The sequence below is a fragment of the Thunnus thynnus genome, chromosome 2, assembly GCF_963924715.1.
Source record: "Thunnus thynnus chromosome 2, fThuThy2.1, whole genome shotgun sequence".
Lineage (NCBI taxonomy): Eukaryota > Metazoa > Chordata > Actinopteri > Scombriformes > Scombridae > Thunnus > Thunnus thynnus.
In genome coordinates, this window is record NC_089518.1 from 17,028,884 (window position 1) to 17,089,607 (window position 60,724).

Sequence of the window (60,724 nt, forward strand, 5' to 3'; positions counted from 1 at the left end):
TGTTTATTAGCCCCCCAGTGCATTGCCTATTATGTTATAAATTTCTTGCCATTTTCTCTCTTTCAGATTAGACAGCATCGGTCAGAAAGCCCATAAGAAAACATTCCCAGGCTTCATGCTGAATTTCTATGAAGCACATGGGACACCATAAAATCACTGAGATTCAAATAGACTTTGTGGCTGCATGTTTTCTTTTCAATAGAAAAGTGAACGAAAAATGAAAAGAAGTCCATACCTGTATATTAGAGGTGAGTTGTGACAAATCAAAGTTGTGGGAACCAGAGTCGAGGTCCTCTGGATAATGGGGCAGGATGCTCTGGCTGTGTAGTCCTCACCTGCTGGCCTGGCACCAAGCAGACTCAGAAGAAATTATCACGCAGCAGCTTGAATTAAATGGTCTCATGCAGACAAGCTTGTTCACTTAACAGAGGACAGGCATGTTCCACCATGTTCCTGTCGTGTCTGAAGTTTTAGGGTACAAAGCTGGATGCCAATTAGAGGCTTTGTAATGTGATTTAAGTGGAAACGATCTGATGTTTGAGAGAGAGTGTGGGAGTCTGCATAGAGTGGCATAAAATCTGTCAAAAGTAGTGCAAAGTATGGAACTGGTCACAAGAAAAAAGTAATTTATAGGCTATTTAGCTTTTTTTGTGATGATGATGTGCAGTATGTTTCCTTCACTGTATTCACATAAGCCCAACTTTCTTTGACAACTTTCACATTGACTTTATTTACCACAGAGAGTTTATGTAAACATGTTGCATTTAACAAGTATGTCTTGTGGCTGCATTGTGTTCTGGTTTATTGAGTCTATCAAATAAGCAAGCTTGTACCACCCATGTTTCACCCACTGGATGTTAGCACTACACATAAATTTCACTGACTCTGGTCTTTTTGATTGTTGTGGCCATTTCTATAATGTGCACAGCAGAGTTTAAAAATTAAACCTTAAAGTAGCAGTGATAGTTCTTTTGTTTTGGGTTTTTTTGTTTGTTTTTTGCCTCTAGGGGGCAGAGGAACAAGTTGATAATACAAAAGTGGTGATTATTTGGATAGCATTACTGAATTGGAGAGGGACTTATAGGTTGATAAGATATTCATATTCAAATCATATTGCTGCTTCAGTCTTCAAATTAAGTTGACCTGTTTTAACTCAAACAATCTTATTTCTTGAAATATTTAGAGCAGTATGTGAGTATTTTGGCCACTTGGGGCTGGTATAACAAACACTAAAGATAAAACTGACGTATGATCGCTTCATAAAGTTTTTGTGGCGAATGTGCTTGCTAACTGTTGCCAATTTTACACATTCTTTACTTGAGGAGCAACATTAGCAACATTTAGAGTTGTGTTTCTGGTCACCTGATTCACTCTCCTTTTAGCCTTATTTTGTTTTCTATGAAATCCTGAGAAAAATATCTAGCTCTTTAGCCGCTAAATGCTCCACTCTGTTTACGAGACTGTCGCTGCAGGTAGCATACAGTGGCTTCATCAGAGCTTTTTTCCCTGAAAACAGCTGTCTCCACAGATGAGAGCGGGGAAGTAATTAAAAATAGTAAAGTTAAAAAACCCCAATACACTGTAGACCTGAGGGAAACTGCAGAGTCAGACTGTAATTAATGCTTTCATCACTATAAGTGACCCCTTTCACACTACACACATCATTTGTTCCATTGTCAATATAAAAACTATTGATTAGATAGATAGATAGCCTTTATTTAAACAGGGGAAACCAATTGAGAGCAAAGCTCTCATTCCCAATGGTGCCCTGCAAATACACAACCAAAACAACCATATAACAAAAGTGTAAAATTGTTCAACCAACAATCCTGTCCAAAACATAAATACAACACAAACACAAGACAAATGACTTACAAAATGCAAAAAAAAAATATACAGGAAAAATACATTACACAGGAACAAAGCAGTCACATCAAGAAAAACAAAGGCTGTTATATAAAATATCAATCAAATCTTAAAATGTTCCAGGGATAAAAGTGTATCTAGTTGAAGGGAGTCCTGAAGCTTATTCCACCAGGTGAATGCAGTTTTTCCCAGTTCTGTATTCATATATGGGACATCTAAGTTAATGCATCCTTGTGAATGAAAATGTAATCCCATATATCTAAGTTTTAAGAGCGATGATAAATAACGTGGTAGCTTATTTAGCGTGGCTTTATAAAGAAAAAAAGACAAAGTTGTTCCCTTCGAGTGGTAAGTGATGTCCGTCTCCTCATAGAGGATATGATGGGTTCTAAAACTGTCACCTGTAATAAATGTAAGAGAACTGTGATATACAGCATCAAGGGGTTTGAGGTTATGGGCAGCAGCATGCATGTGAATTACATCTGCGTAGTCAAGTACCGATAAAAATGTTGCCTGTACAATCTGCAACCTAACCTTAAATCAGGTCAGATATGAAAGTTTCTCTGCCAATGCTTGAGCTCCTAAATGTGGCCTTCTATCTGTATGTATTTAACATGGTTAAAGAAGAAATCCAAGCAGCCCACATAGCCCTGAAAAGTGGACATCCCCTACCTTCTTCTCATATTGAGGATAATTTTCTCCATAGTATTTTTCTGCCTAATGTGAGCCGTGAGAACATCATGTGTGAGATAACACCCAGACCCAGTCTGGAGCCAGTCCAGGTACAGTATATACTGCTCAAGCAAGCACCAACATGTACAAACAAGGACATCTGGGGTGGAGATGATGGACCCTGTTTGTCACTTTGAACACTTTGAACTCCACCTCCAGACAATCAAATTATAAGATTATACTGACATCCATATCAACCCAGCCCCATTCAAGTGAGCTGTGGGTTCTTTAGTCACAGTTAAAGTAAATGCTGCAAACTTTGATGCTAACCAAGAGTGTATAGGGTCTCTAAAAACCTGAGACCTTGGAGATAATCTGCATGATAAAGCACTTTCAGTGGTATCTAAACATATGACATATGTCTTTTTGTGTCCATGTCTGAAGAGTTGCATTTGCTCTTGCCATTCTGCCACAGACCCAGTGAATGGACTCATATTGAAAATGAAGTCATTGAATCCTGCAGCTGATGTCAAGAGTAAGATAGAAGGCTATTAAACCTCTCAAGGGAAAATAATGCAAGTAAAAGCGTCTGCAGCACTGAGGGAGCTGATAGCATTTTTCCTGTGGATAGGAAAATGGAGCAGCCTCTGTCCTACACCGCTGGTGGGAACGTCTGTCAGCAAGCCACAGCCGGGTCACATTAACTACCAGTTTTCCCACAATCTGGCCTTTATTAGAAGGGCTAATAGCAACCCTAGCATCAGGTAGATCTGAACTGCCCCACAGAGAGAACACTGAACACTGCCTAATTCATACAGGAGAGCCTAAAAATATCTCCCTGTGTATGACATGATGCCAAGCAAAGCATTCAGTTCCTCGGCTATCACAAAGGATGTTGTTGAGCTTGAGCGTACGGAAGGTGGTAGAGCAACATTCTCCATGTAATGTCAAAGGTTTCTGCTTCCTTAAAATGGAAGCATTGCTCCAGAGTTTATTCCAACATTGAGGTGATACAGAGCTGCAAGGTGGGCCGGAGTGTATACAAAGATTTTCGCAGGGCTCTGAATCTCATTTGTACAGCAGTTTAAAGATGTAATGTGGCCCCAGTCCAGTTTGGTTTGGAAAAGGATCTGTGACTCAACAAGAACACACACCAAACTTTTGCACTCAGAGGAAAGCACCGTTCCCTGTTGCCTTGTACTACTTCCACCTCATTCATGTTGAGTCACAAAGCAGCAACAGGGAAGGATATTTCCCACAAATAACTCATTGTGGTTTTCTTGGAAGCAATGTTTGACCAAGATAAAGTAAGCTCTCAATTGCATTGCTTCTACACTTTCATATCAGGCTGAAATTGTAAAGTGGTGAATGCACAAATTAACAGCTCCATGTTGCTTCCCTGCCAAACAATTTAACAAAAGCAGCCAGGATTTCCCTCTTGTAGTTAAAGGACACGTTAGCCTCTGACACATTAATCCACCTTGAAAGCCTACAAAATCATGATTATGATGAAGACATAACTTAACTGATCAATAAAATGTTGCAGGAGTGAGGTTTGTTGCTGTTGAAAAGTTGAGACGGTGCCTGTAATGAAGCTTTGGCAAAAGTTCAAGAAGGAAGACCTCTTCCCTCGCCTTTATTCCACTACGGGTAAATGTCATGCCATTTCCTCCTGTTCTATTTCTTCCACTCACTTCCGCTTTCCCACGCTGTCAAAATCCTTTCCAATTCTGACGTCACAATACCTGACCAAAGGTCTTTCTGCCTGTGCTCATCAAGCCAAGTCGTGTATGATATCCAGAGAGACTTGTGCAAAGGTTTATATCAACCACCACCACCACCACCACCAGCATTTAGACTGGGATCCTGTCCTATCTCCTATCTTCATATGGGCCTACGCTTTATGAAGATGCTTCACATCGATGGAGTCTAATCGCAAAAAAATCTCTCTGTTGCCAGCATCAATAACTGGAATAGCTGGAACAAGCACATCACAAACATCTTGACAGAGAGCTTTGATACTTTCCTAAACTATAATTTCGAGAATGCAAACACACTGTTGCAAGGATGGAGCTAAGATTTAGATATGACGTTTAGGGACAGGAATTGTAAACTAGCTTAGGCTGCAAATGCTATGGTATGTGGCATTAGTTCATGCTACATACTTGTTCCTAAACAAATTAATATTAAATGAGATTTAGAATGTAGCATTTCAATTTAGGTTTAGGAATTAAGATACAACATTTTGATTTTTATGAGATACTAGCTATAAAAAGTTCACAAATTTCACTCTAAATCTCAAAAAAAACCCCACAACTTTAAAATCATGCAGCCTTTTTAAAGTGCTATTTGAAGCTAAATGTAATACAATCTAATGAATCTGGTGGACCACTTTAAAAACAAGTTTGCTGTGTGGATATTGGACCTGAGAGGTTGTGCTAATGGTATTTAATGATAAGACTTTTCTTTCGTCAAAGTCCACCAGTATGTTGAGTCACTAATACCAATCCTTACATTAATTTTGTAAGTCTTGTTCATTTACACAACTGATTCATTGAGCTGAAACCAGTTGTATGCTCAGTCAGTGAGCCAGTCAATAAACCACTTGATTTTGACAAAAAGTGAGGCGCACTGTCTTCTTATGTATTTCTCATGGATCTCAGTCCTTCACTGCAGTCACTCTCCAGCCCTTTAGTAACTGTGCATGTAACACTGTGTTATCCTTCATCTTTGAGGGAATCCTGCGCCCTTTACACTGTGTGTAGCCTGACTCTGAGCCACCAGGGACCCTGACTGCTCCACATACAATGGTTCACTTCAGCATTGAGTAAACAGGGGATGTAGCTAATATTATCTGCACAAAGATAGTGTTTCCAACAAGCGGAGCACAGAAAAGCAGCTGTGCATCCTGGGAAGACCGAAGAGAGAGACTCTGGGATGCTGATGAGTCCCAATATGAGCAAGTGAGGATTGAGCTGCTTCCCTAACACATGGGAACCAACTTAAGTGTGAAAGGGAAAGACTATTTAGTTCAGACAGAGGGGAAAGTTGTTTGAAGTGTTCATGATGGATAGACTCTATCCTGGAAAGGCATCTCTGATGCTTGTATGAATCTACGTGTGAACAGAGTGCGTAAAGGAAGAAACACAGGATAAACAATACAGTAACAGCAACAGGAGGAAATGAAGTCAAGTGAACAGGAAGCTGCCCAGCTTCCTGTTCAAGTTGTGAATAATTGGTGTTAATGATTCAGAGTGCTGGAGAGGGCAGTTGTTCACAGCTCGATTTTCTTGGTATTTGTACACATTTGTCAGTAATGCTCTCAAACATAACAATGTGATACTTTGTCATTGAGATGACATGTTGACTTTTTCGTAAGTGTTTTGCTGCCACTTCTTTATTTTCTCACCTACAAGTTTGCTATGACTGCCCCTTCTTCTGCTATTTGGCTTTTTTTTGCAAGACTCATCTTTATTTTCGATCATAAAACTCAGACTTTCCAGAGAACACGAATTAAGTGCATGAGACGACGCACTAAAGTGAATAACAGCAGGCCTCATATTAAGCAAAATAACCAGGAAGGTTAACTTAAAAACCTCTGGCACCACACATGGCGATGAGGGAACAGAAAATGAATGCCAGACTTTTGCACCCAATTAAAGGTATAAAAAAAGGAATAAAATATAGTATAAAAATATCCACAAGAATAAGTAATTACTCTGCAATGCAGACTTGTTTTGGATCCAGAGTAAGACATTGCGTTATCATGCCTTGTACAGCTATATTCTAATGGACCTACAAATTTATTTCTCTTCAGTACAGACTGTAAGCATTACGACTGTGGTTAGACCTATTTAAGCTATTTAATGGACTACTATTTTTTTGTTAATTCTCTTTATTTTATACCTTAGTTGTATTTTACATTAGCACTGAGTGACCCTGGTAATTATTCTGTACCTGACTCTAAATTCTGATGGTCTTATTTTATGTTTCGAATGTAAAATCTATTGCGTGCGAGCTGCTAAAGACGTCATCCACAGAAGAGGGGATATTTTCACTGCGATGCATCAGTCACAGTAAGCTGTGTCACCTCAAAAAGCTCAAGCCAAAGACTTGAGAAACACGAGCGCAGCATGGCAAAATGATGTGACTCAGCTCACATACGGTTGTGCACAATGGCAGCTTTATGGCCCGCTCACAGGTGGCCCTTTAAAGTTTACAAACATCCTCTATAAAGCTGCTAAGTGACTTGGTACTGACTCATCTTCACCAGCACACGGCTCCGTGTGCACCTGCATGCTCACACCGGCTCACACGTATGCAAAGGATTGCTAAGCAGTAAGAGAAAGGCCGACATGAGTATGCACAAACTCACCAACACACACTTCAGCTATAATCTACTGTAAAAGTTTGAAAAAAAAAGTTTGATTAAGTGTTTGGCTCTACAGAGTTTCCTACAAGATTCATGTCAGGCTTATTGCAAGTGAGCCGGGAGCTGTTCTTGTGCAGGAAAAACAGAGAAGGGTACGTCAATGAAAACAAAATGAGTAGTATTTCTCCAAACAAGCTGGTTATCATCCCAGATGTAACTATGCTTCCCAGGACCTGAGTTGTTTACAAGCTCATGAATTTCTTAATGGAAAATATTCGCCCCCAACAAAGCCACCGCCAGTGTTGTTGGATGCGTTACTAAGAGTACACCTCTCCTTTTCCACATAAAACCGCTGTCTCTAAATTGTGCAGTTAAGTTAAGTTTTCAGTTAAACCTCCTTTGAATTATCATGTCTCCTCCCCAGTCGGTGCACTTGGGGAGGTACAGACGTGAAAGGAAGAAGTGAAGAAGAAAAATAACCAAGGGATCTTTTTAAATTCACAAAAAAAACAAATATCACACAACTTCTGATGTTGCATGACTTCATTTTATACCTGTTTTATGCGGTTTGACTCAAATAGACAAGCCTTTTCATGACTTGTATAAGGAGTGTTTTTTTAAACAACAGTATTATTAAAAGTTTTACCAGTGGTTACACATCAGCAGTGTAATTTACTGAAGTTCAAATTCTCTTTTCCTTTACTTTTCCTGAACTCAACAGAGTTGCAACCACTAAAGAGAAGGCCAAGCTGAAACAACTATACCACTAATTTGCCTGGGCTACCAATCAAAAGCTTATTATATGCTATTTGAATTAAATACTTTCACATTAGCGTCTACAAGGTCATTTTTCACTGTGATACAATGCAGCATTTCAAAAGAGATGGAACAAAATAGACAAGGATGAATATTATCTTCAAACACTGTCGGTCTTGGGTTTTGTTTTCTCATCAGATTATGAGACATCAGCTAAATTTATAGCATTTGCTTTCAAATCCATGCTGCCAGTAAATATGCAAGGAAGATTTTGTTACATAGTCAAGCATTTTATATGCATATTCAAGCATTATATACTGAGAGTAAGGAATCTTATTTGTGGCATCTGCTCTGTGGTAAATCTGTTTGCATTAACACAAATTATTTTCTCAACTGATAAATTTTCGTCATTAAAATGTCAGAAAAAAAGGAAAACTTCCCACTTCAATTTCACTGACACCAGAGTGATGTCAAAAGTCCTGTTTTGTCTGACTAACAGTTTAAAACCCAAAGGTATTCAGTTTACAGTGGTATGAAATGGAGAAAAGCAGTGAATCTTACTTTTCACCAGCACAAATTATATTTAAAGAGAAGTAGGAAGATGAGAGTCTGGTCAAACTTTGCGCCACTGTTCCACCTGCAGCTCTGCATGCTAGTCTACAATTAAAATCTTTTAAAAAGTTAATTTCTAAAAATAATTTGAGTTAATTACAAAATGTTGCAATTGCCTGTTTGGTCTGCATCACATCAGCTGCAGGGTGAAAGTACAAATGTTTAACCATCATGATATTTGATGTGTTACTACAGTATAAACCATTTGTGGTTTTTCAAAAGTTTGAAAGAAAAGTCAGGGGATTATTATCATTATACCATAATAACCAAAGCCTCCAACCAAGCACATAAAAAGCCATACATAAATAACATGAAGAAAATCCACTTGCTTCAAATCTAATATAACTATGAATGATGGCCCACCGTGCCGCCAGCTGTGTATGTAAACCATTACATCTTGAAACAGCAGGGACCCGAAAGACCTCACCAGGGTCCATTGAGGACATTTGCAGACACTGCGGTTTACGCATTCCCCCCCGTGCACAAAGCCATTCTTCAATTCTGCTTTCCATGCAAGCAAAGCTGGTTTATCTGTCATCCTAGACAGGAATGCAAACACACTCACTAACAAATACCAGGAGAGAAGGCTGTGAACATTGCTGGTGGAGTCTGTTGAGCTCTAATAATTAACCAAGGCTTTCAACGCACTCAGAGTTTGGTCAGAGTTAAGATCATCAATTTCACTATGAGATTAAACCAACTCATCAAATCCTTTTTGGCCGCTTGGTATGTTGGAGCACAGAAAGGACACACTTGTCTATTCCTAGCCCAGACTCACATAACACTCCCAAATCTATGATTATGACTGTTGGAGTACTCTAAAGTTACTTCTGAGCTATATGAGTGCCAATTAATGCATCATTGCTCCAGCCCTTTCAAGAGCTCTCCAACTGGGCAGCTTAAATTTAAAATGTCTCAGGGAAGTGAACATGGATTTGCCAAGAATGCTCACATGAAAGGTTACAAGGACCCCTCTTGTTTTCGTTCTTCGTCCCACTCACTGTGAGTGTTCGATGTGGTTTATATTGCAAAGTTACATAAACCCACAGGACCAAAGTGCTACAGAAAAGGAGTCATAAAAACTCGCACTCATTTACTTCCTTTTGACTCACACATATACACCAGCCACGCAAGAAAATACCTTTAGCAAGACTTTCTCGTCCACTTTCTTCTAAATCTAATGATTGTGGACAGTAAGGAGTAAACTGGGTGAAAACTTTCCAAAACAGGTCTACCGAAAAGATTGAAAGATGTTGTGAACATGTGCCAAACCAACCGGACTCATGGTTTTAACTTCCTGATCAAGCATGTCTGCTGGACATGGTACGTCCAGCTGAAAGATGAAAAAACTCTAAACAATGAAGTCCCACGATTCACTAATTATGACTGTATGTGCTTCATTTCCTTCCAGAACATTAAGTTCTGCATGTTGGAAGAAGTCTAAAAACCCCTCGGTCGGTCTTTGGTCTTTTGTCCAGACTGAAGTATCCCAACAACCATCGGATGGATTATGAAATTGTACAGATATTCCTCGTGCCCAGAAGATGAAAGGTGAATTTGGTGATCCCCTGACTTTTTATATAGTGCCACCAACAATGTTCACTTATTCAATGAAATATCTCACATTGGAACAAATTTTGACACAGACATTCATGGTCCCCAGACAATGATTATGCCGATCCCCCTGACTTTCCTCTCACACCACCAGTTTTTAGTGAAAAGTCACATCACCTATAGAGTGACATTTGGTACACACATTGATGTTCCCCTCAAGATGAATTGTAATAACTTTAGAGATCCCCTCACGTTTCATCTGATGCCATCATCAGGTCAAAATTTAAATTTGTCCAAATACCTACTAATTAGAAAATGTTAGCATGCTAACACTCCAAGGGGCCGGCATACGCCATCAGACGTGCTTGTTGGATGGTCGAATAGCTACGGAAACCCCTCCCCCTACACCTTTCTGACATCGGATTAGGAGGTGCTGTGTAGGGCCTTTTCTGTAAGTTTCCGAAAACTGTCAATCCAACATCCACTTCATGCAGTGATTGGCCAGCTGTGCGGAGGTGAGAAAGTTGTCAGGGTTTAACATTCCCGACATAACCATCTTAGTCACTTTTAATGTGACCAGCAGTGTGCAACACAATGGATGCCTTCCAGGAGAGATTGTTCGAAAATATGCGCCTTTATCCCGGTATTTAAATGGTATCATGTCACCTCCCTCTCTATGAGGGCCGGCTTTTCACTCTGCTTTTGAGTTTGATCATTTGGAACTGTAAACATTTTGGATTTCTGACATAGTCCAACAACACGACATACCAACCAGTTCTGATCCACCATAAACTGACCCCTAGCATTGTCATTTTGAGCATATGGGCATATTATAATTAACATTTAGCTAAAAGCACTGCTGCACCATGTACAGCCTCATAGAGCTGCTAACATTGCTGTAGACTCTGTGTAAAGTGAAGTGTCACTCATAGTGATGAATTCACAGAGAATTATCACCCAATTTCGCGGTTGTTTCTCTGTGTGTGTTGGTTGTGGAATAGGCAACTTTCTGCTAACATGTTCACTATATTAACTTTGTACGTCATTGTTGTGTATACTGCTTTAAGTCCAGCTCTAAACTGACCCTAAACCTTGCAGTGATATGTGCTAAAATAACTTTTATCACCATGCTTATTCTGGTTAAGAATAACTGTTTTGGTTGAGATGAGTGATAAGAGAAAAAACAACTAAGCTTGTCTTTCCTTTCTCTTTGTGTCACCTTTTAATTTATTTGCCTTATCTTCTTTTTGTGTGGTAATATCCGCCCTCCTGCTAACAGAGACAAAGAAGAGAGGCTGTGACCCAGCCGTGCCTTGTTTGCACTTCCCCAGCTCGCACAGTTTTATTCAGTTCTTGATGGATCGATGGAAAATGCATGCCAACTTCACCGTCTTTGCCAGTTGCAGGGAGATACAGGAGGATATATTTGGAAGTTGTAAATGGCCTTTCTGTCAGTAGAGCTGACACTGAGTAGACACTGAGAAACTCCCCACACTGTCCACAAGACAGCAACTACTACATTTTAGACTTCTAGCTGACTTAGCTTATACAGAGTGATTTACTAAGAGTGAACAAAGCACTGTCTGGCTCCAAAAGACATTTTGACAGCACATGTGGCCGTTGATGGACACAAAGTTGGCTCTTGCAGGGATTCAGCCTGCACCTTTCTGGATTAATAGTCAAGTTTCCCCATATATAAAGAAATGGTCTTAATATTTTCTGCCCATGTGACTCTAACAAAACAGATGTTTTGTTAAACATTTCATTCACTCTTTGCCTCCAAGACAATGCACTACTCTCCCTCCCCTGAACCGCAAATTCAGAATAGGAATTTGTCCATTCATACGAACACATGATCAGTGAAAAGTTAGATTACAAGACATGTATATATTTAATGAGGCTGAATTTACAATACTGGACCCATATTCTATGGTGTCTAAATTCAGGTTAAACCATACAGTCTTGTGCTTTCTTGTGCATATTGATGGATACTGAGGTAAGTTGAGAAGATAGACATGTTTCAAAGACAGGCAGCAGCTAGCAATGAATAGGAAGCATTGTACAGCAGAACCTTGGAGAAGATACATCATGAAGGTTGCTTTCACCTTGTGGAGAGGGAAAAAAATGGCCAGACTTTATTTATAGTCATAGGAATGAAAGTCAATGAGAGGAGAAAAAAAACAACAACTTTAAACTAAGCATACTGAAATAAAAGGCTGTTGACCGGAACTAATAGACGTTTAATTCTTTTACTTTTCCACTGAATAAGATCTTTATCTAGGACTGTGAATGAAAATTATATAACTCCTCTGAAAAAGATGATGAGTAGACTGAGGAGAAAGTGGTGGGCTGGCTGGATGATGGCTGAGCAGACGATACAGTTTCTGTCACTCTGTCACAAATTACATAAATTCTCAAAGGTCAATTACATTTATACAAACTATAAACATCATTGTGCACACACGCACCTCCCAAGTATAATGAGAGTGAAATACAAGGATATTTACAAAATGATCTATGCAATAAACTGCATTATGTCGGAGTTGCATCTGATATGCATTAAAACACTTGAATTTATGCTTTTTTATTTAGTGGAGTTTAAATAAAAGCAAAGCAAGTTTACAGCGACTTTCAAACTCAACAGCAACAGCTTTACATAAGGCACAACTTCTAAAAGACACAAACAAGGAAGATGAAAACACATTAATTTAGTAATAATATCTTTTTCGTAACATATTAATGCCTTATTGGATATGGCAAACGTGTTAGCAAATAGTTGCCTATATCCAGGTGACATGGAGCAACATTAGCATTCATTCAGCTAACTGTCTATAGTTTGGTGCTGGACAAGTAGCGTAGAGTTGCTTATAGTTGGTATAAAAACCTTTTCACTGAAAGGAGCTGCATGCTGTAGCTGTAAACAACACTGATGAGAGGGGAGTGAACTAAAACAGTAAAGCTGGTGACTGTTAAACCAAAACAATGTGTTGAAAGACACCACAATTCTCTGTAGAGCAGAGTTCAACTTTAGTGTCGGGTGGGGACATTACTACACCCCTTACACATTAGTGTTTCGTCCCATTGTTAATAAATATCAATTTGTGAAACTTTAACAAATACAAACTCCACAAATCAGAATTTGAAGCTTACATAAGGCACCCAACTGTTACCAAAGGTGACATTAAAACACGCAATTCAACTCAAGCATGAATTGCAGTATGCCTGGAAACAACAACAGTTGCACACAACCTTGTACAGCTGGGAAATAAATCTGTTAGATGAACTTCTTTGCTTAACAGCTGATGGCAAACATCCGTCCTGTAACTTTAGAAAGACGCGAGTAGTGTGTCTATTCCCTAACAAAGATTAAAACCTGAGTCCTCAGAGCTTTTTCTCCTTCTAACACCGTCAGCGCCAAATGCAGATGCAACTCCATCTGTAAAAGACAAGCTTGGGCCGCTGCCATTCTCAACTAAGCATCTAATTTTCCTGATATGTACCTCGGGGCCCAACCTGTAACATGACATATCAGCTTTCTGGCTGCTCCCAGGAGGGGCTGTGTAGTGAGGGAGTGGACTGCCATGAGCCCACAGAGGGCCAACAGAGCTCCTGGATCTAGGCACGCTTCCAGCCCCCAGCACGCACACCAGCCCATCTTCCTACCCCCGGGGCATTCTCACTGATGGCTTAGACTGGCTTTTCACTGTGCCATGATGCTTTCATTAAGCTAGTTTATCCCCCCGTTTTCCACTGCTGGGCATCTCTCCCATCTGCGTTCACTCACAGTGATCGGCCAAGCTGCCGAGGCTCTGGAAGACATGGAGGCTGTGTTTCAGTGAGGATGCACAGCGCATTTACTACAAATCCTATTGCTTTCTCCATTATCCATCGCAGTGGTTGTGTGGTTAGGGTGTCTGCCATGAAACTAGTGGGCTGCGGCTTGGTAAGATGCTTCTTTTTTTTTTTTTTTTCTTTTTTCTTTCTCTTCAAGCTCAGTTTTGCAAAGGCAGGTCAAGGCTGTGCTGTACAGAGATAGATCATTGTGGCAGTGAAGAAATTGGACTTATGTTGCCAATGAGTGAATAATTTTCCTTTTGTCATCACCAGCATTGTTACTATGACATTTTCTTTTCATAAGCACTTAGGCTTAATCCAAAACAAGTTATGTAATCAATCTTAATTGAGCATTGGGAAAGTGAAACCCACACAACAACTCAGACACAGATCATGAACAGAGCAGTGTCAAAGAATTGTTAAAGGCAACAGATAATAACACACAACGGGGCGCCGAGGCCAATGTCCGGCCTCAACCTGAAGAGTTGTGGGCGCGTGATTGATCAATGCTGTGTTTGGAGCCAAAGGTTTCCCGTGTGTTTTGTGTCCAGTTCATCTGTGGCTGGAAAATTTGTAAAACATTTTGATTTTGATTGTTTTATCGATCACCAGAGCCGCTCACTTGTTACAGTCTAGTTATACATAATGTCTGTAATTAGACTGCAGTAATGTTGGTTTGATTTGTGGTTGTCACGGTGGTTGGCGGGAGAATACCTACAGTATGAGTGCTGTTATGTGCATTTTCATCAAATACACTTCATAACATCATAGTATTTGACACAACAGGCTGTTTTCATTATTTTGTATTAGTTTGTATTAAAAGAAACCTACACAGGGCATACAATTTTACATGAACTGACTTGAGGATAAACACAAAGGAGAACCACAAAGCTTTTGGGTGTTCGTAAGAGTCCCACAAGTGCAGTTAAATCAGTTGCGGCCCCTATAAATAAAGATCTTGTAAAAGCTTTTTAAAGACTCTGTGTCCCTCTTTATGCAACACATTTTTAACAAGATATTTATTTATCCCCTTCAGTGGATAATTCTCCCTTTAATACCAGTTGCTAATGCAGGAGTTACTTCCCGATTTCCACACTTTGTTAATCAAATTTTGTATGGTTAAACCATAACCAACATTATTGACAAGAATCCAGATATGACAAAACCTCAGCATGTATTCAATGACAATGTTTTATTTATGTCTAAAGCAAACATTTTTAAAATTCTATATTTCTCTGATACCTGTGCATTGCAACTGCATTTAAGGTTTCGGTTCATGAGAAGGCCATCATAAATTACAGGTCTGTCACAGGAAAGTCCATGGTGGAAACTCCATCATCCCAGCCTCCACACCCTTACTTTCCACCTTGTTATATAAAGGACACATTACTTCCTGCATTGGCACTGAACATTGGAACTGAATGTAAATCGTGAGGTGGGTGGGTGACAAATTAGCGAGGTGTTGGGTCACCAGGAACCTCCAGAGCAGCTTCAGTTCTCCTTGGCAGAGATTGTACAATTCCCTGTAACTCCACTGGAGGGATGAACACCATTCTGCCAAAAGATATTCCATCATTTGGTGTTTTGATGAAGCCTAGAGCATGCAAATCATTCAATGACCCTCTGCCTTGCATGGAAACATCTGCATTCATTATTTTTCTTCACTCATTTGTTCAGGTTTTTCTTCTCATTTGTCAGTAGAAGATAACAATTTGAGCGAGAACAATAATCAGTCGTGTTTTCTTTGCCAGCATCTGACACAGCGCAGTAATTTATGTACGTGATACATATCACATCACTGCAAACACCAATTTCATTACTATAAATTACGCGAGATGTTGTTAACCATAAGGATGCACTGGGCATGGAAAATCTGGCTGCGGCGAGAGAAAGAAGTTGTGTACACTGCTGCCCGCAAAGCAACAACGCCATAAACATCCTGGCATCTGGCTTATGTTCCCATCATAAGCTATGCTCAAATTCAATTACCAAGTCAACATTCTCTGAGCAATGTTGAAGGGCTCTTGATGGAGTGCTATGTACATAACCCTGATTAGGTATTACACATAGATGTGATGAATACCGCAAGACCATTGAGAAACACTCCAGCATCATAAATCAAAACCACAAAGATCCTCCAGATTTCAGGCTCTGCTCAGTTCTGGTCATTAGAAAAAAACACATTTAACAACATGGGAATTAGTGTAATAGTGAGGATTATGGCTTGTTGGTGTGTATGTGTTGATATTTAAGACTTTATTTATTTTTTCAGCCACACACACACATACGCGGACACACACACAAACACACACAACCCGAAACAGTAGAGGACAACAAGAGCTAGAAAACTTAATGCATTAACTGTGTTTTATCTTTTGTTTTCTTTAAACAGTTGGTTCTCAGTGAAAATCAGTTTACCCACAGAGGACAAACTGCAAGCAGAAGTGTCTAAAATCTTCATCGTACTGTATGTTGTATGCAGAAAAGGGTCATACAGATATGCAGTTAAACAGTTCAAAGTTAGGCTGCATTCAGACCGACCTACTCTTAGTTTGTGTCTCTCATGTATTTTCATTACAGCTGGGTCAAAGAGTTAAGCATCTGTTTTTGTGAGAAATAAACTATGACAAACCCTGAAGGTCGTTTAACAACACTTACCGCTGTTCTGAATGTGTTTCCAGAATCCTCAAAGACTCTTCAACAATGTGGATAAAAAAATATTCTGTCTGCTGCACTATATAAAGGATTTTTAACCCACTTCCCTCTATTTCCTGTTCATGTCAAAAATGACATTTATGCTTGTTTTGTATGACACAACAACAAATATAAACTTGCCATTTTGAATGAAATATCACATAATGGAAAGTAAAACAATACAGACAAATATATCTGATGATTTTAATTTATGACATTTATGGCTACCATCTCTGTTTGTATTGGATTATTTTTTCACCCAGATAGTTAGGGGAGTCATTTGGGATTCTGTAAATACCGTCAGAACAGCAGTAAGTGTTGTTAAATGACCTACGTACACATTCTTGTATCTTCTATTTCATGCTAGCGACGTGACTGTAAGGATGGCAGTCAATCCACTGCTTTGGTCCAAACTGAAATATCTCAACAACTATTGAATGGATTGCCATTACATTTTGTACAGACATTTGTGGGCCCCAGAGGATGAATCCTGACTTCTCTTCTAGCACCACCAGCTGGTTTGTGGATTAGAGTGAAACGTCTTGACAAGTATTGGATAGATTGCCATGAAATTTGGTACACACATTCATGTCGCCTTCAGGATGAATTATTAATAGCTGTGGTGATCCCTTAACTTCTCATCTACTGTCAATTTTTTTATTTCCAATAGCCCACCTTAGTTTATGACCAAAGATCTGCAGAACTTATGAGACCCTCATCAGCGTCAACTGTACCTTGTGTGAAGTGCTACTGTAATTAGCAAACTTTAACATGCTAACATATGGTGAACATGCCTAAATACAACCTCACAGAGCTGTTAGCATGGCTGTGAACTCTTAGTTTTATTCAAACGGGAACCAGATTTATTTCAAAACAGTTGCTTATTGCATCTATTGATGATCCAACAGGGTTTAGACTTTCATGTGCATCCAGGCGTTGAAAGGGCTGTCATTTGTTCGTATGTGATCGGCCAACAAAGCGCATTGCTGGATGACATTGCACTGTGCTGCAGCAAAAGTTGAACCAGGAACAACTTTTTTTCCCCTGGACTACTCTGTATTTTTTTTTTCATTTTCTCTTTTTTTTTAAGGCCCCTCTCTATGACAACGCAGCAATTTCATTGAAATGAACGAGGAGCCTGTATTTGTGAAGCAGTGCTATTGTCGGTCTGAAGGAGGCCTTACAACACTTGACAAAGAATAGGACGCTGAGAGCTGCTGCAGCACTAATGCAAGATAGATGTGATGGGGACTGGATGCCTTATGGGGAACTTATATGAGGGCTACCACTGTGCAGCTCATATCAGATTAAATCAGGAATGGTATTAGCATGCAAATTGAAAAAAGGGGCAGTATTTCCTTTGGATTAACTGCCACTGCCTGTGACAATGTATAAGTGCTACACTATAGACCTTATCACAGAGCCATGTGAAATACTGTAGCTGTATGAGTACATGCCCATGGGCATCCTGAGGAAGGTCTCCACTGGTTTAGTCATAGAAGTCATTAAAATGTGCTGTTGGTCACAATTTAAAATAGACTCAGGTACAAGCGTCATTCTGACACAGCAGAATTCATCAGGATGGATTCATGTGTGGGAATGTAACACACACACACACACACACACAAACTTGTACAGAAATGAGAAACTTCTTTGTCAGTGGCCATAAATTGTGTCAGCGGCCATAAATTGCAATTAAGAAATGCATAACTGATGTGACATACATCAGAAATGCATCAATGTCATTTAATGTGAGCCCAAGGCCTGTATAAATGTGATAAATTGCTTTAAACCCAAAATCTCCTCTGTTTTTAATGACACAAACCTCAACTACACATAAAGCTAACTCGTTCCTTTTGGTGTGGGAGCTGGTGGAGCAGTCCTGTCAGTTAAAATATGAGATGAGCTTTTTGCATGGTTCTCATCACTTCTCGGCTCTCTGGTTGCTTCACGTCGGCCGAGAGGACATTTGCTGTAGCTCACCCAGGGCACTGAAATCAGCAAACAAGTATGTGTTGTGATCCAGGAGTCTGGAGGCTGTGGCTTGGCTTCAGCTAGCGGAGTCCAGCGGTGACATGATCCTGCCAGTCATCAAGGTGTCACTCTGTCTTACATACCGGTCTCCCTTTGAAGCAGCTCTTTTCAAGTAGTGTTTACCACCACTGCCGCCTTAAAAAAAAAAGCTCAATCACTTGGGTTTTAGAGACATTTAAAATTGAGTAATTGAAAACACTTGTCTGTGTGAACGGATGTGGGCACCCCTCCAAAATGTATTCCTGAGATGCCTGGGCTGGAGACAGATCCAGATGGGTCTGAACTGAAACCAGATGGCTGGGTGAAGGGAACATAGCCTAGGTACTACTGCATGCTGCATACATATGGACTAAGGTACAGACACAGTGTTTTTTTTTCTTGGTGTGAATATGTTATGTGTGTGCATCACGCAAGTGTGTGCTGTGGTGGAGGAATGTAAAGATGGATTACACTAATTATTTAAAATCAACAAGAAGAAAAATAAAACATTCAACAACATTTATTGAGGTATTGCAGAACTTTTATTGCCTTGTTCAATCAGCTTGTCGTATAACTGGAAAAATTAATGAAAACCCCACATTGTACATTGCTTAGATACCTTTATAACACTGCATAAAAACAAAACAAAACAAATCCACCATGTAATTCTGGCACTCGGCTTTTTCTGCACTTATGCTTTTCTTAAGCAGATAATTTTGGCAGCAACAGACACCTTAAACATTAGACTTTTCTAGCATTAGATGTTCAGCTGAAAAGCCATGACATTGGATTTAAAAGTTCCGACACAAAGAATAAATCACTAAAAAAGCTGCAAATCTTGAAATGAAACGTTGAAACGTTCATATTTTATTGGATTTTGAAAGTGCACATTCCAGAGGCCACTTGCCAGACACCTTCAAGTTCTCTGATGTAAGTTTCCTTCAATAACCTGTTGACAGAGTTTGAATATGTAAAAGTGTCAGTCATCCTTTTTTTACTTCTAAAATTACTGTTGCTGGTGCTGGAATCAGTTGTAGCGAAACACACCTGTGCACCAGAGAATATTACCCATACAAAAAACCTTCCAGATGGCAGGGATTTAAAACAGTGAATGTAAAGACTCTCGTGAACTGTTGTGAACTGTGTTAAAAGAGTCAAATTACATGAATATTTAGCTCATGTTTCAGTTAGCGCCAATGCATGATTAGGAGAGATGAAGCTCTGGGAATGATATTGTACAGTTAGTGATTCACAGAGCTCTGAGCAGCTGTGCCCTTTGGGAAATAGTGTGGGTCTGATAAATTAATGCATTTCAAATGTATCTCCAACAGCATAGCTCACGCGAGTGGACAATACTTTTTTCCACAATCTTACTTCAAAAGCATTCCCATTAAAAATGTTTCCAATCAGATTTCACTGCTTGCAACAGAAAACTGGAGTAACACACACGACAAGCAGACACAATACAAAACCGCACATTTTTTATCCTTGTAAAATGTCTTTGGGCTGCTGATGTAGGTTAACAACATCCTTTTAATTACCTGAGGAGAAATCAGTCATTTCAGTTGCCTTACAGGGGGGTAAAGGAGAAGAAAGGGTCAGCTACAGAGCAGCACCAACAGAGCTGGGAGCTGAGATTCTGATTTTTGCTGAAGGACACCTGACCACACCACACTACACCTTACTGATGTTGAGAGAAGACGTGCTGAAAGCTGTGGATGGGAGAACTGTGGTAAAGGAAACTCAGCAGGACCCACAATCAGTGTAACTTTATTAAGGAGTCTGGTAAGTATCATAAAATAGTTTTCCCTGATGTAACCTGAAGCCTGTGTAAACACATCATTCAAAAAATCTATGTGATAGCATTGATGACAGCAGAAAAACAAGAACATCATGATATTAACTGGTTAATTTTATGAAACTTTCTTGAATTAGTTTTTTTGTTATCAGGTTATTATAAAGTTATTTCCTCTCTTGACTCTGAATAAAATTGTTGCCCGCAAAACAAACCCTTTTTGCCCTTTTTTTGCCCTTTTTGCACACATCCTTAATGTGAGGAGAGGTGAGGTGACTGTGTGCTTCTTAAGAGTCTTTGACTGGCTGAGCTGAACTTTGTTGCAAGTCGTCCCCACAACTCATATAAAAACTACCAGTGAGTTGCAATTTCTACTGGTAGCAGTTTTAGAAAGTAAATTTTGTCTATAAAACTTGTTCCTACATCTTTTTTGATTCTTACTCCCTTTGCAGAGCAGAGATTTACATAAGTCTACCTATCTACATCTCTCACCAGCACCTTGAAAGCATGAAAACGTTTGCAGTGATGAACTTTTTTTATTCATTGTTTTGGTCTTAATGTTTCATGCTGCAGAGCTGCAACGTGTTTTCATTCCAGCTTCCAGATGTATAGCTCTGCTATGCCTCTCGTATTGGATACACATTCAGGAATGCAGATCCCCTGAGTTTTTGCGCTATGTTCAAGTCATGCAGACATCTGTTTGAGGGAAAACACCATTCAGATACTACCAAGGAAGAAATTAAATCAACACTGAAGAAAACAAAGTGAAACATTGCACCTTCCTTTACTGGGGAATTATCATTCTGGTGAGTATTTTGCCGGTCAAAATCAAACTTTTTCTATGAATTGTGTCCTCCACAGGGCCCAAACAAAATGAGGGCTCTATACACAGTGGGGTCTGCTAATTTCAGCCTTTCCAAGTAGTGAATGCCACTTACAATAGTAAATGGGTTTAGCTGTTCAGCGTGCCCACAGAAACCAAATCTCAGTTTGGTTGCTCCACTTCTGGTATTTCAATAGATTTGTCTTTAACAATACACATTATAACAGTGGTTTCAGCAACATTTGCACTAGATAATTCAATTTAGGGAAGCACTGGCATTTAACTGGCATCCAGTGAGCCTTATAGATTGGTATTAATCTCCATGATGTAAAAAAAAATACATTTAAAAGTGACACTGTCTCTGTTTTACCCTTAAGGGTCTTTCAGTTTTCTGACGGCTGATGGTACTGTTTAGTTCTTGTGTGTAATGTGGAGCTGTCATCACTGCACAGAGCTGCTCTCTTCCTGTCAATAGCACTGACATAATATTTCCTCAAAAATGAAGTGTTATTCTCATGTGAACACCGCAAGCATCTGCTGCTAGAAGGCAAAATACATGATCGCCTGACCAAATATTACACAACAAAATATAAATCTACACATCAATACATCACTATTGACTGAGTGTATATGTGGGCTACTTAGTTGTAAATAACCCTACAGGATGTCTTGCACCCTTTTCATACACTTCTCAAATCTCACCAGTGTGCTGTTTTACTGTAATAGCTCATGTGAGCCAGTAACATCTGTCAAAAAGTCCCTCTTGTGGACACAGGTAGACTAGCACTGGGCTGACATCTTACAAGTGCTTTTACATAATTCGTTACATAAATTCGTTAAAAAACTTGTGCACAGACATTAGCAATATTTGTGATTAAAATGCTTGTGCTTGATAAAAGATCAAACTCCCATTTATTACATTAATTTCACATCTCTGGCTAATAATGAGCAGACTCATAATCTTATAATTATGGAGGAAGTTGCTGTCAGGCAAACAGCAATAAGCCCAGGGCAAAATTCAACCTAGATGCAAAGTGACCTCTAATCAGAAAATCAGTTCATCCACCTCAATGTAAATGAATGCAAAACGCCCACGTTGCAGCAGGCCGTCTTACTGTATGTTCGTTCTCTGAAGCAGATTTGTCCTTTCAGTGAACTCTGCCCTCTATTTTCACCTCCATGCCAATGTTGTCTGTTCTACTTCTAAAACAAGGTGAATCACCGTCTTTTATCTGACAAAGGAATTCATTATCCTTCCCTGAGAGGACGCAGAAGTCGTCTTCTCAAATGTGTTTGTGGTATGGCTCCACTCCAAAAAGGAAAGAGTCTGCAGTGATGTGCTAACAAGGACGAGACCAACTTTCAAACTCATGAATAAACTCTCAATTCACATCTTCGGTTTCAGCTGAGGCACACTGAACACCCACCACTTGAGTGAAAAACACAGGGAAGCAGTAAATGTGAGAGCAGCATCATATTCATGGAAAGCGTGAATATCATATAAACATAACCAATAAGTGAGTAGGCTGGCCTCTGACATGTTGTTTTCCACACTTAACTTACAGGAAGGAGAATCAGTCGACACTCTGGAAACTCCTTTTACTGTAAATGAAAAATATTTGAAAAGTAAAGACTGACGTTGAACAGTTCAGCCTCATGCCTATATCTGCTCTCTTTTGAAGCAGTGATCAATATTCAAACAGAGTTTAAACGCTCTCAATTCTCAAAAATCATGTGCATAACATGTAAACTTATGCCCTCCGAAGACTAGGATGTGGATAGTGATTGATTGTGGCAGTAGATAATAGCTCATTCATTAGGCTGTTATATTCATATTATCTTTCCATTTCAGAGGCTAGCGGTGCAGCTGGCAGGGGCCCATATTTGAATTCCCCAGCAGATATAAGGTGCCAACAGCTTGACATCATGCCCAACTCCTGACAATGCTCTGGAAGAAATTAGGGTCATAGCACAATGATTGCCAAAGACAACTAGAGCACAGCAGAGAGATATGAAGAGGCGCTCTCTGCTTGCTGAAATACCACAGGAAAAGAAAAGTCATTGTGGTGTGGCAATGGGTTCATTTATACTTGGCACACATGGACACCTGCTGAACTATCTGACAAGAAGAAGACAAGACATGAAACGATTTCAGGAGCATGTGTGTCTGCTAACAAATAAAGCAAAGGATTTTCATGTCACAGTAAAACAGTTTCTTCTCCACAGTCTTATTATGGTGACAATTTAGCATCCTTTTCTCATTTCTGATTTTGTCTGTGATGGTCGAGCGCTGCACTGGGTGAAGAGGCGTGAGGCCTCCGTGATAAATGATAGCTTAGAGTCCCACACATCATCCTCTGTGTGCCGGCACGTGCAGCTGCAAGTTGGTGGACTTGGAGCCAACATTTTACAGTCTTGGGAAGAAGAGAATGAGGAATTAGGTCAACAGCAATCATTATCCGCATTTTATGTCAACATTGAAGGTAGTTTATCTCCATGTTAAGTCGATTTCCTAAGTTAAAGCAACAGTGGTGTCATCATTAAGCACGGTTCAGGAAAATGCCAGAGTGATAAAAAAGATATATCATTTGAATATTCTGGCTTGATATTTATACAAAGCTGTTTAAGTCTGGCAAAGTACGCACCACATTTGACTAAAACACAGGTTGGGGCTTTTACATTTGTTGATTTTGCCTATTTGTGCAAGCATCGTTACAAGTCAGCCTGCATATGAGAAAACATGGAATTGTGGTGGCATTTTGATAAAGTGGATATTCAAAACCAGAAAAAAATACAACAGCTGTTCATGGTAAATTCTATTTATTTATTCAGCATAAGATAATACATGGATCCATTACATAACCTTGTGGCCCTGGTCATGTACAGTAGAGGGATTCTGTGTCAAAATCCAGTTTAAAGACCTTATTATTTTAGTCTATATTGGGCCCACACGGAGAATATTCCTAAATAAAGCTGTGTTTAATCAAAATTTCACAAAATAATTGACAGAAATCTTGAAGCCAGGTATTTCTATTCCAGCATGGTTGGTTTCTGGGTGTCTGGGGAAATATTCAAGCTGCCAGTGGGAGTCAACAACAAAATTTTGCATCAGGGCCCCCCAACAATTTGATGGAAACACACATAAACCTTAAAAACATTAAGTCAGGAATCACTTGATGATCACCTAATACCCTCTAATGTTAAGCCTATAACACACATTATAAATAAATAGAGGAGGTGTTGAAAAGGAAAAATACTGAAATAGAGAAAAAAAATGATATTGTTTGCTAGTTAGGGTCATTGCAATAAATCATGTCTCAAACCTTGATGTTGAGCTCCATGATTTACAGTGTTGGCAGCTGTTAAATGATTTTATCAATTAGAGTGGAAAGACCAAGACCACCGTCTTGAATCTGATTGGTCCAAGGGAGACCGGAATGTTCAGCGCTCCTATATAAACCCGTGCAGACTTCACATCGGTGCTATCTGTCATGCAAGTCCAAAGGATAGTGAGGAGTCCAATGTAGAGACATTGCTGGCAGCCTGTCTTGTCATAGCCTACATTTATTCTGTTTCGGCGCTGCAGAAGCTTTTTGGAGCGCTATTCTTTATGAATTACGCACAAACCAGGAGGCGTCTCTTTACATTTAGTTGTATCATCTGTGTTGAGAGGACGATGCCTTTGAGGACCGGACTTTTTCTCCTGATGGTGCTGAACGCATCTGCATATGAACTGGATCAAAACGAGTCTTATTCGCCCAGGAGAGCACGCTTTACTGCCAATAGCCCTTGTAAGTAACACGCTGCTTCCATCTGCATATCTCAGAGTGCACTGCTTGCTTTTTTTTTTTTTTTTTTTTTTTTTTTTTTACACACACACGATCTCCACAATGCACAGCCATACCTTGCTCGCTTACTATGTGGAGATTTCTTTTCTCATAATATCTATATTTTTTTTGGCCTATGCAGCCTTTTCTGTCCAAACGAGCGCGTTGATTCACGGAGAAGGCTGCGGGATTAACGCTGTGGTTTTTGCCGGTGTCCTGCCGGCAACAGATGAGCACGGTGCTTGCTGCTGACACCTGAGAGTGCAGGCTGTGTCATGCTGATAGTCTCTTTCTCATGGTTTGGCTGCTGCATAGGTCCCACTATTCAGTATTATAGTTGACTTACTCAGGGGGTATTCAGTGCATAAAACATATAAAGCTCCAGTTCCTGTGTAAGCCTTCAAGTCAGAAAAAGAAGTAGGCTACACCTTTTTTTTCTTAGTATGCCTCAGGAAAAGCTACTGCACTGTTTTGTCACTGAGGCTGTGCCTTTTGGACAAATTCATGTAACCTTATTAGTTGACATTACATCCCCTATCCATCAAATGATCCACTGTGCAAGGCCCGAGTCAAAACCACTTATAATATCCATCAAGAAATGAAACTGCAAAGAATAAATCTGCATGGCTTCATTCAAATGTTGACTTTTCCCCTTTTTAACACAAAGGTACGCTCCAGTGCTAAAAGGCAGCGGGTAACTGGGATGCTGAATCCCTTCTGCAGGAATTGCTTCATCATTTGCAGCTCACTCGCTGTATTTTGAGAACAATCTCTGGTCCCCGATGGCAGGCAGACTTTATCTGCAGGTCAACATGGGGCCCCAGATTCAAAGTCTGCCAAGTAGGCTTAGTCTTCTTGGTGACATTTCTTAATGGTTATTTAATGCTTATTACAAAGGATTTGAATCAGGCTGCTTGCCATCTCAGTGGATTCTTGGATGAAGAATAAGGAAAGCCAACTATATGGATACACTGATCTTCAGATTATGTGTATAGCTCTGTCTTGGTGTAAAATTTCAAGTCGGTTGCATGGACTTAGAGCTCCTTTCCTTATGGCCAAGATCAATATTTGGCTGTTGCACGGTAGCTGTTTCATAGGTTTAACAAGATATGTGTGTGATGCTCATGTGATGCTCCTGAAATGAATATGGCAGCATTTTCTGAATGTGTATTTCATTATGTAGATGTGCATGGGATCAGGTCTGCATTCTCAACTGAACTGTGACATGTGCTTAGTTAATAGTCAAGAATATTAAAGTGGTTTGGAGGCAGAGTCCTCAAATTCAGCTTGACGTTACGACTTGTGTAAAATAATTGAAGACAGAGTCTGGTGGCAGCGTGCATTTGTGTGTGTGTGTGTGTGTGTGTGTGTGTGCGCGCGCATGTGTGCGTGTGTGAGTGTGCCAGCAGTACACGTGTATGTTTATGTGTGTCGACAGGCACGCCAACAATTTTCAGGAAACTCTTTGGTATTTCTGGTGCTGTTCTTCCAAGCTCTGCTGAAAAGAACCTAACAGTGGAATATAGGTCCATGCCAAGAGAAAAGCAAAGTAATGCCAAATAGTGTCTGAGACTCTCAGAGTTGTAAGGTGTCCAATCTCTAGTCAAGTCACTATTTGCCCCGAGTGGCTGTACGTCTTTTGTGAATCACCAAAGTATGAAAATTCTCCTTTGTTCGCTGCATTTTTTAGCTGAAACCCTGGCAACCCTTGTGTAATGAGCTCAGTGAGTGTGCAGTGATTCCCAGTGAACCCACTGTTGGCTCCCCCGCTGATGGTTCATTCTCTGTGCCCACAGCAGATGTGGCACGCTGTCTCAACAGTGCCCTCCAAGTTGGCTGCGGAGCCTTCGCCTGCCTGGAAAACTCAACTTGTGACACAGATGGCATGCATGACATCTGCAAGTCCTTCCTATACAGTGCTGCTAAATTTGACACTCAGGTATACACTTTAACTCTTTTCACCACATATGCCATTTTTCTCTGCATTTTCTTCATGCACATGGACTGCGCAGGATTATATGGGTGTAACTGTCAGCGCAAGAATGTGTGAAGCACTGCTGTGTTTTTTTTTTACAGGGTAAAGCATTTGTGAAGGAGAGCCTTAAGTGCATTGCCAATGGCATCACCTCGAAGGCATTCTCCACCATCCGCCGCTGCTCCACCTTCCAAAGAATGATAACTGAAGTCCAAGAGGAGTGTTACAGCAAGCTGGATATCTGCACTGTTGCCCGATCTAATCCAGATGCTATTGGTGAAGTGGCACAGCTACCAAGTCACTTCCCCAATAGGTGAGCACGTCCTCTACCCTTTATGCTTTAATACTTTAAAAATAAATTGATAAAGGTTATTGTTACATATTACATATTGTGAATAGCTTGTTGACTAGCATTCTGAAAAAAAATATCAGTCATTACAGAGTTGAAACCTTGAGATGTTCAACAGATCTCTGGTCAGTAAGGCTGTTAAATATAGCTGCTGAATGAGAGTCTTAGACATGTGTTTGGATCATCCAAAAATGACATGAAGTGCTGTTGGTGTTGCAAATATACATGACTGGTATGTTGCTCAGCAGATGCCCCTTTGACCCTGATTTATGTAGTGTAACAGATGGCTCAATTTGTATTTATTTCCATGTGTTCTGGTTGCCATCTGCTTTATATATTCTTTCAAATAGTGAAAGAGAATTAGACAGGAATATCAAGTTTGCATGTTTTGTTCTTATTGTTGTTGTAATACATGTAGGATTTCAGTTTGGGAGTGGATACAAAGGGGAAGGAGGGTGGAGCACAAGGCTTAGTAGTGACTGGAGTAGGAATGGTCACTCCCATATGGATGACATCATACTACACAGCACGTGTGCAGATACTACACAGGGAAATGCAATATGAGAATTTGAACTATTAGAGAGTACAGCAGGAATTTATTATTGCCATGTTTTTGGCTATTACAAATTAAAAAGACATTCTGTGATGCTTTTTTGTTGTTTTAGGTTCTATGGGAAGCTGCTACAGAGCCTGATGGACTGTGATGAGGACACGGTGGACCGCGTTAGGACCAGCATGGTGTCGCGGCTGGGCCCAGAGATGACCATGCTTATTCAGCTGCTGCAGAACAAGCCCTGCCCATCCACTGCTGTGGCTGCAGCTGCCGCCATCCCAACTGGAGTGGAGGGCCGTGGGAGTTGGCGCTGGTCCATGGGTCCCCATATGTACAAGATCCAGCCTAATCTGCGAAACAGAGACTCTGCCAGTCATTTTGGCAAAAAGCGCTCTGCCAGTGACAGCTCCTAACTTCCACTCAGATTCAGACACTCCACACAAAAATCATGAAAGCTCCTCTATTCCCTAGGGGTGACAAAATCCATTCCTCCACTAGACTGGAAGTTACAGAAACATGCACCTCTAGGGAATGCCGGAACGCCCATAGAGTTGATATCAGAGTTTGATTGTTGTTATATTGTATATCCTACACTTTAGGCTTGAGAGAACCCCCTTCCATCGACTCTTTTCAAAATGTGTCCACTCGCAGTTAGTATTGAACATGTGGCTGTTGCATCTGTGCAACATGGTCCTGTTCGCTCCTCTTCACCTCCTCCAACAGAGATGAATCCTAAAGAAATCAAAGAAAAACAAAAAACAGCCATAGTGGTTCACGCCTCTAGAGCACAAGTCCGTACTTTAAAAAGACAAAACCACAATCCCAACATTTTTTCATTAATAGAGATTAGTTGTCGGATCAGTATTCGTTCATTGATAGGAATGGAAAATTATTGATAGACGTATCTAATATTTCAGTGATGAGACCAGTCAAATTGTGAGCATGAGATGTGGAAATGAGTTTCATATCTATATTCTGACACTAACATAACACTTAAATGTACTGTATACTAAGTTATCCGAGACAGCCATACCTAGCCCTCTAAAATAGAGCGCTCAAAGGAGGGAGGTCTGTAGAGGTTTTATGATAACCTTTGAGAGGTTACCTTAAACTGACCAAAAAACTTCAAACTGCCCTGAATGCTATTCATGAAATACCAAAATAGTGTATAGCTATAGCACTTATAATTGTTTTTTTCTTTTCTGATGGCAGATGTAGCCATGGTCATCAACTGAAATGTGTTTCAAATTATCATCCTGCACATGAGGATTGTCCAGGACATGGCCAAGTCTATCTATCAGTAAAAAGTCCATTTTGCATACCTTGTATCCAGACACTTGTAATGCATAAGACTGTGGAGCTCTACAGTATATGTGGGACCATGTTTAGTGGAATCTGTATCCATTTTCTTAACTGAGTGTGAAGCAGTGGTGTATGTGCAGTAGCTGATTAGCACGTTCACCGATGAGACTGAGAGCAGCCATCTTCTTGGACTGATGAGCATCATTCTCTGAGGTGAATAATGTGACATACACACTGGCTTCCAGTGTCAAGATTGAGAGTGACTATTTAAAAAAAACAAAGCCTTGTTGGAATGATATTTATTTTCCTACTATATTATTTAATGTTTTTTTTTTTAATTTTAATGCATTATTGTAGTTTTAATTAGTTTACAGATTTAAATAGCAGTTCAGTCATGGCTCCGATTTGAACATGAGCTCTATGCCAAAAAAACAAAAAAAAAAAAAAAAAAAAAAAAAAGTGAGCTGACACTCTGGTGACTGAATGGGACCCATGTCATGACTCTGTGCTGGCCATAGGGGAACAAGGTTGGTCATTCAGGTCAGGGGATCTACTTTATGGGTGTTACAAGGGACCACAACTAAACAAGATAGCTTAACTTTGACACAATTTCTGTTTTGTTTTGTTTTTTTAAAGGTTGAGCTGCTAGATGCGCTTGTTCCATGCGGGGAGTTTGTGCACATTTTCAATGATTGAGCAGGTATAATCACAGTAAAGCAAACACCAGCATCATGTACCTCCATAGAGAAGATTTTTGATGGTTCTGCACTACTTTCAGGTGCTTCTCCATGCATGAGATACAATTGATTTTCCTTAAGAGGGCTACAAGTATATACATTCAAATCACAGCTAGTGCATTTTTTTCTGTAATAATTTATTTTATCTTATTGTTTTTTAATATATTGGTTCTAATATTATACAGTGGGGAAAGAGCTAGGAAAGGTACAAGAGAAAGAATGACATGCCTCACAGGACTACATGTTGCAAAATCTTCTTTTTGAATGATGTCTTCCAGGATGCCAGTGCTGCTACATGGAAGGCCCTCAGAAGTTTAAAGAGCTTGAAAGTCACTCCCTATGTCACATAATGAGGAAAGTGAAGGGAACATTAAAGGACAGGTTCACAATTTGTCTTTAAACAATATTCAGGTGCCTAAATGAACAGTTTTTCTTGCTGTAATTATTCCTCCTGTTCATACAAGGCATTAATATGACTCCTCCTAATGCTTTTAATATGTGATGGGGACCAAATCCACAGTCCTCGTTTTGTGCAAAAATGTATTTAAAAGTTCATCTGTGGCTAATATGTTCCGAATTAGTCAAATCAAGTGGATATTTTTCGAAATTACAGTCTTTTTAGTGCCAAATTCCCATTTTTTGGTTCAATCCTTCCACCACAGCTCACTATCCAAGGAAACACAAAGAGGGAATTTTATACTAAAAAGACTGTAACTTTGAAAGATATCCACTTTATTGGACTAACTCAGATGGCTGAAGCCTCATATTATCTTCAAATAAACTTTTAAATACATTTTGGCACAGACTGAAGACTGTGGATTTTGGCCCCAATCACTTACATTGTTAAGCGCATTATGAAGGGATCTTCTAATGGTTAGTATGACTAGGAGGAACGATTACAGCAAGAAAAACTTGTTTCAATGTTCATTTGGGCATCTAAATATTGTTTTAAGACAGACTTGAAAAAATGTGAACCTATCGTTTATTTATTTGGCTTAAGCATTTTTGCTGACTGCGCTACTAACTAGGATCAGTCAGAGTGAGAAAGCTACCAGTGTGTGTAAAGACCACTGTTAGTAAGTTAGTTCACACACTCTTGATGTAACTTTAGTGATTCCAGTTACTTTGCTTTTGGTTGTGTTGAGTTCAGTTGAAATGATACTCAGGCCTGAGGCTGCCTCAGTAAGTACTGTAGGTAGCTCATGTTAATTTATCTACATTAGTGATTAAATATGCACGATTGTAACAAAAAGTCCAAGTAGATTTCATCCATTAAGCAGTTATCTTTACAGTAATAACGTATGAAATCCGAACATTTTTGACAATAACAGAACTTTTAAGACTGCATGTTTCATGGCCTTCAAATATGAGGACAATCACTCTGAACCAGTAGAGCCACAGTCACCGAGATGGGTCCTAATGCTGGTGTTTGTTTTACCTGTACCTGGCAGATAGGTGGTAGTTTGGAGCCATTAGCTTCAGTAAGATAATCAATGGCTCAAGTTAGCTTGCAAATGTTTGTGCAATATAGAGATTCACTTGGAACCAGGATTGGGTTCAGTTCACTTTGATTCAATTTTATTTAAAAGTACCTTGCAGTTTTTTCACCACAAAAATGGTTTTATAACAAAATGAAAAGGTGTTATCAGCTAAAATTATTGCCTGATTTCCATTTCCACCTAGTTTGAATTAAGAAAACGTAAAAGGAATTGAACCCAATTCTGTTTTTAAAAAGTGAATTGATATATTGTCCTGGATTGATAAGAAATACAGACCAGAAAAAAAGAGATGTTTTATTTTTCAGTGTCGATTTAAAAGCTATGTTAAGAATTCCAAACTATGCAATAATCTCACACACAAAGGATTCACAGCAACACAGAAATTGACCTTTATTTCATTCAGTGCCAGCTGATGCTGTGTGAATAAAGCAGCAGCATGTATGCTCTCACACTGCACTCACAGTGTGACGGCATTGCTCCTCTGCATTACTTTCTGTTTCTGTGGTTTTTGTAAACCGGTGTTTCTTTTGTTCTGTGAATATGACCATTTATTTTTGTGTGATTTGATGCGAAGGGACAGCAGTTGTGAAGGAATCACTTGGAATGTTAAGAGCTATAGTCACACTGTCGTATATCCTAGATTACTATTTTATGTTAAATATGCACTTTGCATCTTAACCACTATAAAGGGCATTGAAACATTCAGCACATGTGCAATTGAGACATGTTTTATTTACCCAGTGAATGGAAATCAGTTTGAATATTTAGCATCCTGAAGGGTCAGGACCGCTTCATGTACTATTGATACATATATCTGTATCTTTGTTGTCCATGGGTAAATCCAAAACCCAACAGCCGCTGCTAAACTGTTACTTCCCTGTATGATGCTGTCCAGATGCCCCTCTACTGTGGCCGCTCTGATCTGTCAACACACAGTGAGCTCAGCATCAGTCCACTTTTGCATCTAAACATTTAAATGTCTATCCATGTCTTCATATATTTATTTTCTATGAACATTCCTTGTGTCAAATATGTTTGGCAAGGGCAAATTGACTGTTTCCTCACCAAGTCAAATGTAATGGTAATTTCAGAGAATGTACCTGTATACTGAATGTCTGTTTCGACGCGGACACGCCCACGTTATGTGAAGGCTATTAGGAAAAAAACAAGAGTGAGAGTATGTAGGCTTTCAATTTCTTTCTGTTTCAGATTTCAATTCAAGTATAGGGTGCTTAAGGTGGTACTGGAGTATTGTTAAATTGACCCATGGTGAGTTTTGTGAAACTGTTTTCTCCTGTCAATACTAGAGACTAAAGACTCCCTCACTTCTGGCACTTCATGGTACTCTTTTCCTCTCAAGACTTGAACTAGATTGATACATGTTGTTGTGCTTACACAAAATCAAAAAGGCTTCAGTGACTAGTATAGTTTATTTTGTATTCATATATAAATGACAGTTATTTTACTATCAGATCCAAAAGTTATTTGAGGATTTAAGGAGATTACTGAAGTTCCTGATACAGATGCTATGTAACGCATGATTGACCCTTGTGAATCACTTGCACTTTAAAATATACCCATATACATATATACCCATACTGTGTATATGTTTGGGTTTTTTCCTCTGTACTGAAAAGTCATGAAAGATACAAATGCATCAATTGTGTGTCTTTTGCTGATCAGAAATAAAATATTTATCATATCTGGCATATGGTATGAAATATTTTTCTCTGCCCTTGTTTCACTCATTTGGAATCATCATCATTCACAGATATGCATCAACATCTACTGATTTAAATAGTCCTTTTAATGCCTTTGCATTCTTCTCCATCAGTTGCCCTAAAACATTCCTCTGACTTAATGATTTTGGTTTATCTATCAGCGAATCAAAAAACGTGATGTTCAATGGATGGAAGCTGATGAAAACTGAGTTTCTCTTTCTGGTTTGATATGCTTACAGTTACAATTTGCAGCAATGGTAGTCTAAATACAACCTCTCCTAAAAGATGCTTGGGAACATGCTCATAGTCTTCCTAAAAGCCACAAAAGATAGAATAATAGATAGAATGAGCAAACTGCCATTGCAGTTGTTTGTGAACGTGTCAAATGAGCTGTTGTGTGACCAAGATGGAGAGTTTGTTTTCTAAAACACATCTGCAGAATTTTCTGGTTTGCTGATTCCCTTCATCACCACCCCTTCCACCAGACCACAAAATCTACAATAAATGTGTCACCCATGACACCACAATAATATCGGGGGCTATTAGCATTTCTAATTTCCTTAGCAGCATGAAAAATGGAAACAGGCTCAGTCTTCGGGTTGCCATCATCCCAAACACTTGGCAGCAGCTTCACTAAGAGCTGCATCAATGTCAGTTTCAGCTTCAACTCTTTAACCTTTTAGAAAAAAAAGAAAGTAGAAATTATATTTAAAAATGTCACTAAGCAGATAATCCAGGCACAATCCACCTACCAATTTGGATTTTCCAAGTGTCTCATCTGTCTTCAATTGAGACCAGAAACAGTGATCTTCAACCTTTGACCTGAGATATTCAAGTACCAGCTATAATTCAAGTTCAAGCCAAGTCACATAGAATGAATCATTATGTAAATGTCGAAATCGTACAGTGTATTTGGTGTCTAGGCTCTGACCTCATCACTTCCCACATGGAAATACTGAGCACAGCACTGAAGGGTGGCTGCTGGGGTGACGGTGGGGTTTATGAAATGCTGTATGAATAACACCAGTGGCAGCCAGTGACAGCGTAGCTTTCAGGTGAGCGGTGTGGCACACTGCCTGAACAAGCTTGCAGGCTTTGCTCCATTTCTGTTCACATTACAGTATGTTTCAAAGAATCAGTTTCCAAAGCTAAGGTCCAAAACATCCATTCCAGCTCCAATTCAGCCCCACATCTAACAGAAAATGCATCAGAGCAATTCACCTTGTTCAGTAGGTGGTTATCCAACATAGCAGCACTCATACCTTCTCTCCCATTTGGTGTCTTTATCCTTAAAGAGGGAGAACATGCATGATTTGGTGACATTAGAGTAGCTTCTTTATAGCCCCTGTAAGGCTGTGATTTTACTTTAGAGTGATCGAGTTCAAATTCAAATCTATACTCCATATTTACCTACAAATTGTTTTTGTACATCACTTTCTCTCAGCTTTCTTTGATACTCTGCATCAATAAGTTCTGCACAGTGTATTGTATGTCCTGAAACTAACAGAGTATCCAACACTCTCCAGTGAATGATAAAGTAGACAGTTTATTAAACACAATAGACATCGCACATGACATCGCCATGGTTTACCACATCCTCTGAGTGCTTTGTGCGTGTGACAAATCCAGCAGGAACCTACAGAGGAAGATCAAGGACACAGCGAGCACCTCCTGATGAAAATGAACTTTCTTAAACTTGAGCACAAACGAGCTGAAACTGCAAAGTGCCTGTTTGGTTGGAGTGCCTGAGGAAAAGAGGGGGCAGAACGCAAGAGGCTCCATGGACGCTAATCTCAGTCAGAGGGAGATATAATTTCATGCCTATTTAGAGAAGAGTCCTGAAGGGCTTTCTCATCAGCCGCTCTCCAGTCTCATGGATAGGTGATGCAGCAGCTCTGCACACAGATTCTATCATCCTCCCTCTTTAAAGAGACATTCACTCTCGACTCATCAATGGGCTTTAAGACAAGCATGATGGACAGAACAAGACAGTGCTGAATGTTTCCATATTGTCAGTTTAGGAATCTGCCTCTTGCTGAGTCTCACATAGCTGCAGTTATGTAGTGGGCAACTTTTAAAAGCAATTCGGATGGAATTGCTGCTTTCAACACACAGAAACGTCTTGTTGCCAGGAAACATTTGAACAGATTTTTGACCCTGCCTATTCACTTTGTTGCCTGTTGCTTGGACTGCTGCCTAGTGTATCGCCGCCCTGACAATCACAACCAGAGTAATAATGAATAATGACAAAATTAGAATATCATTATGCAGATGCGATTCATACCATCTGTTTGTGTGTTTTTAATTCCATCTTGCTGCTTTTTAAAGCTGCTAATGAAACAGTGCTCCATTTGAGCCATCAGATAAAACGTTATGGTGCCTTCTGTTTCGAAATGATGCAGAATAAACCCTCTGTGCATCTGCTTGCAATGCTCACACTGTCACCCAAATATTAGCAATGAATGCATGCGTTTCTTACAAGCATATGTCTAAAAGAGTTTTTCACAGCGGGGTGGGTGGAAGGGCACAGTGGCGAGGGGCGACGCGTGCCCTCCTTGGACAAACAGAATGACCCTGTGGTACAATGATCTTAAATGAATACAGAGCTTCTGCCTAAAAGCTGCAGGCAGGCAACAAACCCACCATTATTTGTCATTGTTTTAACCTCTTGATCAAATTGTGAGGGAGGAAAGCAATGTCTCCACAGTGCATGCATAGTGTCAGCAATTTGATGGGACAAATGAACAATGCACTGTGGTTAGTGCGGTACGGCAATTGCCTCTCCCCTCTCCCAGTGTGTTTTATATTCATTATGTCCTTCTCTTTCCCATGAAACTTATGGCATATTCATCAGCAGTGTGACAAATTAGATGTGCAGTGAAATGGAGTATGACTGAGAGCAGTGGAAGATTAGATCCACTCCAATCTTACCAGCAATCACTATCCCTTCATTTCTGTGGGGAAATACCCAAGGACGGGAAAGAAAATTAGATCAAATTTTACTGAAGAAAGCACTGGAGTGGCAGGGGAAAGAGATGAAACAGAGCATTTTCCATTTCTGCCAACGCATCCCCAGATTTGTCTTAGAATCAGATGCAATGCATTTTATGGTTCTGGTTATCCTGAATACATTAAACAAAACATTTACTCTGGCTGCACAGTTGGATAGAAAATATTAGTAGATTGATAAATATTAAGTGATAGGTTCAATTCATTTTATATATTATCTTTTTTTTCAATTTGCACAACACTATTGTCTTTGCACATCTAACATGTACCTTAGCTTAGACAACTGAGCATCATATCCAGTCACTTCAGCAGTGAAGCTGAAATGCTCTTGAATGTTCTCAAATGTTGCTTTCTATTGCAGCACCTGACTATTTTAACAGCTCTCCAACTGCTTGAACACTGTAAATAAGCAGGTTTCACTATGATGAAGCCTTGTTCCACACAGTGCTGTTTTCATTTCAGCAGAGATATGGAGGTGATGGTTTCCCTCATAAGGACAGTTGCACTCAGACATAGTAGCCTTTCTTGAGAGACATGGAAGAACAGTAGCAGATGACTACACAGGACTGGGCCATGGATGAAAAACTCACATGTTGAATCTTTGAGATTTTCAAGATCAGGTCAAGTCTCAAGGTAAATTGACATGATGAGATTTCTTAAAAATGTGTCACTTTTGTTTTGTGTCAGTCTTGAAAAAAGGCTCCCGGGGTCATACAGACAGAGATGTGTTGCAAATTTGCAGTTGCATCAGGATGTCCTGATTGAACTGAACAGAAAATGTAAATTCAGTAAAACTTGACGGACAATGATTAACAAGACACAAATGATATTCTTTCTCTTATTGATCATCAAGTGTGGATAAATTCATCCTTTTACTTCATTAGAGACTTTGGAATTAACACGGTGTGGTAGAGACACCTAGTGGCTGAAAACAGGTTACACCAGTCCTCACTAAACACTGGCCTACTGCATCGTACGTGTCCACTATTCACAAGTGGACCAGTGAATAAAACCAAAACCGATTCTGTAAAACATTTTTTGTCAACTTTCAACTGTCAACTGATAACAATCAAAGTGATTTATGAAGGATCTTTGATGATGATGTAAACAACTGTTTTTCATGGGGCTGTATCTTCCTCACATGATGCTGTATGAAAACATCTAAGGCAACTAACATTGCAGTTAAGTAACATCAGTTAAATAAACTTTTTTAGTTAATTGTGGTTCATGCAGTGTTTAAAGAACAGTTTGGATTTGTTTAAGTCTGTCCCTGTTTTATACTCACTGCTAATGTAGCACAAAGTTAGATTTTATTTTCATTGTCACAGTTTGCCAGTTTCTTTCTTCTTCTTCTTTTTATAGCCCACACTTGTTTATGTCTAATGTGAGGAACATATAGATACATGATATCATATATACACATATACATACATATTGTACATCAGGTTATTTTGATTGCTGTCTGCACTCTGTCAGAATCCATCTGTAAGTTCACGTCAGAAATGCATATTTAGAGTTTTTTTTTAAACAACCACTCAAATTTGCTGTAATGGACATCAATACAGTATACATACAGAAAGTACGAAGGTACAAAGCACTTTCAAAATAGATAGCAGATATGTTCAGTTGTTAAAATGTAATGCTTGTGTCATTTAAGACTAATTACATGTCTAACTGCAAACCTCACAGTATCACTAGCAGGAAGTGAACCTGAATAAGTAAGGCAGTAATGGTTTAGGTCACATGTCGCTGTAATCTGAAACACAGGTATAATTTGCCTTTCATTTTGATGACATGTGACTGCAACAAAGGATGTGTTACCACAAGTAAACATGACTCTGAGTGAACTAGATTAAAAGATTAGAATAGTTTTGACAGCTAATGCAGGTGACTAAAGCCTGTGGTGTTTGAAATATTATCAGGGTTATCAAAGCCAAAGTACAACTACTTATTTTGTTCAAACATTGACCTTAATTCCTATTTGAGCTGTAATATGGATCATTTTGTAAGATGTTATGTCTGTCTGTGTGTGTGTGTGTGTGTGTGTGTGTGTGTGTGTGTGTGTGTGTGTGTGCGTGTGTGTGTGTGTGTGTGTCTGATGTCTGTCTGATGAGATTAGGATGATAGCAAATTTAAAGACTAGATGAGTATTTTAAATAAGGACTAACCAAAAAACATTAAATTTGCTTGTTAATTTAAATAAACATAATATCCTATTGTTGTATAACAAGTATTATTAGTTGGTGTTTACTAGTGTTTGTTTTTGTTGTTGTTGTTTTTGCTGTATGCAAAGTGTCCTTGGGTAAAGTGAGACGTGCTTAAAATTGAATTTGAATTTTATTAATATCTTAATATTAAGTATAATTAACAACTGTACTGAAAGTACAAAGGTCATATGATGGCTGCTCTGAGATGCATAATTTATTTGGTCAGATGCATCAGACTAGTTTTGACAGTTGAAGACTTTCATATGGTTTCTATGTAAGAGCAATATGGGATGCAGAATGTAATCCTTTTAATATAAGCAATCCCACTCAAATTCAGTAATACCAATGTTTTACTTCTTACCAGAGGAGCTCAAATGTAAATGTTAGTATCCTCTTGCTTGTGTCATAATAGCTAAGCTGTAGGTTATTCTGCACTTCTGCTTTTCCAAAAGCAGCTGAACAGCTTGTCCTTTATCTTATTTTTTTGATCCCAGGAAGGAATATCTGTTTCTGCTTTTTGATTTCCCAGGAGGTCAGAGGTCAGCAACAGAACAGCATCCCCTCTAGCCGGTCATTTATGCTGTCCTGATCATGGATACTTCAACATGGATACTTGCTAGCATGGGTTTGAGGTTAAAACCTAACTGAGATTTTTCTCCCATATCCCATAACTACTGAATGACTCTACACTCTAACTAAAGTCTTGCTCGCTCCTGAATGGAAATGTCAATGTCAGACAACATTTTGATGAGCATGTTTAGTGGCATATTGGTCACAGGAAGGCAAGGTTCAGTTTCACTTGATTCTATCTCCTCTTTCAGCCGCTATCAGCCTCCTATTTATCTGTATGATGAATTAGGGGTATTTTGTGGTAAACTGTACTTAGCCAGCTTCTTATGTTACACTGAGGGGACAAATGGTGGAATCAATAGTAGTGAACGAACAGGAGTCCCAGAAACTCAGAGAGAGGATTGCTCCGAGCCTTCAGAGAATACTGCTGCGGTGATTAAGTAATTTACCCATCAAACTGGACACCCTGAAATCCCCAAGGTGTCAAACAATTCACAGTTGACTTCTCAGTTTTGTCCTTCTGCTTTTGAAGTTCAGGTTTCTTGGTTTGTCAGTAAAAGGTGAGCTTGTTTCAAAGAATATCGTTGTTCAGGATTCAACCACCTCAATAAGTTTTAAAATGATTTTAAAACCATTATTCAAGTTCATCTTACCAACAGAACAGGCCCAGGGAAAGCAGCTCTTCAGTGGATACAGATGTTGAATATAAAAGAAAAGAATATTAATGAAAGCATGTGGTGTGGGGGCATTTTTACCTTTATTGGACAGTCAACAGTGAAGTGGCAGACAGGAAACAAGAGAGATGTGGTTATGTGGCATGCTACCAGACTACCAGAGCACTCCTGAAAGTACTCCCATATTAAACCAACCACTAATTGAACAAAGTCAAGCCAGCTGATTACTCAGTGCATGAGTCACTTTTTTTTCTATTTCAGTACAGTCCCAAACTCAAGATGTCTTTTCTAAAAGGCACCAGATTATTTATTTGATTACTTATTTGAATTAAAAACATGAATGTCAAGAATGATAGACCATACATGGGAAAAAAGAATATCCATTCAATATCTATATTGTTATCTTAATGGGTATTTTATTGTGTAAATTTTAAAAAACAGTTGAACTGTGACAATTAATGCCCATATTTACTAACCTGGGCCTATTAGCTTTGGGCCACTGGCACATTTGAGCACTGATAAAAAACAATTTTATATAAATCACAAATTTACACTGCAGGTGGTCATAGGTGTTTGAAAGACATAAATAATTTCCCCCAAGCATCACTTTTGTCACATTTTTTTAACCTCTATATTGCTGAAAATTACTTTATTGAATTGGTAACTATAATAGCTTACAAAACACAGACTTAAGTAATGCATAACTAATGAAGTCACTACGAGTTTCATTAATAGGTTCACTGTATGGTGATGATTCTGTGACCATATTAATTAATTAAAATACTGCAGTCATGATTAAAGCATTATAAGTTAACACCAGCACTATTATCACCTTTGAAGTCCCATCTTGGATAGGGACTCCTGGTATTAATCAGATACCACAAACTAAGCGGGGGCCTAGAGCTCATTTTTGGCCCAGACCCCTCTACGTAGGTTTGTCTGGCCCTGGTTGGAGTGATTATTGCAGGATGTCCTAGATTTAAAAGAAGAAAAGAAAAAAAAAACATGTGATTTAATGCAAATATGACAGACATGAAGAGGATGAGGTGGATATAAAATTTCATGTCTATATGACCGACTACACCTGAATGTGGCAAGGAGAGAGATCATATGGGAGACTGTGAATGTCACCTTTTAAATTGCACCCCAGGAAATATAATACAACAAACAATGCACACAGACTCATTCACTGAGGGCCAGAGACATAACCGGCAGATAAAGTAAATTTTATTTGAGGGAACAAAAATAGAAACTGGAGGGAGCTGCTGAGACAGAAAAGCATTCAGGTTAATGTTACAGTTGAGATGCAAAAACAGAAGCTAACATTCTTATTCACTATTATTGCTATAACATACCATACCAATCAGCTTAACTGGGGCTGAACCACATGTACAGTATGATGATGTTCCCTTATAGAGGTTCAGAGGAATGTGACGTAAATGCTGTAGGTCCACTTCACCATATTGGTTGCTTAACTGCAGTGGAAAGAATTTAGAAATAACTGGAACAAAATACAACACATGGTTTATCATTTAAGGTCTATTAGCACTTGATTATCATGAATGTAAATCATATTACAGAATATATTTTCCTTACAATAATAATTCTTGTCTACTTACAATCTACTGCAGCATCGATCATCTGTAAATTACATTAGCTTACATGGAAATTGCTGTGAGAAGTTGGCCTTACAATACATCTATGATTATTTTTCTGTAATGTATAGCCTCAGGTGAGTGAATGATCCACGTATCTCACCTGACTATAATATCACTGACAAACTCAACATATGTCATGTTGCATTTCTGCAGCAGGTTTACAGTTTTCCCAATCGTTTAAATATGTTTTGGCTTCATGAGACCATGTTACATATTCAAATGTATAAGTCTGTGTAGAAATTGTTTCCTTTTTCTACCTTTTTCAAATTTAGGGGGGTTTTGTCCCCAAATAGGTTGCATGTTTGTAGTACATACAGTATAAAGACTGTTGCCATATTGTAATACAATATGTGAATATATCATATAAATATTGTACTGACACAATCATTGTATCAGAATAAGATATAATTCATATTTGTCTATCCAATGAGCTTCAATTGGGCTAAACTCACAACCTGGGTTCCCAGAGTCATACTGTAAACTTAAAGTTGATACAGAAACATTGTTAGAGTTACACAAGAGAATACACAATGTTACTTATTTTGGCAAAACTCACAGTAATTACATTGATATGTAAAATGAGAAACACTACAGTAAGAAAATGTTTAGACTTTCTTTCTGGGGATGTAATGATGAAATCAGTGAACTAATACAAAAGAACAGTAGAGGTCATCTGAGGCGTCTTTTATGCTCTGACACATGATTGAAATGTTTTGCCAATTGAGTTTGAACAGGTGAGAATTGAGTGAGACCAACTGGTAATTAGGGTGTGGCATTTTGAAGGCCAGTGTTTTCCAGGTGCAATTTGTGCAGAGACCAAAATGTGATTTCTATTTGAGTGAAAGCAATGGGATTGTGTTTAGAGTTTAGCAGTCTGGAGTCTTGTTGATACATGAGCTTCAAGTTTTCAGAATTGTGTGCATAGTTCTTTTTTGTGTGTGTATATAATGGAGAAAAACTCAAAGTTAAATCTCAGAAACAGGGACCTCTAGTGGCATTTAGATGATTTCTACAGGACACAGCAACTGGGTTTAAAAATAAAACCACAGGAGCTGTTTAAACAGCAGCTTCTGAGGACATTGGAGTTGATAATTAAACTAAACTAGTTAAACTCATCTAATGACAGAACAACATGGTTCACTTACACAAGTGTTCTCACTTGTTGCCTGATGAGGCCTGATCTCAGGACTGCGTGGATGTGGATTCCTGACTCTCCGGTCATATTTCTGACACCTCTGTTTTGTTCATTCTGTCAGCTTGGTAAAATCTTCACAAATATATATATATATTTCTGATTTCGATGACCTCAGTAACCTACCAGCATAGCCCCACATTTAACCTGACAACAGATCTAACTGGATCATCTGCCTATTTTTTCAAGAACATCTATATCGATTGTTCGAGTCGAGTCTTTATTAATCAAGAACCATGCACAAAAAAAAAACATTAATCTCAAAATGAGAAGAGATGATTTATGACAGATTTAATTATTAGTTAATTTCCATCTGCAGTTCCTGGGCAGATACACACAGAACAATGACACTGATGAAGGCCACAAACTCAAACACATTGATCTAACAATAAAGTCGTTCTATATACTACATGTGTTGCTGCAGCTTTGATCTATTGTGAGTTTTTTTTCTGAGTTTTGGTGGTTGACTACAAATCATTCACTGAACAATACACATACACACTAATGTATGTAACTGTGACTTAACACTCATTAATTGATCCATTTTAACTAATCACATAAACTCATAGTGACTTCATCTTTTCTTACTAGTGAGAAACAAGACTTGATGACTGCATTATAGTTCTGCATTATTATGGTGTTACCATTGGATTTTGACATCTGTTATTACTCCAGCTGTCACAAATAAAGGATCAATCAACAATTTCAATCATTGCCTTAAAAAAAACTCGACTAGACTTAAGTGCCCCCCATAGTTCTTGCTGTGTCCTGCAGTGGGACAGCCCGTGTCTGTCCTTGTTCCTGTCTGTGTGGACGCGCGTCTCGGCCTCAGTCATGCATCCCAGGCTGGCGCCGCGGCCTCTCCACTTCCACAACATCAGGTGTAATGTTACTGTTTGTTGTGGCCTGAGAACACTAATAATGTGGCTGGAAAACAATGTTGATGGTAAGGCTGTTCAACATCACCTAAGATCACTCAACCCCCCGAGGACCTGCTTACTGATTAAGTGGCTTTGCTTGGCTCAGCAGAAGCTGGTTTGGGTACATTACTCCTTTTTAAACAGGCTAATTAATCTCTTGTAGAAACCTTCTTTAAAGTCTGAGAGTTTCGCTTGTTTCCAACGATGCAAATACGTTTGTTTCAAGAAGTCATTTGCCACTGTGACATTTTCTAGATAAAATGATTTAAAATTAATGAAGAAAGTGTTTTGAGCAGCATAATTTTGAGACGAAATAAAGGCCAACGCTATTTGTTTTTGCAGTACTTACCACTCAAGGGATCAATAGCTGAAGAAAAAACTATTTTACCTCTTGTATAGAAATTAGTTCAAACGTGTATTGCACCAGTAGTTTATGTATCCAATACTGCATTAATATGTCAATCACATTGCACCTCCTCATGCAAAGTGAAGGGTGGATGTGATGTGAGGTGTTCTGTGTAAAGTGAGAAGAAAAGGAGAGGTGTGTGCGCAGGCTGGGTGTTGGCCAGTGTTTTAGAGAGGGGTGACACATATCTCCTTCTTGCTCTTTAGCTGGACCCTTGAATGATTTTAATCTTCCCAGACCCTCACTCATCAGTGTGCTGAGGGAACCGTCCAGCAGCAGCTCCAGAGCAGTGCGTAAAAACGGATCAAAATCATTTACAGCCAATAAGAAAGTGGGGATGCATCCCAGCTCATCGAGCACGACGCCTTTTTCAGTCAAGGATATTTTGAAGCTGGAGCACCACCATGACTTTGGAAATGAATTCTTGATGACTGAGCAAGTTGTTTCGATGCATCATCCACACATGCACGGTGCGTCCCGGACCAGAGACTTGTACGATTGCCAGGCAGAGATCTCTGGGATGCAGGAGAAGCTCGATACTCACAACTCAGCAGCAGAAGAGGAGATAAATGATCACGGTGAGAAAATACATACATCAAAATCATATCAGTCCCAGTTTATACACGCTGTGTATGGTTATGTGGGTTTAGGCCGCCTGACAGATTGGGGCCTTTATCCCTGACAGCAGGGAAGAAACACGGCTCACCACGACCTGAAACATTTTCATTTACCTTTAAATGTCTTTATTTAAAAACCCAAACAAATACCATTAACAAGAATTTCTTTATTTATAAACCACTATCAATAGAAAAGTGATTGGTCACTGTGATCAGTTATTACAGACAATATGGGTATTATAGGTAATCAGGCGCACAAAATTAGTTAACATCAATCACAAGATTAAAGGTTAACTGGGGTAAAATAACTAATTTGGTTGAAATACGGTGGGGTTTTTTTTTTTTTTTTTTAAAGGTCAAAATAATCAAATTTACTAAACTCTCATGTCTTACCGAAAAATATTTTTCCCTCAGTGTCTTTATGTTCTGACCTTTTTTAAACATTTAACATTACAGGTGTTACTTAGTAAATGCTTGCATTTTTACAAATTATATCATCCCACTGCATCAGCAGTTTTTTATTTTTTTTTAACACTAAATTATTTTAAAACATGTGGCTACAATTTGTGTGTGTGTGTGTTATTTTTTGTTTTGGTTTGGGTTTTTTCATGATTTTTATTTGATTTGATTTGATTCTATTCTATTTTATTTTTTTGCAGCCGTTGAACAAATTTTGAAATTTTGTATCCTACACTTCATCTCAATAAACTTAACCTAATTTTTAAAACTTTTTTTCTCAGAGATGAGCGGTCTTGACAGTTCTCTTGACTGTGACAAAAACTCAAAACGCGGTCCCAGGCTGCGCAGGAAGCCCCGGGTCCTCTTCTCCCAATCCCAGGTATCAGAGCTGGAGAGGCGCTTCAGGCAGCAGCGCTATCTGTCCGCCCCGGAGAGAGAACAGCTGGCGCACATCCTCAAACTCACCTCCACGCAGGTCAAAATCTGGTTTCAGAACAGGAGGTACAAATGCAAGCGCCAAAGACAGGACAAGTCTCTGGAGCTGGCGGGTTATCCACCTGCACCGAGGAGGGTGGCGGTGCCGGTGCTGGTCCGGGACGGAAAGCTATGCGGCGCAGGTTCCCACTCAGCACCTTACAATGTGACTCTTGGACATTATAACCCCGTGTTTGGATATGGAAACAGCAGTGTGTATGGCTGCAGTTATCACAGTGCACAGATGTCTAATAACCAGCTGGTTGATGTAACAGGTAGCACTGAGGGGCCCCTCAGCCACGGACACTTCCAGGCTTCATTACAGGGTGTAAGAGGCTGGTGATAAAAGGAATAAAACAGGGCTCCATATAGAAGATAGAAGATAATCAAATATTTCAATGTGTAATTCGTATTGTATATTTTGTGTTGGAAATATTCTTGTGTTTTGTAAGTCAGAGGCACAATAAATTTTGGCTAATTGGTTACAGACGCTGTCTTGGAGGGTGGAATCATTTTCTTTTTATCTTTTCGATTATATCTCGTTAAATAGTAACACATTAAGAAGTAAACATATAAAGTGTCTACAAATCTGCAAAAAGGTCATGATATAAAGTCTGTTTTTACAAGTTAAATATGCAGCCCGGTGTCTTCAATCAGCGTACAAATAACTTTACGCTTTCAAATTGCGTGCGGTGCAGATGCCAAAGTCCAATTATGCGTGCAGGTGATACACCAATCCTTCCCAGAGAAGTGACGTCATATATTGCGACTTTCTTTCATTTTATAAGGTGATTTTGGCTTATTAAGAGGAGGCGGGTTGGGTGGATGGATAGATAATCAGGTATTTGTACCTAAACCTGACCAACGGCGTTAAATGACACGCGGACATTTAGAAATGCAGCGTTAAATTTGCGTATCACGTGTGCGCAATATGAAAGTTTAAAGTCATATTATTTGTACGCAGATTGGTGACACCAGGTTGATATATGTCAACTAATCTCCTACAAACTACTTTTATATGCAGCTGAAATTGCTTCCACAAGAGGAGATTAATTATTCTGGAAATGTTCTTTTCGTGACATAAAAAATATTGTTTTTTATGTATTTTTTAAGGGCTTGTCACATAAGTCAGTCTACGATCAAATGTTTGAAAGATCAAATATTTTGAAGTTGGTCCCTACTTTTCCTCTTCCTGAGAAGACTGACATCAAAGCTTTAAAAAGTCAATTATCTTTTATAATAAAAATGTTATTCTAGTTATCTCAAGTTATCTCGACTCATTACTTCCAGTTATAAATGTGTAATTTTCCTCTCAGGATCCAATTGTAAACAGCATACCTGATCATTAGAAACACTGTGGTTAATTGGTTGTGGAGCTGTTTATCAAAGAGAGCCATCAAACAGCTAATGGATGAAGTGACATCTGAGCTGACAGGGCTGCTCTATCAAACTGAGCTCATCATTGTCCCGTTCACAAATCCGCTGATAAGGCTGGAGAGCTTGTCCTGTCCCGGAGCTTTGCTTGGTAAACAAACCCGCAGACAGAGTGGCTCTTTAACTTTTTAAAACTTTCAATCAAACGGGGGAAACAGTTCCAGTCTGACCTGTCAGTCACCGACGAGACACAGATAGGACAGGATTCACTGGCAGTCCATTAAGTGTTTCTCATTTTTAATTTATCCCATGCTGTTGACTGGTTATTAAACGTAGTACAGTAAAATTATATATATTACTATATTATTATATGACAGCTTATATAAATATAGTATTAATTCTACAATGCGATGTGGTGGGATTTATAACATTACATCAAAACTAATGGTTAAAAGAAAATTTCCCACAGAGTTGCAATGCTGTATATCCTGATAAAGTTTTATTTTCATTATGGATACTTCAAAATTAGTCCACGAGCTCTATCTTCAAATAATAGAAATTGAGAAAAAAGTAAGTGTGTGTCAGTGTGTTACCCTTAATGCACGTAGACACACAGGCTGGGGGCCCTGAAGAGGAGAAGCCCCTCTGGGAGAAGGAGAGAGGAGCTGAAGGAGCATCTCTGCTCAGATAAGGATGAAGCTGTAGACAGAGAGGAGACCAGAGACACTTCAAGAGATCAGATAATACCTGTGTGTGTGTGTGTGTGTGTGTGTGTGTGTGTGTGTGTGTGTGTGTGTGTGTGAGAGAGAGAGAGAAAGAGAGAGAGAAAGAGAGAGAGAGAGAGAGAAAGTTCTGCAAAAGCCATTGAAATGTGATTGATAAGAAATAATGACTAAAATTTAATTTAAGCACATAAATATACAATTCATTTAAATTGAATTTACATTTACATCAACCAACCAAACAAACAAACAAAAAAAGTTGCAAGTTAATTCAACTGGTTATCTCCCTAAATGTTGAATGATAATTAACTGATTGATTAATTATATATATTTTTACAAACTACAATCAGTAGAGAAAAGTCCTGAAAATAGGTAATACAGTAAAAAGAAAACAAGTTTGAAAAATACTTCTATTAAACTTTCATTGGACTTTTACTAAAATGTGTCCACATCTGTACATTTTCTTACTGTAACGGAAAAATGCAACTAATGTGCAGTCGTTGTGTTTTATTGTACAGACCAGCTTTTAATAAAATATTTGTTGAGTATTTGCTAAAATGCTGTTGTGTGCGTGTGTGTGTGTGTGTGTGTGTGTGTGTGTGTGTGTGTGTGTGTGTGTGTGTGTGTGTGTGTGTGTGTGTGAGAGAGAGAGAGAGAGAGAGACAGAGAGAGACAGAGAGAGAGACGTGACAGAGAGACGTATGAATGAAAGCCAGAATCCCTAAATAAAGATGCTTGATTACAGAACACAATGTTGTGATTCACATTTCATGAGGGTCAGTTTAAATAAAGCATGACGTGATTCTGGCCATCAGTGAATGGCTTACTCAAAAAAAGCCCTCAAGTCATACTGTTGACAGCATAACGTCAGTTTCAGAGAGGCAGATGTCTCATCTTTGGCTTCAGTATGTAAAAACATCTTTTTAATACCAATCTGATAATCTGGTGTTTATGATTGGTGCTGAGATGATGAGATGATGATAAATCAGCTCAAGAAAAGGTTGATTTTGTAGTTATGAGCCAAACTATCCAAGAACTAGAACAACATCTCACTCTCTTTAATCTTTGGTATAATAGTTCATTGTGAGGTTTTTTCTGTTGGTTACTCTGTGGCTTTAAAGCTCCATCTAGTGGAAAACTCCCACATCACCAATGTAAACCTGCCCTTCACATTAACATGATCACACACAAATAGGCTTATTTTATTCTTATATAACAAAACAAAAGTATAAAGTCAATTAATTGCTTATTGCAGTAGTTAATAAATTAAGTTAATCATCTCCTGCTAACCAGTTGAATTTGTTCAAACCTTCTACATTATCTTGTGTTAATGGAGGTTTGTGTGCTAACCTCAAATTGAACTCTTCAGTCTGCTAACATATGCGTGAATGAGTGAAGGCTTTGTGCAATAACCCAGGTGCAGGATACAGTATAACCCAAAGCTGATGCTGAGCAGATAACAGTCGAACACATGTACAGTTACAACATGGTCTCGCTGCTCATCTCAGACAAAGAAAATAACAGGACAACAACAGAAGATTGATGGCAGAACAAGTCGCAGTGTCTCAAAGAAAACATCGTCACCACATATTACCTACTGCGGAAGACAAATGTCTTCCCAGGCTAAAAGGTCAGAGGTTTGACTATGTCATGTTTGATGTACAACTATGTGGCTAAACATCTAAAACATCTAAACATGCAATGGATGCATTACATAGAGTGGAAATGTCATTGTTCAAAACTATGAGCAATCATGTAGATTGTCTCAGAATAAAGGTAGAGGATGACACCATCCTTTGGTGTAGAGCCTCAATAAAAAGACATTTTTAAAGTATGATAGTACCACCCTCCACACTCCCACTCTCACTGCTGGTTTTGTCATGCTCTTGTCACTGGACAGTGTGTGTGTGTTTTCTTATTCAGTCAGTATTTTTGATGCAGAACCAGCAGTGTTTAATGACAGCACATGAGTGTGAGATGTATTTTTGAGGAGATATTGAAGTGATCAAAGAAATGTCTTTTTTTTTGGCATAATCAAAAAGTTTCTAAAATGTGTTTTTCTTTCAGTGTAATCATTACTTTCACAATGTATTCCATCCAGTACTGTGTGATCCAAGAGTAAGCATGAGGGTTTGAGTCTCCAACAGTGTAAAACTGTGTCTAGACTGAGGGATAAAGGCTTTCTGTGCTTACAGTTCAACATACTTTGGCAGACAGACGGACGCAGACAAAGAATTCAAGGTGAAACATATCATACAGGTCATCTTAATACTATGTTGACAAGACAACAGCTAATGCTTGAGAATAGCCTCAGTATGTTAAAAACTGATTGCTTTTATAATGCTTCACATGCATTAAATTATTTCAATTTCAATGTTTTTTTTTTGAAAAGGGACAATGGACATTAATCAACATTCCACAAACGTAAATGTACCCGGGTTGGCCAAAAGGCTAGTTTTTATCAGCAGTCTCTTTGCCTGATGTCATCAGGCATCCTAGAATAATAAAAAATAATACAGTATATACAATAGTTAAAAACATACTACATTATGCTAAAAAGAATATACAATACAGCTAATATAGTAATTATACAACACATATACAGTACAGATGATACAGGTACAAGAAGAATACAGTTATTTTAAGGGTAGATAAAAACAACTTCAGTGTTAACATTGTTGGTTCTCAATAAACCATTTCTTAACATTTTACTTAAATGAATAGTATGATGGAGACTCTCTAACTGATTGTGGTACTGAATTCCACTGATGTGATGCACTGAAGGAAAAGACGGCCTGGCTAAATGCGTTTTTTTTGAGTGGCATTGTGCAGTAACCCCTATCTGCACCTCTAGTAGCTCTGTTTGTGGTTGATTTGAAGTTGATGAAACCAGACAGAGGAGCTAAGGAGGAGCTAAACCATGTGTAATCTTATAAATTAGGAGGACATTTTTATATTTGATCAGGTTTTCCCAGCAGAGAAGATTATACTTCTTCAGAATATGGCAATGTTGAAATGGTGAATGGCTTCGTGTCTAAAGTCTTCAGTGCATGTTTGTATAATAATTACAGTGGTTTTAAGGCTGTAGGGTATGTTTTTGACCAACTTATCAGACAATAGGTGATGTGGGAGAGAACCATTCACTGGAAGTACATCTTAGCTGCCCCAGTTGATAGGAAGTTTAGGAAATAAGCGCTTAAACTTATATTGCACCTTTCACACAAAGTAGACAGCACTTTAAGTGGACAGATACTTTAATTGAATTAGAGCCATGATAAAGCATCCACTGATCAATATGTCTTTAAGGTGTTGGCGACTGCTTGGTGTGTGGTTGATGCAGAGAAGCTGGAGGAGTCAGCAGGGGCAGGGGGCATGGAGACGATGGTGTTTATCATCCCCACATTCACGCATTTCCAAATGAAGCATGAACTCCCAGAGGGACACATACACTGCTAGTAAATGTCTCATTCTCTGGAGAAAGGTCAGGCTGAACCACAGGGAACAACAAATAAACAGCCTCTGAACAATGACTGTGTCCGCTCAGGAGCCGGCCTAAATGTGTCCAAATCATTAGTACTGCAGTAGGTATGACCACCCACTCTGACCCTCCCCCCCTCCCAGCAGACACAGCAGTCTCCCCTTGCAGGCGCAGACAACAGGGTAACTGCACTGAGCTGAGGGGGGCATGGAGCTCAAGAGTCCATCTAACTGCTGTTGATATACAATATGAGTGAGATTATCCACTTTATAATGCATTAACATTTCTATCTGGTGTGATGTGTTTGTTTTTAGTGTTTCTTGGGGGACTCGTTGTTTTGCCAGATATGAAAATAAAATTAGAATGCTGTTAAAGGTACAATGAACATACTTTAAATTGCTTTTAACACTAGTTTACTACCCCATGTTTTGTATATATCTCATTCAGCCTAGATATGCACTATACATCATACACAACATACACAATATATGGGATTTTAAACTACAATATACAGAACTCGTGGTGTAAATGCACTCAGCTTTAAGTTTATTTGTAGTTTGTGGTGCTGTTGAATTGCATCACATTATATTGGGAAGAGGAATCAGAAAAGTTGTCTGAGCAACTCAGCCCGCTGGAGTCAACGTTTCTGATATTTTGTCTGTCAGTATAAAACAATACAGCAACACAAACTGCAGCCTCTTAAATAACTATAAAGATGAATCAACAGCTCTCTGAAACAGTATCACAATAACTGAACATTGTAAGTTTAATAAAAGCAGGATTTGTTGCAGGGAAGTAGTTTTACACTGTATAGTAGTATAGTTTTAGTTAGTTTCTAATAAACTAGTAACTGAGTGTGTAAAATCTGTATAAAAAGGGCCCATAAGCATATTGCACAGGCATACACAATTAAAAAAACATATAAATTGTGTATTTTACAAAAATATGTTATATGCATAGAAGGATTTCGAGGAAAAAATATTAAAAAGTATATTATTTACACATATTTTTCAAAAGATTTGATGTTAGGAATTTCCATGAAGACCTAAGAAGGTGAACAAATGAAAGTAACGCAGCTACTGGTCCCGCCTCCTCCACTTGTCAGTGAACCCGCCCTGCACTTGTATAAATTCAGACTGTGTGTGTGTGTGAGGAGACACATTGCTGCACCACGTCGGCCACTGCAGCCCTCTGGCACTGAGAGGCGTCCGATTTGTGGATTACTGGATGGAAATGTCTGATACAGTCAAACCTCTGACTTCCTTCCTCATAGAGGACATCCTCTCTGTTAAGGACAGCGCGAGATTTAATGGGAAGTGCTGCTCACAGAAGATGGAAAGATTTTCAGAGTGGGAAGAGGAATCAGAAAAGTTGTCTGAGCAACTCAGCCCGCTGGAGTCGACGTTTGGAGCGCAGACAGGTGAGCTTCTGCAGTCTATACATACTGTATGTCTTTCAATGAAAGGCGTGGCTTTCAGTTGATAGAAAACTCAGCTAAACTCTGCGTATTTGACTTTGATTTTCAGTAAAAAAAAAAGTTTTTTGAAGATGTGATAAAGGCTTGCATCATGAGAAGTTGTAATAGTGTGATTTAAGATGTAGATTTAAAGAGGAAAATGTATAAACTGTGACTGTTAAAAACTTATTTTCCCTCTCAATGACCCAATCACATCTTCTTCTTCACAGAGTCGTCAGGCACATCCTGTCCCAGCACCTCAGAGTCCAGCGGTTTTACGTCCTCAGGGAAACAGAAGCGTTCCCGGGCAGCATTTACACACCTGCAAGTGCTTGAACTGGAGAAGAAATTTAACCACCAGAAGTACCTTTCAGCCCCAGAGAGGGCTCACCTGGCGAGCACTTTAAGACTGACCGAGACCCAGGTGAAGATCTGGTTTCAGAACCGGAGGTACAAAACAAAAAGAAAGCAGCAAACACCAGAGTTCTGTAAGGATGTGTACAAAGCAGAGGGACTGAGTCTGAGGGATGATTTGGTCCGATCATCACTGATCACCTCCTTCTATAAAGCCTATCAATACCGACCCTACCTGTGGGACTATGGTGGCCCCTGGGGGCCAACGTTATGGTGAAACAAAAATTATATATGGAGCTATGATTTGTTATCATAAAACCTATTTTTAGTGTCCCTGATATTTAGGCGTGTGTTCACTATCATACTTGATTCTATGTTTTTTTTACATTGATTTCCAGTTCCAGTGTACCATTTGATTGTTTTTGTCATAACATCATCTTGTATTTTTTCATGTTTTAAGAAAAATGATCTCATACAAAGTGATTCAAATCTTGTGGTAATGGATATGACATGGGTTTGCACAATGAACCATTTGAAATGAACTCAGTTGTGGCATTGCTGATTAATTCATACATACATACATTTTGCTTTTCTTTGAAGTTCTGTGTTACAAAATTTGCAGAAAATACATCATGTACAGTCTTTAGGAATACCTCAGCTATAGTACAAGTTGAGCTTGACCCATTTACTCAAAGTTTAAGCACAATTTTAGCAAATCTTGACAATTTTAACATGTATTTTAACATGGTTCTGTTTGTTATGGAAGCTTTATTACAGGAAAATGCAAAGAAAGTGTGAAAACTCTGATTGTTAAGTTAGTTAAAATATTATTTGAATGTATAAACTGTGTACAATTAGTTGCAGTATATTGGGAAACAGACAGTTTGGTAAAAAGAAAGAACCCAACTATCATACCGGAAAGATTTAAACTAACTGTGTGGATAACTCTCTGACTCTGATAATGCAGTAAAACTACATGAGAGGATAAGCGTGACTGAGATCAGCATGATATTGTAAATGAGGGTCGAAGAATGAGACTTGATTCCTTTAAAGAGCCTCAACCCTGATTACACAGAGATAAACGGCTCTTCAGATTCCTTTAGGTGACATCACGCAAAGGGACTGTATACAACTAAACTGCAATTTATCATCTGAGACATTTTGAGGGATTCTAGTTTAAAATGTAAAGTGTACAATAAAAAAGCAGTGTGCTGTATTGTAGGAACACATGAGAACAACTATTTCATTTGTCTTGACGGTAAAAGCTCTAAAAAGTAGTTTAAAGTGCATCTTATTTTAAATCAAAGGCAGACCATGCGTGTTGTGTTAGTATAATCAGGAGATGTCTGTTTCTCTTGTGCCACCATGGCATAAGCTGGGAACGCATCGTGTGGATCTTTTCCTGTGTGTGACAGTGACAAATGTGTCAACAAAACCTGTTTGTTGACAGATTTTGACTCCGGGACATACAAAGTGTAGAAAAGTAAGAGGTTTGTTTAGAATAAGAAGCGGATATGCCATCTAACCTTGTAGTTATTGTTTTGGCTTTCAGTAAAGAAAACACTCAACTTATGAATAATACAAAAAAATAAATGTATGTAAACAAGATATATTTTACTTTGGGACATTTTTCTTTGGACCTTGAGATAACTACTTTAAATAGCTTCCATTGTAAAACACAGTGTGTGGAAAACATGAGAGAGAATCCCACATAGAGAAACATTTAGTTAATTTTTCATTATTTAAATTACATGATTGTATACTTCAATCTCTGTAACTTTGAATATAATGCAAGTTACATGCTAAAACCTCATCCCAAACATTGTATTGTTTGTAAATCCCATTGCTTTAGCCATGCAAATAATAACTTCAGTTATAGTTATGACTATGTTATTAGAATTCAAACAGTGTATGCAAAATAGGGGTGAAATTAAACAAGACTTATATGTATAAGATATGTATAAAATTACATTTTTTCCCCCTCAATTCTGAATATAAGATTCACTAATTTCAGAGATTAGAGACACTAGATCAAGAAAAAACACAGAAAAATCTATTGCAATAAAAGTGATTCTGCAGACAGTTTTAAATGCACTGCAACTTGCAACTTTCCAGTGTAATCAAGTTTAGTCAAGCTTAGTTTTACATGAAACAAAAACAGTATGCTGTCTACTTGTGTCTATGGAACGTGTACATATAATGTAAATCTGGGTCCATAGCAGGAGCATTTGGCCTTTAGCTTTAATAACATATGTTAACCTCATGCAGGTGTGCGCCAACGTTGTGCTTTGCCACAAGTATCACACACGTGGACATGGAATGCAGTTTATTATCTCTGAGTGTATTGATATGATCCATGTCTTGAATGCAGATGTCATCTTTCATTATCACATGGCCTCTTGTCAGCAGGTGAGTTGACTGTCTCCTTTATTATGAGGCTGAATCTTCAAGTTCAATTAGCTCTGATTGCCTACTACTGAGCGTGATTGTGTGAATCTCCTGAGTAATATTCTAAAATACATTTTTCTAAATATTAAGCCTACTGTTCGCTGTATGTGAAACCCTAAATACTGATTGAAGAGTGTGTGATATAGTTTAGTAGCCACACAAGTGACAACCACCTCTTAACAATCTACATACATGGTCTGGTTTCTGAGATTAAATGAAATATGCTGTTTGCAAACAATAAAAAGAAATGAAATCATGAATGAGGTCTGGCAGGATACGTAACAGTAAGCCACACTGTGCTTTGTCAGCTGACAGCTGATCTGCCACAGCCATCACATCTCACTGCTCTGACTTCAATTTAAAGGCCTTCAGATTTATCTGTACGCTGCCGCTACAGGTAAGATCTTCTCTACCCAGAATGTACCTGCTACCCAGAAAATCTGCTCTGTTTGTATTCTGAATGTAGGGTTTTCTGAGATAACTACCACTGATATGCTGTATCTCCACTGCAGGATGCATCCCCAAGTGTTAAACCCTACCACAAAGTCAAAGTATTGCCACCTCCAGAATCCACATATAAACAATTAGGATACTTTTTCTCTTTGCAAGACTGACACACAAAGTATTAGACCTAAGTTTATTTAGCAGGGAGGAAAGACGAAGATAAAATGTGCATGATTCCAGACTTACATGAGTAGCTGTATGTCAGTTATTTTACCACCGTGTTAGACTGTGGACACATACATTCATGGGAAAACGATTATAAGACCTTCAACCAGAGGAGACTCCATTCATGACTACTTAATGAGGATGAAAACATGTAAACTTGTGGTTATGACACATGCATTACAGCTTCAGTGGCTGACCCAACTTCCAATGTTTTTGGCCTAAGAACTTTCAGATTTGAGAAACAAAACCCAAACTGACTTTTTCACTGATTCAGCATGTATTTGGATCCTCTTTAAAATCCAAAAGAGCAGTGTGGGATATGGATCTTTTTTAACAACAAAAAACGTACAATAATTCACTCCTAATAGATGAGAAGTCAAAACATTTTAGACTTTTCTAGAATAAATTAGAAATTATACTTCAAAACCTTTAGTACGGCAAAAGAGCAAAAATCCTTTTCTCAACTTTCAACTATTTAAATGAAAGCTAAACACTGTGGCCCTTCGAAGGGTTTGTATAGCTATATGCAGGTTGGCATGTCAGGCTGAAGCAGTGCTGTGTCTCTCTTTACAGCGCTGATAAGATGGCATGCAGGATTTAGGGCTTTACATAGTTAAGAAGGTCAAGTTTGTAGTAACATAAGTGTGAGCAGAGGACTGATGGCATCGATAGGAAGGCAGACTTGAGAGCTCTCACGCCAGTAACCTGTCTGACTTTGTGAAGTCACTGCCCTCATTAGTGATTTGTCTTGTAAATGGGAAACAAGTGTCCCAAGATTATCATAATCTTTTTTTTAATTACTAATTACTTACTTTAATGTTTCTAAGGGTCTTTTTTTGTAACTGTCATATTTAACCACCTCTTTCAAACAGCATGTTAGTTACAAAAGATGTTCTTATGAGCAATTTTAAACTAATGTGTGCAGCAACAAGTGGGAAGTTTAAATATTAAATATACTTTGTAAAATACACAAAAAGTTGAGCATACAAATTTTGAGCATATCTTCAAATGTACAAGCTAAAAATATGAAATGAAATGTAAATCTTAATGATTTCCTTAAACTAAAGTGAGTTCTTATCAACAATGCCATGCCAGCGGTTGCACCATTCATTCAAAGCGCTTGGAGTAAACAGGTAATTAGACATGAAGAGGGGCAGATAGCATCTGTTTTGACGGCATTGAAAATCTGACAGTATCTCTCTGTGTCTCTCAGCTGCCGGGCCGCATATGGACATGTTCATCAGATAAAGGAGCTTGTTGAAGAGTGAAGCTGAAGGTTAGAAGAGCTATTATTATTACACTTGCCATTGTAATACCTGCACTTCCTCAGGGCTCAAAGAGACACGGTACATTGATTCACAAACAGAGGACTAAAAACAACATCCTCTTGTCTGTGTCTGCTCTTCAGTCTCAGGGAACGGCTCTAAATCTCTCCCTGAACCACCTGGATTAACTGGATTTGGCAAGTTAATGATGAAAAGCAGTGAGGATGAGTTTACAACATCATTACTTTATCTCCTCTTGTGTAGGGTATTTGAATCATGGAGTTTGCCCTTAAGTACATGGCTACATGAAGATTTTCTGGGATATGAAAATAAAGTAAATTCAAAGAAATGCTCAGTGTTAAGTCTCTGTTCTCAAGAGTTTATCTTAATTTTCTGTACTTTCAGGAATCTGATTGAACAGTGTTGTCGTGGAGCCGTCGTGGTGCTCTTCAAGGTGGCCAATGAGGCTTTGAAAAACAAGCAGATCTTCTAAACCGATGAGGAGAAAAACCAAACCCGACCACAAAGACGGCCTTTGTCGGTGCTCCAATATGCCGTGACTGTCTGACAAATTTGTTGGAGTTGATAAGGAGTTTAAAACAGCCCTGATCTTTTCACATTGGAACACTCATAAACTTCCTCGGATAGTGTAACTAGATCCCTCATGTTACGGTACCAGTAGAGCAGATCCACAGAGCAACCCCTCAGCAGATACACTGCTGCATCCAACTCATCCGATGGTTAGCATTGATTGTGTGGCTGCGAACAGTGTGTGTGTGGATGTGGTAGTGTGGACCAGGTATTCCTTATGTTGTGGGGACTCGCCTCCCTTATGGTAACAAGAAGCATGTCCCCTTAATGTAAGTCGTTAATTTTAGGGTGAAGACTTGGTTTAAAGTTAAGGTTAGTTTAGGGTTATGTTAAGGTTAGGGTTAGAGACGTGGTGGTTATGGTTAAGGTTAGGATAAGTCTTCCGGAAATGAAGGGTTAGGGGTTAGGTTTGGGTTAGGGTTAGTAAGTCAATTAGGGGTGCAACGGATCATAGTTGATCCGTGATCCATACGGATCACCCTCCACGGTTTGGCACGCATGTGAACTGCAGATTAATTGCAAAATTTAATATCTCATTTAAAATAAACAAGTCATGGACAGACAGTGCGTTGCTAACATGGTTTTGAAGAGCAACGACCAAACCAGCAACTAACTGTCCGTAGTGACATCTGCAGGTATGTTTACATGCTGTTCAATGTGCTGCAGCTTAGCAGCTAATTAGCTACGTAGCTGCTAACTGATGTTAGCGGTGCACTTTTCACGGGTGAATGTTTATTTGGTGACTCGTTCAACAAACTAAGCTGCAGGACAAGACGCGTGTTCATGTTTGTAAGTCATGAAGTTTTTATGATGTGGACACAGGCTGTTGTTTCATTCACTACCATGTTTAAAGGAAGAAGGTATCATGCTTCATATTGCAATTTAACAATTGAGCTTTGAATATGTTATATATTTTAAGATTTTATTTAAACATTGGACATCTTGAATGTTGTTTTCATTTAAGACCATGGGCAAAAGTTCCATGCTGTAAGTGTTTTACAGAATATATGGAATACAAAGTTTTGTGATGATCCGATCCGTGACTCAAATCCATGATACAATCCGAACCATGAATTTTGTGATCCGTTGCACCCCTGTAATGTCCTCTGAAGTGATGGAAACACGACTGTGTGTGTGTGTGTGGGTATGACTTAAGTCATTTTCAGGGACACACACCAGACCAGTTGATTGGGGACAACTTGTGCAATTGGGGACAAAAGCTGTGTCCCCAATTGGTAAAACACTTTTTTGGGTCAGTGGTTAAGGTTAGGGTAAGGGTTAGGGTTAGGCAAGTAGTGGTTATGGTTAGAGTTAGAGTAAGTCTCCAGGAAATGAATGTAAGTCTATGCAAATACCCCAAAAGTGACTTAAGTAAACCTATGTGTGTGTGTGTGTGTGAGAGAGAGAGAGAGAGAGAGAGAGAGAGAGAGAGAAAGAGAAAGAGAGAGAGAGGTTGAAAGAAAGGTAAAGAAATTGGGAGAGCTGCAGACAGAGATAGAAGAGCCAGTTGTGATTTTCCAGTGCTCTTATCTTTGGGATAAAGACATAAAGTAGTGAGACAGTTTACTGCAGATTAGGGTGATTAGACAAAAGCATGACAAGGACAGAGGACATGGGCTGAGGGGGGCGTTCATACTCTTCAGATAAACAACTCGCTCATGGACAAGGGCGAAATCTAAACACGTGCGGGGACAACAACGTTACAGCACAAGTGTACGTGTCCTGAGTCATGTTGGTTCTGAATAACGCTATGCACTGTCTGCATCTTGATAAAAACATCAGATCAGTCTTGGTCTCTGTCATTACACATCACTGGACATATTGTATTTACCTGCATGTAAACAATATAATTAATTACATTCTATAATTACCACACGAATTACTGGGAACAATATGACATCAGTGAGGCCAGTGCACACTTTTTGTATTACTTTTCTTTCCCTCAGATGTTGTTTTTGTATGTTAGCTCACAAGCATGAATCCACAAATTTTGCACAGCAATTTTACGAATAGTCTTTATTTAACTTCTTTATTGTGTAAATGTTTATGCATCTAATCCTGCTTTTAACATAGTGTTGATGTGATATTCAGTTTTCCATATTACAGATAATGATGTGTGACTTGTCATCATATGCAGATGTGTTCACACCCTCATCCTCATGTGAAGAAGACCACATTTGCGGTTGAAACGTTGTGTCCATGTAGAATCAAAGAAGAATTGGGAATGTAATAACAGCAGTTTTTTCCATTTTTTGGGGAAAGTTACAAGAATTCCTGCTGCATTCAAATACCGATAGTAAGAGTTGATTCAGCTCTTTGATAACTTTTAAGGGGCAGTTTGTGCTTTCTGTTATTTTGTCTTGGATACAGATGCAGTATACAAGGGACACTTGAGATAAGTCCAGGTAAAAGAAATTCATTAATTCAGTGATTTTCCGCATTAAATCACAAAAAATGAGATGTTAATTGAGAAGGAATGGAGAAGCAATGTTAATGGAAGACCTGCTACACAAGAAGCACAATTTGAAAAATAGGAATACACTACAAAATCAACACACTGACTTCAAAGTCTGATGTGCAGAAAATATTTTTAGTGCAATACAACTTAAGATAAGTATCTCATATTAATTTTTATCATTTTATATATTCTTTTTAATTTGCTTTTGTCTGCTTTGTTGCTTCTTGCCTGCATGGACGGGGTGTGTATGTATGGATGAATGTGTGAACCGTTTTCAGGAGCTGCAAAGCAAATTTCATTGTACGACGATGTGCAATGACAAAGGCATTTTATTCTATTCTATTCCATTCTAATGATTGTCTCCACTGAACTATTAGTGGTGGCAAAGTGATTACCTCCAAAATCATTTTAAATCCGAGTTCAAGACTTGCCAGTAGCATTTAAAACACTGACATTATCATGTATCAGTATGTCCAACTCATCCCCGCCTTTGAGGACTTTCTCCTTGTCCATGATGAGTCTTTAAATGGTGCTATACTGCCCTCCAGTGGCACTATAACTACAGCAAAATATGTACCTTAAAGGGTCAGTTCACCTAAATGAATAATGTTGTTGGTGCTGATTTCTGCTTCCACATCAACACAATGGACGTGAGTGGAATTGGTTGCAGTGCTCACAGCATTAAAAAAAACGTACCTTCCCACAGACTACATATATATATATATATATATATATACATACACTAATTACTGTATATATACTGTATTTG

General features: G+C 38.8%; 3 protein-coding genes across 4 annotated transcripts; all 3 read left to right on the top strand.

The window, feature by feature from the left end:
* The first annotated feature begins 24,371 nt into the window (after positions 1–24,371).
* stc1 (stanniocalcin 1) lies at positions 24,372–32,935 on the top strand. 2 transcript variants are annotated; one of them, XM_067607051.1, is made up of 4 exons: positions 24,372–24,782; positions 26,618–26,757; positions 26,895–27,106; positions 27,808–32,935. In XM_067607051.1, exons 1-4 carry the CDS (start codon positions 24,602–24,604, stop codon positions 28,106–28,108), a joined length of 834 nt encoding a protein of 277 aa, XP_067463152.1. In that variant the 5' UTR covers positions 24,372–24,601; the 3' UTR covers positions 28,109–32,935. The 2 variants fall into 2 exon arrangements, with proteins under 2 accessions (XP_067463152.1, XP_067463150.1); XM_067607049.1 differs by having other exon boundaries at positions 24,375–24,782; positions 26,615–26,757.
* A 10,842-nt stretch (positions 32,936–43,777) lies between these two features.
* On the top strand, positions 43,778–45,494 carry nkx2.7 (NK2 transcription factor related 7). The gene is made up of 2 exons (XM_067575478.1): positions 43,778–44,168; positions 44,948–45,494. The coding sequence occupies exons 1-2, from the start codon at positions 43,928–43,930 to the stop codon at positions 45,481–45,483; spliced, it is 777 nt and encodes a 258-aa protein (XP_067431579.1). The 5' UTR covers positions 43,778–43,927; the 3' UTR covers positions 45,484–45,494.
* Positions 45,495–51,903: 6,409 nt separating this feature from the next.
* On the top strand, positions 51,904–52,864 carry nkx3-1 (NK3 homeobox 1). Its single transcript, XM_067576427.1, has 2 exons — positions 51,904–52,134; positions 52,401–52,864. Exons 1-2 carry the CDS (start codon positions 51,942–51,944, stop codon positions 52,799–52,801), a joined length of 594 nt encoding a protein of 197 aa, XP_067432528.1. The 5' UTR covers positions 51,904–51,941; the 3' UTR covers positions 52,802–52,864.
* The last annotated feature ends 7,860 nt before the right edge of the window (positions 52,865–60,724 follow it).

What these genes read in the sequence shown, in the direction of transcription:
- stc1 (XM_067607049.1), top strand. Translation starts at nt 24,602, where the DNA reads ATGAATTACGCACAAACCAGGAGGCGTCTCTTTACATTTAGTTGTATC. An exon ending in CTTTACTGCCAATAGCCCTT is followed by an intron (nt 24,783 to 26,614) that starts GTAAGTAACACG and finishes CTGTGCCCACAG; the next exon opens with CAGATGTGGCACGCTGTCTC. An exon ending in CCAAGTCACTTCCCCAATAG is followed by an intron (nt 27,107 to 27,807) that starts GTGAGCACGTCC and finishes TTGTTGTTTTAG; the next exon opens with GTTCTATGGGAAGCTGCTAC.
- nkx3-1 (XM_067576427.1), top strand. Translation starts at nt 51,942, where the DNA reads ATGGAAATGTCTGATACAGTCAAACCTCTGACTTCCTTCCTCATAGAG. An exon ending in GACGTTTGGAGCGCAGACAG is followed by an intron (nt 52,135 to 52,400) that starts GTGAGCTTCTGC and finishes TCTTCTTCACAG; the next exon opens with AGTCGTCAGGCACATCCTGT.
- nkx2.7 (XM_067575478.1), top strand. Translation starts at nt 43,928, where the DNA reads ATGCATCCCAGCTCATCGAGCACGACGCCTTTTTCAGTCAAGGATATT. An exon ending in AGAGGAGATAAATGATCACG is followed by an intron (nt 44,169 to 44,947) that starts GTGAGAAAATAC and finishes TTTTTTTCTCAG; the next exon opens with AGATGAGCGGTCTTGACAGT.